This window comes from Trematomus bernacchii, unplaced genomic scaffold, assembly GCF_902827165.1.
Source record: "Trematomus bernacchii unplaced genomic scaffold, fTreBer1.1, whole genome shotgun sequence".
In the NCBI taxonomy this organism is placed as follows: domain Eukaryota; kingdom Metazoa; phylum Chordata; class Actinopteri; order Perciformes; family Nototheniidae; genus Trematomus; species Trematomus bernacchii.
Window position 1 is genome coordinate 945273 of NW_022987387.1, and position 72089 is coordinate 1017361.

At 41.9% G+C, this 72089-nt stretch overlaps 1 protein-coding gene across 1 annotated transcript; it reads left to right on the plus strand.

Moving 5' to 3' along the window:
• The first annotated feature begins 2677 nt into the window (after window positions 1–2677).
• Window positions 2678–38357, plus strand: slc7a11 (solute carrier family 7 member 11). The gene is made up of 12 exons (XM_034134278.1): window positions 2678–3097; window positions 5914–6040; window positions 14094–14209; window positions 15008–15133; window positions 22015–22114; window positions 22282–22326; window positions 24389–24512; window positions 32425–32528; window positions 33440–33536; window positions 34757–34906; window positions 37675–37852; window positions 38131–38357. The coding sequence occupies exons 1-12, from the start codon at window positions 2830–2832 to the stop codon at window positions 38184–38186; spliced, it is 1491 nt and encodes a 496-aa protein (XP_033990169.1). The 5' UTR covers window positions 2678–2829; the 3' UTR covers window positions 38187–38357.
• Window positions 38358–72089: the final 33732 nt, after the last annotated feature.

Genomic DNA, 72089 nt, shown 5'->3' on the forward strand with positions numbered 1-72089 from the left:
CTGTATACCCCATCTAGCCATTGTAAAAAAGCTGCTACGAAAATGAACTGCAACATCTGAAACACATGCAACATCTGCAACACATGCAACATCTGCAACACATGCAACATCTGCAACACATGCAACATCTGAAACATCTGCAACATCTGAAACATCTGCAACACATGCAACATCTGAAACACATGCAACACACACACACACAACACACGCAACATCTGAAACACATGCAACATCTGAAACACCTGAAACACATGCAACATCTGAAACACATGCAACATCTGAAACATCTTCTCTTACTTTTGGATACAGTTTTATGTTTGTCAACTTTACAACTGATAGAAAGTTAAGTACTTTTTCTGAACAGATTTTCTTTAAGACTGTGACTCTTGAGGGCATTTTAGTAAGACAATCCAGTTTTCTGGAAATAACTTAAATAATTTTTTATACTTTTAGTTACACTTTAATGGATGCAAAACTTTATAACTTCGTAAAATATTCATTAATTTGTAATGAATTGAGTTTTCTTAAAGAATCAAACTCTAAATGGAAAGTTTGTGATTTTAACACTGTTTCGATGAAACAATGCAGTTTTGATAACTTGACTTGACTAGCATTACTTTTTTTTTAAATATATGTTTTTTTTAGATGCTTTACTTTGATTTATTTCATGTTATTTTAACACAACATTACTTTTTTCATATTTTTTCAACATACTGTGATATTTATTTTTTGTTTTTCTCTCCTTTTTCCATTATATTTTTGAAAAACTACACAGTGATTTTTATCAAAATACAACATGCAACTAATTCATTATACAATATTACGACTTTTTGCGATATTTTCAACACAATATACTTGTACCTTTTTTTTTTTTTTGTAGGGCTTCAAGATATTTTTGCATGTCATGCATAAAAAACTGTGTCATCTTTCTTGAAACTGACGTGCTGTCCGTTTTTTTACAAACAATTTTTTTTTCTTCTGTTTCTTCATCCTCTGAATTTTTTTCTCGTCCGTCCCTCTTCCTTCAGCCATCACAACAAAAATCAAGTCAGATCTGTCAAATTAAACACCTCTTCCCAAAGTGTGACTTCCCTATTGAGGGCGTGCGTCTAGGGCAGTAGGGTCTAAACCGATTGGCCAAATATACTAACATGCAGAACGTATGGTATGTTTGAAAAAGACTAACCATTTATCCAGTTCAAGCTGTCTTTAAGATGTGACATTGCAATAACAATAGGTTTTAAATATATTATGTAGCCCTACTTTTTGACTAACTGTATTATGCTTTTTTTAATTTATTTTTTCAGATTTACACAATGAATTTTCCATATATATTTTTTTCTGACAAACTATACTTTGACTTTTCTTTGAAGTAAAATAAAAATGGGTAACTACTATGGAAAACAATCTGTATATATCTATCAGAATGCAGTCAATACCTGTTTAATAAGTGTGTTGTTGATGACGATTGAAAACAGAATGAGTAGTGATCCCCGTGTAAACAGAATGGCTGAAGTTTGTAAACTAGAAGACATTTTGGATATCGTTCATTCTGGCAGTACTATTCCGGGTCATTGGGAAACGATTGTAAACGAAACATGCTAGGACAAGTAGTCCTAGAATCTTCATTTTCCGAAACATTCTGTAACATTACCGAAGAAATGAAACAAACACCAAACGTGTATCATGTGCTCGCATTGTATGCTCTGTTTGTAGATGTAATGCATCTTTGTGTCAAAAACAGCATACACATGAATACTTTGGCCGAAGTGCAAAAACTCCATTATAATATTTCCCTTCATCTGGGGGATTCTGTGCTGGAGAAGATCCTGGGGATGTTGCAATCAGTATACATTTATTATTGATTCCTATGGGGTGAATACAATAAATTGTAAATATGAAATTCTGAAAATAAAAAAAGTGTTTTTTTACATTTTAAAAAACTGTTGTCTTCAAATCATAGTATAGTATTTCCTATATATCATTTTTAAAAAAGAGTCACAGTGTAGAATGTCCGAACATTTATTTTAATAGTATGTTAAAAGTATCTTGAAAAAAGTCCAAGTATAGTATGTAGTTAAGAATTATATTATATAGTTTGTCTGCAATGTCAGTATAGGATCTCTAAATAAAAAAAAGATGAGAGAAAGTCATAGTATAATTTGACAAAAAGATCTTGAAAAAGTCATGACATTGTGTGTTGAAATGGAAAGAAAAATGCTCAAGTAAAGTTCAAGTACCTACAAAATGTACTTAAATACAGTACTTGAGTACATGTACTTAGTTAATTTCCACCACTGGCGGTATGAGGGAGGTAAGGAATGTCACAAGTAGACTATGTGTCATTTAGGTTTTCAGTTGACTGCCTGAACTAGTTGAACTAGATTTGTTTCCTTTGAGTGGTTGTTACTGATGGGGGGGGGGGGGGGGTGCAGTTACATTACTATGTAAAACACCCAGTCTGAGAGTCTGAGGTTGGATGGGACTGGAGTAAAGGTATCAGCAGCAGGTTTTGAATTGAACCAGGGCAAAAGACAAAACAGAAGGGGGGGGGGGGGGGGGGGGGGGGTTTGTGTTGTCAGAGGCACGCATGTGGGGGAGGTGACTAATAAGAGGAACAAGAAAAAACAAGTTTGAATTTAGAGCGGTGAAGAGCAGGCCTCCAGGGCGAAAGAGAGAGAGGGATTAGTGTGTGAGAGAGAGAGAGAGAGAGAGGGAAAGACAGAGAGAGAGAGAGAGAGTTTAGTTTTGTTACTGAGGCTTTCCCGGGGGAGCACACTTTGAGTCCATTCTTAAAAAGAGAGGTAGTGAGTGTGCTCTGTTTAAAGAATGAGCAACAGATATGCAGCTGCAGGACAGGATGGACAATTGTCAGGAGATGGGACTCAAGCTGATCCTGGGGGGGAGCTGCAGGACAAGGACGGCAGGAAAGTGGGACTGGGGAAGAAGGTGACCCTTCTGCGGGGGATCTCCATCATCATCGGCATCATCATCGGAGCGGGGATCTTCATCTCTCCAAAGGGCATCCTGAAGCACTCGGGCAGTATAGGAATGTCCCTGGTGGTATGGATCGGCTGCGGGGTGCTGTCCCTCTTTGGTGAGTAGCTTCAGATGGAGGGGGGGGGGGGGCACATGTCTTTGAGAGCAGCTACAATCACTTGGTAGAGAATGAATAAAGACAATTATAAAAAGAAGTCCAAGTATGTGACACTCCAGAAGTTCTTTCTTCCCAGGAACGTCCTATAACTTACCAAACGCTCAGGCTCAGCTTGTTTAGTATTAACTGTGAAAAACCAAGTGAATCTTGGGCTCAAGATCAAATCAAACAACTGTCACATGTTGTGATCAGGGATCCAGGGCTGAGGCACCCGGCTGCACTCTTGGCAGGGAAAAGACACAAACAGACATGCACACCGTCCTTCAAGTTTGTTAATTACATACCCCCCCTTTTTATTGGTTCTCATAATAATAATCCAATAACAGATGGGGTGGGGGTGTGTGTGTGTGTGTGTGTGTGTGTGTGTGTGTGTGTGTGTGTGTGTGTGTGTGTGTGTGTGTGTGTGTGTGTGTGTGTGCAGAATGACTGAGACAGCAAGATGGCATGATTGCCTTCGAAAATCAAACAAATGACCATTAAGTAACATGATAGCTGAAAACATCAGTGTAACAATGGTTTCCTGAACCACACATTAATAAGCAGGCTCTGTATTTGATGAACTTGTATATGTAAGGCAATTTGATTATTATTATTTATTTATTTTTGAAAATGTTATTTATAATTTTCAGGTTTATGTAACAATTAAACATAACAAAAAACATGTAGCATAAAACGCAAAGCATCCCCCCTCTCCCCAAATAACAAAACAAAAGACAAACAAAAGTCTGTGCGTAGATCAAAACACAGCGAGATACTACACATCAGCACTTTGGCTCGACCAAAAATCGTTTATAAATGTGCTATATAAATCAAACTTGATTTGATTTGATTTGATACACATAGACAGTGCTACTGTATATCCAGAGGCCTGTTGGTTAATCAGATGATATAGCTATGGTGGCGTCAGTGATGCACCTATAAACTCTAAATAAGGCTGCCAGATCTTCAGAAAGGTGTTATATCCTTTTCTAAGACTATGTGATATTTTCAAAAGGAATACAACTGTTCCTTTCTAAAGACCATTTATCAATGAGGAGAGGAGAGTCAGATTTCCATGTTACTGTTGTGCATTTCCAAGCCACACATAAAGCAATTTCCATACATTTAATTTGGCATTTAGTTGAAGATCTATTGAGACTTGTGAACATTTGATTATTATTGAGGATATAGATTATGATATAGATTATGGTCTTCTGGTGGTGAATTAGATTGAAATAAAACGCGAGTTAGCTAACCATACGAATATATTTATGTTAACTAACGTGCACCGACGTTAAAGTTAACACACACATGTTGTCGTTTTTAAACTATTGTTTACATTGGCTTTAATGCCATTCATTTTTAAATAACACCATTTATGCTAATTGTGCAAATTGCCCAACATATGCGGGTTAGCATCAGGCAGTTTCTATGTGCTGGGGACCCTACTATACATTTCTAACATAAAACTTTGGTGTACTCAACATTTCCGGGTTCACTATGCTGGCAACTATAGTGAGGAACTGTTGACAAAATGTTGATACTAAACTTATAAGTAAAATGTTCAATGACAACATATATTTAAACAATCTATACTATATATTATCTGCTGATTTCAGCATTATTGCATATGTTTGGGCTCTCACAGCACTTGGTTAAGGCTAAAGGAACATCATGGTCTGTTTTAACACAGAAAAAGCCAGCAGTGTTTTCAGGCATGAGGCACTATGCATTAAACTACATTTAACTAAGACAACAATCTTTCACTAACCTCACCCTATCCTTTGTTGCCTCATCCTACCACAGAGAGTTTCTTTGTCCATTCTTCCTCCACCCAACCTGCTCCCCGAGACTCTGGTGTGGATCATAAAGTACATGTAGCAACTTAGCCGCTTTCACACCAAGTACTTTGCGGTACTTAGTTCCCGGAACTTAGTCCCCCCGAACTCTTTAGTGCCTGGAACTGTCCTAGTAGATCGTGTTCACACCGGAATAAGTCCCTGAGGGAAGATTAGGCAAATTAAGCCGCTGACGTCACTTCTTCTTCTTCTGCTTTGGGTTTACTGGCAGGCCGCAAACAACTTCACGCCGTATACTGCCACCCGAAGTCCCGGAGTCCCCCGGAGTTGGGGACTGGCTTCAGTAGAAGCTGCTGGGTAGCGTCCTCCGAGTAAATCGCCACAAGCACCGACACCTCCACATCACTCCACAGCTCCCATGTTTTCTTTTGTGTTGCCATAAGTTAGTCTCTCTCCCAGGAAAGTACCTACTCTCTAGCAGGGACTATCTGGGGGTGAAAAGGTTTGCGCGAACTAGGTTCTAGTTCCAGATCTTTTTGGTGTGAAACCAAAATCGCAAGAACTATCGGCCTAGTTCCTGGGAAAAGTACTCCGGTGTGAAAGCGCCTCTTGATTCAATTATAAACCTGGGAAAACATTATAAAACTATAGGAGGACTGAAGTAATGCCAGGCACATCTGGGTTTTCCAGAAAATATTGTTGCATGATCCTTAAATCCTTTAGTTTCTGCACAGTAATGAAAGGTCCAAGCAACATTATCCTCAAATACCCTTCTTTAACCCTTTTCCCGCTTTCCATAACTCGTACTCCCTTAACTTATAATTGAAATATGTCCACCTACATCTGTTTTTCTGAGTTATGGGGGCTCCCACAGTCATGTGTGGCTGATCATGGGGGCCAGGGAAGATGTGGCTGAGACACTTTAACCCACCTTGTTGTTAGAGAGCCAGAGATAACCCTCCCCCTCTGTCCCTGCAGGGGCCCTGTCCTACGCTGAACTGGGGACCTGCATAAAGAAGTCTGGTGGACACTACACATACATACTGGAAGCCTTTGGACCTCAGATGGCCTTCATAAGGCTATGGGCCGAGCTCATTGCTATCAGGTAATGTATGCCTCCTTAATCCTCACTGAACCTAGCCATAAAACTGCATTCATCAATAATTCACATCAACATTAGGTCTGCCCACTATGTGTCATGTAAAAGGGACTTATTGTAATAATATCTCCACTCAAAATGATTACCTAATACTGCAGCAGTTGTATGGAGCTTCTTAGCATTACTCAGTTCATTGTTTCAGTTTTAGGGCCCACATCTTCACACTTTGGGTTCACTCTCTGCCCTCTCAACATGCTGGTTTCCAGCAGCAGATAACACACTGTGCTCCGCCTGCTCTGAAGCACTAAAGAGCCCCTTTAGTTCAGGTTTATCATTCCTTTAAGGGTCATTGTAACTGTTGATAATACCTATCATGATAATCATACCAACAGTATAATACAGTGAAACCAGGTTATTTTCTGAGATGCTTATCATGAAATCCACTACAGCCAAAGGGGAAGATGTTCACCCATAATCCATCATGTGAGGCCTTGAGTATGACTTACTTGGAGCTATTGGCAGCTATATGTTTGTTCAAACCAACAATGGCAGGGTTCACATGGATTCTGCAAAAGCATCAAGTATTTTCATTGAGGGCCCGTCTGTTTCCAAACCCCATGTGGCTCATGGGGTTCCCAGCCTGGCATGGGGTGGCAACTGCCACCCTAAAAATAGCCTTGCCACCCCAGTTGGCAGCTTTGTTTTGAAATAAAAGTTGTGGCTCATCGGACATTTATGAGAGAAAATCCCTAATGTCCGAGTGCAAGTGAATGCAGCACAAGACGCGAGCCTTGTAACCCCTCCCCCGGCCCTGGTGCGAGCGTGGAAATGTTATTGGCGGCGATTTCATTTGAACGGGACGGCGCAAAACGAGAAGCATTCGGACCCAAGTAGACGGAAGGAATGAGGATACCGTTTTGGCGGTCTACAATGACAGAGGAGAGACTGTCAAGTGTGGCTGTACTCAGCATTGAATCAAAACGCACTAAAGCTTTAGATCTTAATAAGTTTGTGAGGCGTTTTGCTGAACAAAATGGTAATCGCTGCATTCAGCTGTTATAGGCATGCCAACTTGATGCTCTGCTCACGGATGACTCGATGAGCATACAAAACTGTTAAGATGATGACCTTACATGTGTAAATATATTTTTTTCTTTGTGGGGGTCTGCCCCCAAAAAACAGTTTTAAGTCCTGAGAAAGTCAAATAAGACGGTGTGTAAAACTACACTGCCCAGCCAAAAAGAAGTAACCACTTTGATTTAACTAGGCCAGTAGGTAAGGACATTCCACTGGATAATAGTACCCCTGCATTATAGCAACAACAACAACAATAATAATAATAATAATAGCAATAATAATAGCAATAATAATTGGGAGGGGGGGGGCGCGGCTGTTCTTATGTTCTCTGAGGGGAGGCTCACCTTCCCACACTTTGAAAACCCCTGCTCTAGATGATAGGAAAGGAGCTTTGAAACTTCCTTTATAACCTCCTTTAGCTTAGGAAACACTGGACCTTCCTTTACGAAAGGAAAGGAGAAAATGCTTTCCCACAATGCCTTGCGGCCGAAACATTTACCATGACACCACATTCTGCCGTTCACGGAAACAACCGATCGTGACCGAGAAATTATATCATGAAAGTTACGGTGCTTATTGAGCATTTTACAACATATACCGTTACTTGCTTAAGTGCTTTGTTTTGAACGTTCAACACTATATTAATCAAAAGGAGAAATATGAACGTTACTCTTTTACTGAAATTATCAAATACATTTCAGTTCCAACCTGATGAAGAGTATATTTATCGCTGTTGTCCAAATTCATAAAGCCTGCAAATAACAACACTATAATTGCACATTGCAAACTATCTATGTGTGCATACAGCAGGTTATCTCGGCACTTAGTGTAAGTGCAGTCGGATTCTCTTGAAGCCCAGTCTCTTTTCCTAAGACCTTTTGAATTCTCCTAACCACTATTCTTTAACCCTGTGAGTTTCTCACAGAGGTCAAGGTGGATAGGAAAAGACGATGGGAGCTGATTTATGGATAATTTAACCTCAACCATGGAGAAAGGTACCGAACTCTGATATGGACATTTTACATCTCTCCAGATGGCGGAGTTGATAGAACCAGAGTTATTTTAACCACTGCAAAGTTGAGTTTTCTTATCTCTGGACTCTGAGGGGAACTTCTATAACAAACTAGATAACACCTTAAAGCCCTGGCAGTGGCAAATACCTTTGGTTTTATATTTGATTTGACCACATTAATTAATGTTAAAGTTGAGATTCACAAGAAATGTTTTAACTGCTTCTGTGTTAGGGAATACTGCTGTTAAAAAGCACCTTATTGTTTACAGTGTTTGCAAACCAAAATTGCACGTTTGTTCATATAGCAGTACTTTTAAAAGAAAAGTGCACAATACTCTACTTTTGAATTCATTCTTGAATTTTGCCCATAACAATGCGATCAATCGCAGAAAAATAATGCGATAACATATTTGTATTGTTGCCCAGCACTAGTTTAAACACTGCTTAGATGTAACAGAAATCCTGAGATCCCATAATAGTTACGAGCTGTGAGGTGAGAACATTCTCTGTGCATGTACACAGCCAAGGTGAGTAGTGAAAACAGTCTAGTGGCTATCCTGAGCTGTCCAATTTTATGCTGACCTCGGGCTAATGGGACTCAATGAAAGCATGGGAAATGAACAGAGGTGGGACCCGCAAATGAAAACAAGAGTGAGGGAGACGCACAGATTTCCCCGGCTTCAGCAGCTCAGTGCTGCTGTGGGAAATGAAGAGGGAAACACTGATGAGCTATAAGATGAGCCTGAGGCACAGCCAATGTTATTTCATTCTTATTGAACCAAGCCTTTAGCTGCCCATTACACACACACACACACACACACACACACACACACACACACACACACACACACACACACACACACACACACACACACACACACACACACACACACACACACACACACACACACACACACACACACACACACACACACACACACACACACACACACACACACACACACACACACACACACACACAAACAAACAAACATACCATATACTTGATTGTACCCGTAAGGAAATCTGTTTTGGACTCATTCTGCAGTTCCACAAAAGATAGAAAAATCTTAAATACTACATAGTGCACGATAAAAGCCAATAGCATATTCTCACATGACTTATGTACATGTACACAGTTTGCATATACACGTATACACAGACAACCTACTGAGAATGGCGACCTAATGTACAACCCTCATGGCCAACATTTAAACTGCACACTACATTTGTTCTTGAGAAGCTGAATGGACCCTGGCAGTGTTTGTTAGCCTGCTTTGAGGAACCTGAGTCTCCTACCAGAAGGTCAGAGCCTCTGGGTGGAGGATGTGGGGGGGATCAGATGTCATTTGTTGTGCCTCTCTAATGAGTGACTGCTCATACATGTTTAGGGGGGGGGATGGGTGTTTTTTAACCCCCATCATTTTCTTGGCAGTCTGCCTGAGGCGAGCGATCTTGATTCAGCTGTGTGAGGTTATCATGCAGACTGTGAGCTGATGATGCTCTCCATCACTGCGTGGTAAAGAAAAGCATGAACTTCTGCTTAGTGCACTGTCAATGTGAACTCTCAGGTATTTTTGGCAGCTGACCTGAGATATGGGTGCATTGTGGACAACTATCGGCCTTTGTTCACCCACTGCCTTTGGGTCCCACACCATCAGTCTTCTCTACATTTAGATGGTTAACGTCACAAGATTACACAAATCTCTGTATTACAGAGTAGTAGGCTGATGGGCGTACTATATACGTAATTTACATTATGTCACGTTATGGGACAACAAGGGCATACTTATTTGATCCCAAACACTGATCTTTCTTCTAATCGTAAGAACATAGTTTTGGCGCCAACACCGTAACTGAAAGTGACACAAAACTTTAACTGTTGCATAAAATAGCATATATCTCTTTAAGCTTACTGGTGGTTGCAGATTGCCCCATCTGAAGCATTAGAGCAGGGGTGCCCAACCAGTCGATCGCGATCGACCGGGAGATTCCCAGTCGATCGCGAGATGTGTCTAAAAATAGAACAACAATATTCTGTTTTATCGTTAATGTCCTATAACATAATCTTCCTGTGCCAGAATAATGCACTTGAACGCATCAAAGCTTTGTGATTGGCCGGCGTGACCCCATGTGTCGGGGCGTGGCTGGTGGGCAGTGGGCACTAGTTAGCTGACGTTGTCCGTGTCAACAGGAGTGACAGTCCGCACACACACAAGACCGCAATTATGGCAGAAGCAAAAAAGCCCAAAATATATAATTTTCACTCCGAGTGGGAGGATGATTATTTTTGTATCTATTCCAATTCAAAGTCCATCTGTCTCATCTGCAATGCGAGCATGGCTTTATCGAAGAAGTAATTTAGGAGCGGCATTTCAAAACGAGACGGGATTCCCTCCTAATTCTGCCCTACGCTCCCAAAAGGTGAGGGACCTGAAAGGACAGCTAAATGCACAGCAGTCCATTTTCACCAGGCCCAACAACAAGAGCAAGGCTGCTACCATAGCATCTTATCGTGTCAGTCACGTTCTTGCCAAACACATGAAGTCTTTCAAAGACGGCGAAGTTGTGAAAGAAGCATTCCTGGAGGCTGCCGACGCGCTTTTTGGGGACAGTAAAAATAACAGTAGCATTTCAACAGGTTTTTGATATAATAAAAACTCAAGTTAGATACCGTTATTAATCGGCTGTAAGTTTTAGTTTGTTTGAACTTATTCATTATAATTATTGTACAAAATGGTATAAGAATGCAAACATTAAGATCTGTTCTGTTTAAATTGATTATAGTCTATTATCAATTCAGGTTAAGAAACTAGTGTTGCTTGCATCCTATTTTAAAGGCATTTCTTTTTATACTCTACTAAAATGCAACAAAAAAAGGGTTTGATTCTATTAATTTTGTCTTTTTTATTGCACTTTGGCAGCAGATTCCTGTGTAGCTTCAGATCTGGGTTGTCTTATGAGTAAGCCTAATTTATACTTTTGTAGCAACACTATTTTTATATAATGGCAAAGAAAGGGTTCAGAGTCTTTTCTTTTTGTCCTGTGTCATATGTGGCAGCACTGTTCAATGTTTCTTGAAAACATTACCCACTGTAGTATGTGACGTGTGAATAAACTCCAACTCTGTATCAACAACACTGTTGTGTAACTTCAGGTAAATACTTGTATGTGTGTAGATTAGAAAGAGGTAAGATAAAGGATCTGCAGTATTTTATGAAGTATTAATCGTACAAAGGTCAGTTTTATACAAGTAGAAGTGTGTATTTACCTGGTAGTAGGCTGTCAGTAATGGCTACACCTCTCTATTTGGACTGGTAGGACTGTTAGATCTCGGCAGACTGGCAACTTTAAAAGTAGCTCTCGGTTAAAAAAAGGTTGGGCACCCCTGCATTAGAGTGTTAGGGAAACACAAAGGACCAACATTTACAGTAGATCACTTTTTGGCAGAAAGCTGGGTACCTACAAAACCTCCAGACATACACATCTTTATTAGGGCCAGAGCACAAATGTGACAAAGACCCGACGGTGACCTAGAGACGAAGAGCAAGCCACCTCTGTCTTTGGAGCAGATTAATATTTTTCTGCTGTTTAGGGGGAGCTTGAGGGTCTTCGGCTGCTCGAAAACGCAGGAACATTTCGCACAGACATTGGGACTGGCGAAAATCTGCAGTGAAAAGGCTTTGAAGTTGCCAGCAGGCTCTCTAGCGCCCCCTATAGAGAATTTTATTTTAAAAGTCCAAACTAGGTCAGTCCCCATGACCTTTTCATAATGTTTAGAATATTGTACATTTGTGGTAAAATTGCTCGGTAGTATTAACATGTGTCATATTATTCCAGACTGCTCGCACATCAGTAGTTGCCGCCATTTTCACAATTCAGTACACATTCAGCTCTGTTTGGGTCTTCACCGGCCCATGAAAGAAATATGTATCTCTTAGCTGCTAAATGCTCCACTTTCTTCTTCAGCTCTTCTCTCACTGTGTCTGTCTGCTGCTGAACACCAAGTAACAGAGAGAAAAAGAAAGAATGGTCATTCACAAAGCAGATCTTTGTGAATGACCATTCTTTGTGTATCATCCCTATAACCATGGGCGTAGGAAGCATCCTGAATGTGGGGGGGACATCTTTAACGGGGGGTGTGGGGGCGAAAAAATATATAGATTTCCTGTATTCTGGTGCATTTTAACAGGTGGTTTGATACTTTTATGTGGCTACACTAGCATGACGAAAATGATGGGTACATTTTGTAATTTCATCCAGTAGTAAAGAAAGGAAACATATTTGATTATTAATTCAGAGCTGTCTTTGAATTAATAAAAAGCAGTTTAAATGCCCATTTTTTGTACATTTATATATAACAATAAATATTTGTGAGTGCATTGAGAGATATTGTTGTGGAGAGACATTTATATATAAATCGCAAAATACATTTGTGAATCCTTCTGTGAGCATTTATTAATATTGAGACTGATCTGACTCCATACAGATGTTAAGTTCACCTAGGAATGGTATCATTGACTTAAATGTTCAAATAAATGTTGCTCTTCTGTCTATATTGGTCATATACTTGACTGAAATGTTTCCTGTTCAATATCCCCACTGATTTCCTTAAAATCCTGGGATGAGAGTCCACATCACAATTTACTCTCAACTGTCATTTCCCTTTCATCACTCACCTCAGCAATGGACCTCTCTCCACTGTCCCTGTATTCTGCCTCTGACTTACTCTCAAGTGCCTAGATGTCAAGAGACAAGTGATAATTATTTATTGAGCAGTATATTCTTTCACATTGAATCATAACAAGTCATACTGAATGTAAATACAACTGACTCTAAAGTAAGTCGCAGTCTGTGACATTGGACATTTTGAAGACTCAAAGTCCCAAGCAGTAGGTAGAATATTAGCTAGTCTATGTAATGTGCACAGAAAATAAATAGTTAACTGAATACTGGGATGGAAATAGCCTATAAGCACTGAGTAAAACATAAACACACACAAAAAGCTTCTGAATGATAAGAAGTATAATTAAAACATAATGCACATTACCATTTTGAGAGAGAGTACCTAAGTTAAAGAACTCAGAAAATAATCTCTTATCGAACTGAGGCTCCAGTAAAACACACTGACTGCGTCTCTACATGGACATCAGTAAGCCGTTTATGAGTATTATCCTGGTTATGATCATATTGGGGATATGGTGTTTACATGAGCACAGAGAGATCGGGTTATTCATGTTCCCTGTTTACATGATAAATACTAGTAACCTGGCATTTCAATGCCTTTTCTCATCTAAACTATTCAGTATTTGTATCTTTCTATCATGACATAAAGACGAAACTCCTCTCCAGAAGTGAGACGCCGCCATCACTGTTAACTGATTAACTGCTACCAGCTGATGACTTACTTTCCTCTTCTTTGAAAAAAATGTTCTTATGTCCATGTTGTCTGGGGGAGAAAACATATCAAACCAAGAGATCGTCAGCTTTGATTTTCGCTGTATTAACCATTTCCTGAACATTTGGTGTGTGTGCCTTACCTCCGCTACCGGCATCGCTTTATACAACAGATCTGAGCTGTCCAACTATGACAACACTCCTTGAACATGCGCGCGCTATGTGAGAATCTGCCTTGGTACAAAGTAGCAGTGAAAACATGGTACGGAGTTTCATTGATTTTGGCATTCTCTCAATAAGCAAGTGGAATGGATTTCATTTGATAGTGAAGCACTGACACAGCGCCCTACAAAGTGCGGCGAGTGGATAGACCGATTCACGGACTTTCCGCATAGTAAAAGTGGGGGGGTCTAAACTAATCATTTGAAAAAGTGGGGGGGACTTGTCCCACCCTCATATAATGGCTGCGACGCCCATGCCTATAACTATAAGCGAACAATTTCAATTTACGTGTGTGTGTGTGTGTGTGTGTGTGTGTGTGTGTGTGTGTGTGTGTGTGTGTGTGTCCTCCAGGCCTGCAGCTATGGCGGTCATCTCTCTGGCGTTCGGTCAGTACATCCTGGAGCCCCTGTTCATGCCCTGTGCGGTCCCCCCCATGGCGGTCAAACTGGCCACCGCCATCGGCATCAGTATGTATACCTAGACTAGCATTACTTTAAAACATCATAACAATGTCAACATACTACAATAGTTTGACTCGTTGTAACCTCTGTGCAGTTATAGACAGAGAAGAAAATACCAGTAAAATATATTTCATGATTGTACTTGAAAACAGTTACATTTCTGTGGCAGACAGCAATTGTCACTCTCTGTCTTTTCCATTTGCCAACATGACACAAGACGAGTTCTTGTTTGAAACAATCAAAAGATGAAGTTCTGTTCATGACTTTAACAGCACTTGCAAGACCTTCAGACACATGAATTGCAAAGAACTTACAAAAGTCACAAAGAATAAGATATTTTCAAGAGACCCACACATTATAAAATGACAAACACTGGTTTTGGCGGCTTTAATTTAAGTCCCATTTCATCAGCTCCTCTTGACCCAGGCCCCAAACAACTCAAAGACAGCTACATTAAACATTAACTGTTGAATTGTGCTGAGACACAAACTTTGAACTGCACTTTTTTTGCTGCTGCCATCAACCATCCTGACTTCTAGATCCTAACTCTCAGATTTTGTCCATGAAGGTGACACTTCTTGCTGCATTGGCAGTGAATATCGACAATGGCAATAAGATGTGATAAGATAAGATGAGATAAGATGAGATAAGATGAGATAAGTTAAGATAAGATGAACCTTTGTTGATCCCCTTAAGAAAATTAAAGTTTTGGAAACACAGTATAGGACAGGTAGGAGTTCAAATAAGTATAATTAACTTAATAAATGGTCTGCTATAACATTTCTATTATTCCTGTCCCTGTAGCTTCTGTTATGTACCTGAACAGTATGAGTGTGACATGGACAGCTAGGATTCAAATCGTCCTCACCTTCTGCAAGCTGCTGGCCATGGGTGTCATCATAGTGCCTGGAATGTACCAGCTCTTTAAGGGTAAGCACCTTCACTATCACCACCAGCATCATCATCACCACCATTATTAGCATCTCCTCTAAAGGCCTCTATTAGTAATATACTATAGCACAGGGGTGTCCAAACTTTTTTCCCTGAGGGCCACATACAAAAAAAAGCATTAAGGGGGGCCACTCACAAGAGGTCATGCTATATTTAAATGATATATTGTAGGGCCATACCTATATAAGGTATATTTATACGTTTCTGTTTTCAAAATACCAAACAGATCATGCATTTTAGCCATGCCTCATTTCGCTCTATTTGCTGTTTGCTGTCTACGGGTCTGATTCTGCTGACCACGCCCCCCTGCAGGAGAGGGGAGCCGTGCTCTGATCAGCTGCTGGGCTGTCAGAAGAGGGGGAGAAAAATAGATCTCCGTCCTCCGTGTTTTATTATAGCCTATATAGAGTCGTTATTCATTTGTTTTAAAGCTCAATAAATAACAAAGAAGACCTTTGACCGGCACTTTTCTAATTTTGTCCGGAAGATTTCAACTTTAACGGACATCTTGACCGGCGAAAGAAACTGAAACTGAAACTCTGCCGCACGGTCCCCTCGTTCCTTGGAAGAGGCGGAGAGGTGGGTGTTTGTCATCTGCTGGTGGACTAACCGGAGAGAATTACAGTGCTTGCCTCGACGGGGAGGGATTGCCAGTGTTAATTTCGTCAACGAAAACTATGACGAAAAATGTTCGTCAACGACCTTTTTTACATGACTAAGACGAGACGATGACGAGCTAAAAATAGATTCTTGATAACGAAAATTTGACGAAATGTATATTTAGTTTTCGTTGACGAGACGAGACGGGACTAAGGTGTTAATGGTGGACTATCGGACATTAAAAATGCAGGGTATTTCCCCCCAATTGCCCGTCTTGTCTGTCAAAATGCATCTTACATTTCTAACTTGCAATATCATTATTTCCGCTCTCTTCACTCCAGAAGAGCGATCTCCTCTCTGTGTGCGGGGGCGGGGCCTAACAGACACGCTGCAGCGGCACACAGAGATCTGCCGGGGACGGAGCGTTCAGAGAGTATAGAGACACTCGACAAGTCTCGATGTGGACAAAGCTCGTTTGCCATGTTTTCGCGTTGACACGAGTAGAGTAGTCTGTCCAAACAGCCGGCCAAAAGGCGTCATATTCAGTCGGAGAAATGCACAATTTTCGACTTCCTTAACTCGTAGCTCTGTTGCCCCAATTACGAGTAACGTTATCACATCAGGTGTGCAGAGGTGGGAGAAGTACTAAGATCTTGTAGCTAAGTAAAAAAATACCATAGTGTAGAAAGAGTTCCTCAAGTCAAAGTATGATCATCAAAATATATTTAAAGTAGCGACAGTAAAAGTAGTCATTGTGCAGATTGGTCCATTTCAGAATAATATATATGATATGTTTTATAATGATTGATCATGAAAGTGTTCTCAAAGCTGGTAAAGGTGCAGCTAGTTTGAATGACTTTGTATACTGCAGGGTAGCTTGTGAATTTACTCCAGGTGGAACTAAAGTCTGATTTAACACTTGATTATATTTCACATCATTCATCCACATCTGTAAAGTAACTAAAGGTATTAAATACATGTAGTGGAGTAGAAGTACACCATTTAACTATGAACTGTAGTGGAGTAGAAGTACACAGTAGCATAACATTTAAATACTCCAGTAAAGTACAAGTACCTCAACATTTTACTCAAGTATAGTACAATATTTAAAAATAATTATATATATTTCATTTATTTCACATTTAAATAAAGCAATTAATTCGGTTAACAATTTGTTAGTTTTTTCCTTTAAAAAAATAACAAAAAGTAAATACAAGAATGCCGTTAAAGTACCGGATCGATAAGCAGTATTGATAAGACTAGCAGTACCGTAGAAAACCTTAACGATACCCATCCCTAGATATTACACAAGTAAAGTGTTAAGAGAGTGAAATGTTGCTTTACGAATTTCAACACTTGATGCTGTCACCTTGATTACAATTTCAGATACCTGTATTTGCCTAACTGAATTGGTTTAAAGAGAGAAAACATTTTGACTAAAAGTTGACTAAAATGTAATTTTTCATTGACTAAAAGTAGACTAAAACGTTTTGAGTTTTCGTCGACTAAAACTCGACTAAAACGTTTTGAGTTTTCGTCGACTAAAACTAGACTAAAACTATGAAGGATAGAAATGACTAAAATGTGACTAAAACTAATAACCATTTTCGTCTAAAGACTAAGACTAAGACTAACTCAAAAACAGCTGCCAAAATTAACACTGGGGATTGCATTGAATTAAAGCAGAAGGAGCAAACGCTTGCCTCGGGGAGGGAGAAAAAAAGCCACAGCGGAGAATAAACAGAAGGGTAACCATGGTAACCAAGTCTTCTTCGCTGCTTTTGTGGCAGACTACAGCGCCACTCACAGGCCTGGCATATGTACTACAGCGTCTCCAGCGCTTTCGAGCGGCAATGGCCGGCCGTGGCCCAACCCCACATTCCCCTGATAGGTGGAGAGTTGGCCCAATAGCCGTAGCGCCACTTTCCTGACGTCAGTAAAGTGTTCAAATCTGGATCAGTTTTTATCAGATCCGTTGCAGCCCCGTTTTTTAGAGATTTGGGTATGGAGGAAAATAGAGAGGGTTGTGTTTTCTGACACTTGGTGAGTTCCCTGGAACACCGGGGACACATATTCATGTATAAAAGACGTACAAAAGTGCATTTTGCATGACAGGTCCCCTTTAAGTTATAAATTAGCAAAATCTATCAAATGTAGTTACATTAGGCTTGATACTTGAACATGCTTTAAGAAAACCAACAGCATACATCACAGCTCTCTTTAGGGTTTCATTGATTTTGTAAAAAAAAAGTGTTGGCAGCTCATTCCTTAAAACAGAAGCCTCAGATTGCTTATTAAGGGGAAATATGATGGGTATATTTCAAGCTTGTTATACAAATAAGTTATTGGGCTTTTTTTTCGAAAATGTTTTAAAGCTCCCATGTCATGCTTTTCCGGTTATTACCCGTCCCCTTGTGTGTTATGAAGGTTTTTATGCATGTAAACGGTGTGCAGAGTCAAAACCCTCAAAGTACACCCTGTAGCGAGTAAAACTCTAACACAGAAAATACCTCCCCAAAACGCCTCGTTGGAGATACGTCACTGCCCATTTGAGTCTTCCATTTAGTTCCGGGTACCGCCTGATGTCATGCGGTACCCGGAACGAAATGGACCAATCCCGAAGAGCTATGGCCACACCAGCAGCGTCGTGTTCCTCCTCCAGAGGTTCGAAGAACCGGCATTTCACAGACGAAAGCTTCCAAAACATTGCCCAGTTTGAGGCCGGATATGCACAGCTTGTTTGGACCGTTTGGAGCAGGGGAAGATCTGGGTATACAACCTGTAAGTTTGCATTGTTATTTGTGTATTTATCAAACAAGACTGTTTAAATGTGTAAACTGTGTTGGACTGCTAAGCCATTGACACAGTGCTAACTGTGCTAACTAAGTTGCTAGAGTTTCCATATATCAACTCTAATATCAGCAGATGGCCTTGCATACATGTATCTCATAGCAGGAGAATGTCTGCATTCACACACAAAATACCTATTGACAGTATACTCCGGGTGATTTGCCGGTCAGTCGCGAAACGTAATTACATTATAGCTGGCGTAGCGATCTAACACACGGAGCTAGAGCTAGTTTTGGTCAGAAAAACATTTTTGTGATGCTACGTTGCCAGCGTTTAAATATATCAACTACAATGTCAGCAGATGGCCTTACATGTTTGTCATGGCAGGAGAATGTCTGCAGTCACACACACGGAATACTCATACAGTATACTGTACTGTGATTTACCGTACATTGTGACCGTACATATACTGCATGTAGCTAACGAGGCTAGCTGTATGCTAGCGCAAAACAATGTATTCATGCAAGTTACATTGTATGACCGAACGTAGCAGAATACCCGTATACGATTGCAATTATAAACACGTTATTGCTAGCCTAATATGAACCACTAGCTTTTGTTCATAGTAGTTTTATTACACTGCATTATAGTTGCCTTTCCTCCAAGCTAACGTTCATATCGTGTTAGCTACCAAGGTAAACAAAGCTAGGTTAGCATATTAGCAGGCAAGCTGTTCATTACACAACTACTACTAACGAATCTAAAACAACTAAGTTTCTCTAATATTTTGTGATTTGCATTTGATTTCGTCCAGCCAGATCCTGGCGGACAATCCATGACGGGGAAGGGATTCTACTACTACTGAGGGTGCTAAAAGGCACCGCACCGACTGTGCGCAGGCAAGATGCGAGGAGGAGGAATGGATGATATACCGTGTATATATGTATATTTATGTTCATTTTGTACATTTCTAAAAATAAAGTTTAATGGAAATACTTAGTAGGCCTATCCTTTCTTCCCTGAATTCATATATAGCAAACCATGATTTGATTTCTCATCAAACAGTAGTAGTTTATAACGGGTAAAAATAACTTACTCTTTGTTATGAGAGTAGCTCGTAGGCCACAACGGAAAGACAAGGAGACATACACGAGTTTACAAAACCACGGCACATTTATTGTGGTAAATGCAGAGACAGGTGGTCGAGGGGAGAGGGTCGCTCAGTTCGTCCTTCTGCAGCCGCTTTGGAGAGAGACTCCGGGCCGCTGGGATTAATAGCACCGGCTACGGAGGTGTCCGTGATCGCGCTGATTACCCTCTTCAGCTCCACCCCACCGTAAGACAAAGGCCCTGAGGCCGTCACACTCTTCTATAACAACAGTTAAAAATATATATGTATATAAAATATACCGCTGTACCGACGCCATGATAAGACTGATGTTACGCTGAGAGCAGCCGGGAAAAGCACTGACATGGGCGCAGCCTCTCTGGTGGTTGACTAATCAGAACGAGTGGCCGAGCTGACCAATCGGAGCACACTAGGCTCACAGGGAGGGGGGGGCAAGAGCTCCAACGAGTCGTTTAGTGGAGAAAGTGAATACTGCTGAATACACATGCTTGACAGAGATGCTGTATGCGAAACCAATGTGAGTTTGGAAAATTGCACAGTATAAATCTATTTTAGTATACCTCAACAATGTAATTATGATCAGTGGAAATGGCCATGACATGGGCCCTTTAAACTTGAATTTATTTGAAAAGTGGGCCATATTCCATTATACTTTTTGAATTTGATGAGGGCCAATTCAAAATGGACAACGGTCCGCAATTGGCCCCCAGGCCGTAGTTTGGACACCCCTGCTATAGCATAAACTGTGTATTTTACGCTGTTTAACTAATCTGAAGGGTGGTATTCGCAGTGGAACACGCAACAGAGAAAAGGAACAATTGCTCAGCTGTAACAATTAACATGGCTTCCTTTGTCATACACAACAACATGCAGTGTAAATATAACCTCGAGGCCACGCGGGCCGTGAGACACAGCTGCTCACACAAGCAACAACCAGCAGGGGCTTCAGGGGGCCCTGCACCCTCAGAACACCTCCCTGCAACATCTGACTGTGAACATCAATCTTACACATGCATTGGGGATTTCTGGATTCAGCATTGTCATGACATATCATATACATGTTAATGGGAATGCTCTCTCATTTGGTGCGTTCACACCGGAGTACGTTTCCCACAATAGTTAATCAGAACTACGATATATTTGCGTTCACACCAAAAAGCCCCAGGAACTAAATTAGTTAATCAGAACCATTTTTACCCCGTTTTCAGTCCCTGCTAGAGAGCACATGTTGTGCCATGTTAGTGAGAGGGGAGATTCCCCTTCGATTCTATTGGCTTTAACGGTCATAAAGAGATGTCAATCACCAAAATCGACCAATGGGTTCCAGAGAAACGGTAAAACCCCCATTTCCACCCAAATCACCTCAGAGGTGGAGTTTCTTTTGCTAAACCTCTCTAAAAAGGTCAAATGTCACTTGTTTTGCATCAATCTTGATACAGGGTACTTATTATATGTTGTACTTTGGATTCCTAAAGCTTTTAGTCTACCTTACCATCATCCAAGGGTAGTTTTCACTATAAGTAAAAAATAATTTTTGGACGGACACTATAATTTACAGTTTTTTACTATGTAAAATCTGAATTTTCTTTAAAATAAAAAACATCTATATTGTTCTGACTTTTCTACATCCAACTCACAGGTTTATCATTACTTTGAGAAAAAAGATTATTAATTTAACCCTTTTAGAAGGGAAGATATGGTCATTTGTTCTGGGAATGTCATTTTCGAGCCTGAGACCTGAAAAACAGGCTCAGGGCTTAACAGGTTAATAATACATTTGTATTAAACCAAATTAACACAAATGTCCAGCCAATTGGGGCCTCTCAACAGCCCTGTATTATTTATATTCACCCCTATGCATGCAGTGATCATCATCACAAACAATTCACGCCTCTCTACACCTCAGTACGACTCGGGCTGTTTAATGTCTCTGTATGAGCAGTTTGTGTTCATAAATGTGAGCTCCTGTATACGACAGAAGAGTTCTTACATTGAGTGTTTTAATCCGTCTGACATATCTGTGTTCTACAGAATAATGCATTTCCAAGCTAATAGGGCAGACTATATCTCCATTCATTCAGTCTAGTCAATCTACTTTTATGACAATTGGTATTGTTAATGTTTCGGCTATATCACTCCTCGTCTTTTGTAAGAACTGTTTGCATAGATCATTTAATTACTGACACATTCCCTCCGAGCAATGGTGCTTCAGAATGTCAACACAAATAATTGTGTCTCGTGTGTGTGTGTGTGTGTGTGTGTGTGTGTGTGTGTGTGTGTGTGTGTGTGTGTGTGTGTGTGTGTGTGTGTGTGTGTGTGTGTGTGTGTGTTGTTTTTGCAGGAGAGACCAAGAACTTTGAGAATGCCTTTGACATGGACAATGTGAACTTATCTGGTATGCCACTGGCCTTCTACTCGGGGATGTACGCATACGCTGGGTGGTAGGTATGGTCCTCGAACACACACACACACACACACACACACACACACACACACACACACACACACACACACACACACACACACACACACACACACACACACACACACACACTTTCAGAGTCGTGCTTTACAACTGGAGGTAAACAATAAGTGTTTCCTTTTGCAGGTTCTATCTGAACTTTGTGACAGAGGAGGTGGATAACCCCGAGCGGTAAGTTTGATTTATGTTTTGGCTGTATCATACGGAGCCCCTAAAGGGACATGGAAAAAAAAAGAGAGAGAGAGAAAAGTCGGGATAACAGGTTAGTATCTCGTTCGCACGAGAAAGTATCTTGTGAAAAAAAAAGAAGAAAAGAAGCTTAACGGTTTAATGGACAAACATGGACAAAAAAAATATGAGAAAAAAAATAAAGTCAGGAAAACTGATTAGTTTCTCGTGCGCACGAGAAACTAATCCGTTTTCCTGACTTTATTTTTATTTTTTGAGAAAGTTACCGGTGCGCCAAGGAGGAAGTGGAGCACACAGGACACAACCATTTCATTGCATACTGTTATGTTTACGTGGGGAAATGACAGTGCATACATTATTTGAGATATATTTCGAACTCAGACTTTATTTTATTTTATTTCGGCCAGGGGTGTAGAGCTATTTGTTTAAGCACCGGATTGGCAAAACAGGAGAGTCTGTAAACCAGTCTGCTTTGATCTATGAATTAATGTCCGTGACTCTCAGAGTACCTGCTGCCTGCAGCTGTTTTAAAGGGAAACAAACACTCAGAACACACACACACAGAGTGGAGCTGAGCACAAACAGACTCACATCATGCACCCTGGTGACCGGACATCTCCTTCATAAAACTAATAAAAGGGGGAGTAATCGGGCAGTTCGATGTGTGTAGAGGTGTGTGTGTGTGTAGAGGTGTGTGTGTGTGTGTGTGTGTGTGTGTGTGTGTGTGTGTGTGTGTGTGTGTAGAGGTGTGTGTGGTTAAAACGTTACGTAGCAGCCTGCGGTCACTCTTTAGCTGTTCGGATGAAGGTAAACACAGTGTAGGAAGTGCGTAAAAGCTCTTTGCGCGCTGGTGCTGCTCTTCTCAGAGTCAGAATTAAATGTCCCGCCGCATCCTGGAGTGACCGCAGGCTGCTACGTTTTTAAACACACCCCTCTGGCCGAAATGTCGTTAAAATTAAGTCTGAGTTCGAAATATATCTCAAATAATGTATGCACTGTCATTTCCCCACGTAAACATAACAGTCTGCAATGAAATGGTTGTCTCCTGTGTGCTCCACTCCCTCCTTGGCGCACCGGTAACTTTCTAAAAAAAAAAAAAAGTAAAAAATAAAATAAATGTTTTTTCTCATTTTTTTTTAAGTCTCTTAAGCCGTTATCCCGACTCTTTTTTTTTTTTTTTACGAGATACTTTCTCTTTTTCTTTCCATGTCCCTTTAGGGGCTCCGTAGTATCATTATAGTGAATCTTAATATTATTTTTGCACTTCTGTGAAAGAAGTTGCTGATTTGACCCACAGAGAGGTTTAGCTTTGTGTTGTTTAGCGGTCTGCCACATTACTGTATTGTTTTACTCTCATGAAGCTGAGGCAAATATTTGTAGTGGCCAAATGGCGGTACTACAACTGCTATGTTAACATACATACGGATACTTCTGCTTTCGACAGCCAGGAATGACGGGTAATTTGTGACTTTTTGCTCTCGAGAGCGTCAGGCCATTTTGTCTTTATGCGCCAATGAGCAGCTCTCATAGTGATGAACGAGGCCTTGCCTCCGACGCTGTATCCAGTTCTTATTATACATCCATGGTTTCAACCAGCAGCTGGCAGCCTAATGTAGCATTTAACAGCTCAAGAGCTAACTAGACCAAACCCTATTTAAACACATCAATGAGCCACACTTAATGCAGTCTAAGGTTTACTGTGTGATTTGCTGTGGACATAAGATTAAAAATCCTCAATATTTGTTTCACTGTTACACTAGCAAACATGTAACTTCATTACCACAACATCACATACTGTAGTTTTTTTTACTACACATACACCATCCTTAAACAAAATCCTAACTAAAGCTCCAGATGTGGTTGAACTGTTTGAAATACTACAGTGTATCCTACAGTGATCAGCTGTTGAGTGTTATAGTGCTTTCACAGCCCCCACCAACAGTTCCCCCTATGAATAATACATGAGAAAGGTGAAAGGAAGGTGAAGGAAACATACATGTGAATGACGGTGTAATGCTTCTGTTATTCTCCCTCCTGCCATCAGGACTGTGCCGTTAGCTATCTGTATCTCCATGGCGATTGTGACTTCCTGCTATGTGCTGACCAATGTGGCGTACTACACTGTGATGTCAGCAGAGGAGCTCCTGGCCTCAGAGGCCGTCGCTGTGGTAAGTCATGCATCTTAAGTTATTTTTAAGTCAAAGACCCTTGATAACATCTTATTTTCAGTTGGATGATGAAACAAGGTTTTATTTTTAACATTTTTATTGGAAAATCACCAACTAAGACAACATTTCCTGATCTTGGTAAATATCGTTGAACATGCATTTTCCCAGCTAATAACAAGATCTAATTTATCTAAATAGCCAATCTTGTTTCAAGAAATCTTACCAAGCAAATGTTCACTGATCTTTTTACTTATTACAACTGAAAACACTTTAACTTGTTTTTGGAGCAGCATTTTTCCAGTGTAACATGTTTCACCCCCCCTCTGTTGGGTTACTTTGGGAGTTTTTCCTTATGCAATGTGGGGTCTAAGGACAAGCTGTAGAGCCCCTGACACAAATGTATAATATGTCATATTGTGCTATTAAAAATAAAATATCATTGATTGATTGAAACAAATCAAACAAATTAATTAATAAAGTAAAAAAGTTACACTTATACCTCATTCACACCAACGGTGTTTCAGGGCCGGTTCGGAGCTGGAGCTTGAAAAGCACCGGGTTTTCCTGTTCACACCGCAGCGGAGCAGCCTCTTAGCTCCGGAATCCGGTTCGTTTCAAGCACCAAAATGTTTTCGCATACGTCACGCTTACGTCAAGGCGGGGGGATCGGAATCGTCGTTGAAGTTGATGATTACGATTGTAAAGCAGTTTTGAATGTAGCATGTAACGACTGTAAAGTTGGTAGTAAAGTCGTCCCATTTCTTCCATTTCGTTTCGACAGAGCAAAACCAAAACGAGTAGCGATTCAACACAATCGGCCATTGTTGTTGTTGTCGGTGTGAGCTGTGAGGGGTTTCCGCGCGGTTTGGCTTTATGAAGCAGGCACGCAAACGGTTATGTCATGACGCAAACGATGACGCAATGACGCAGCACCAGTCGGACTCTGGGCGATGTGAAAAGAGCCGCAGCTAAACCGAAGAACCGGTTCTGAACCTGAAAAGCTCTAGCACGGAGCTTGAACCGGAGTTGCGTTGGTGTGAATGAGGTATTAAAGGTCCCATGTCATGGCCATTTCTACTGATCATAATTCCATTGTTGTGTTCTACTAGAATATATTTACATTGTTCAATGTTCCAAACTCACATTGGTTTCTCATACAGCATCTCTGTATAATATGTGTATTCACTCTCTGTCCTAAACGGCTTGTTGGAGCTCCTGCCCCCCCCCCCTCCCTGTGAGCCCACTGTGCCCTGATTGGTCAGCTCGCCCACTCTGTTCTGATGAGTCTACCACTATGGTCTACCACCGTTACAGCGGAACATCAGTGATTATGTGTTACAATGGCGTTAGCAACCAGAAAATGACACCAGTAAGGACAAACAGATGAGAAAGCTCCGTGGGGTCTGGGTGCCGTGTTGGCAGTATGAGCTGGGTTAATTTCCTGCTTGCTGTGTGGGGTCTGCGAGACAGCGAGACATCGCAATTGGACGCGGGAAGGGGGGGATGCTGAGGGGGCTGCAGCACCCCCATCTGCGAGGCTCCACTAGCACCCGCAACCCCCCCCGCACCCCCAAATGTGGTGCACCTACAGTGTAAGCGCGCCACAGTTTCGCCGCTGCGAGGCTCCACTAGCACCCCCCCCCAGCGCGTCACAGTTTCGCCACTGAGAGTGTGTGGTGTGTGTGAGGAGCTCCACGGATTGGTCCATTTTGACCAATGGGTATGGGCACGTCACTGTACCCAGGAAGAAAACAATGGAAAAAGAGAAATCTCCAACGAGGCGGGGACGGGTTATTACTCCTTGTGTGTTATGAAGGTTTTTCTGCATGTAAACGGTCTGCAAAGTCACAAACCCTCAAAGTACACCCTGTAGCGAGTAAAACTCTAACACAGAAAAGACCTGTCTATGCTGCCCCAGAACGCCTCGTTGGAGATTTCTCTTTTTCTTCCTGGGTACAGTGACGTGCCCATACCCAAATGGACCCATTGGTCCAAATGGACCAATCTGTGGAGCCGTTACGTTACGTCCGCGGACCCGTTACGTTAAGTCTGTGGATTGGTCCAAATGGACCAATCCGCGGACTTCCTCACACACACACACTCAATCTTTTCTCAGCTGCAGCTCCGCCGATTTCTCCTCCCTGAGACGGCGGGACGCGGCGAGGCTGTGAGTCGGTGTGTGAGCACACACACAAACTCCAAGCCAGGCTGCGGGCGTGTGTTCAGGCTGGTTTCGGGCTGGGTTTCGCTGTGTCTCGCTGTCTCGCAGACGGCCACTGGGCTCATAGGGAGGGGGGGCAGGAGCTCCAACAAGCCGTTTAGGACAGAGAGTGAATACACATACTATACAGCTGTATGAGAAACCAATGTGAGTTTGGAAAATTGCACAATATAAATCTATTTTAGTAGACCTCAACAATGGAATTATGATCAGTAAAAATGGCCATGACATGGGACCTTTAAGTAAAATGCTTAATTGTTCAAGTATTTCATAACAGTTCAAATCTACTGAAACATTTCCATCAAATTAGTCACTTTTTAACAGACAGCTGAACATTAGCTTGGTAAGATGTCTTGAAATAAGATGGGATATTTAGATAAATGAGATCTTGTTATTAGCTGGGAACATTTATTTTGAACTATATTTACCAGGATCAGGAAATGTTGTGTTACTAAATAAGTGAGAAATGCTCAAAGGTTTTCTGTTTTCTGATAGTCAAAAAAAAACCTTGTTTGATCTGAGATCCAACTGAAAATAAGATATTTTCAAGAGTCGTTCACTTAACAATAACTTAAGATGCATTGTCTAAAAACAAGACCCTATATCTCACTGCATTGTTACTTCTCAAGCTATTAGGTCTTATATAATTTGTAAATACATATTTTGACTAGAAATTAGACAAATATACTTGGCAAGATTTCGAGTGTTGGTAGTGTAGTGTAGTGTAGTCCTACACTCAGGATGGACAGATGTCATATTACAGAATAAACAACATAAAATATACCAGACAATCCATATATCAGATGTGAAAATATAGCAAGAAGAAGGAGCAAGGTGGATGTCAAAATTCTACCATTTGCAGCCAATAAATAAAAACATGGGCTTTGTGTGAAATTCAAAGAAATGCTTCCTGTAGATGCACTAGTTTCACTCGTTTCCCAGTTATTATTTCTTACATTTTGAAACGAGCCACCAAGCTGCCAACAGAGTTTTGCATTTAAGTTCCTCACAAGGCTGCGCTGATAGCATTGAGTTGAGCTCTCACCTCTTTACTGTTAGTGATGTTTTCTCTTATGTAAGCACCACGGTTGCCTTCCTGCACTTAACATGGAATTATTAGCAAAGTGTCTCTGACTGCTCAACTTCCCAGCAGCTGTTAATGTGATTGTTCCAGCCCAGCCCTGTTAAAGCTAATTTCATCACGGACATATCCTAATAACAGCCACCACTGCTTATTAGACTGAGGACTGCTATCAGTGCTACTGTAAGCCTTCAGCAGGGAGAGACTCATTCACTAAGAGATCTCTGATCTTTTCTAACGCAGTTAGTTGTATTGCCCTTTGTAGGATGAGTGATAGGAGAGCCTTAAGAAAGGTGTTAAGAGGATTTATCTGTTCTTAGAAGGCTGTGATGTGATAAAAGAATTACAATCTGTACACCTTCCTCACAGACAGCTGGCAAAAGTTTACATCTCAAACTTAATTTGTCTAGAAGTTGTCTTGAGGAGGCTGGCCTCCGGGCACAATTAGTAATTGTATACCGCATACATTTAAGGTCAGTTCACATAATGTAAGTTTGGAGAGGCGGAAAGAGTTGAAGGGTTGGAAGACTTCCATTCAGACAATTGTCATTGAGTGTCTCAATGTAACAGGCTGGAGGGAACCATGTTGTTCAGTTTGTGATCAGCCTGAATAGAACTAAGGTGTAAAGAACTGAACATTATGAGTGAACAGCGATCTCACATAGCGTCCCTCCCTGTCCAGATGAGATGGGTTCAGAGGGTTTCAGTAATCTAACTTCAGACCAACATAATACTTTATTTACCAGGTCCATCTTTGCTGGCAGATAACTAACGTGTAATGGTTGCATTAAAACAGTAACAAAACTGTATTGCATAATTGTTGAGTGTGCTTCCAGTGTCCTTTTGTATACAACTACAAATACATAGGACACATTCAGATTTGTTTCTTCATACAGCCCCCACTCCTCCACACAAGAATGGACTGTGATTAATCAGCACTGAATGGCTTCATGAATAATAAGCAGCTTTTGCTCCCACTTGTGCATGACCTATTTATGACAATTACTGCCAGCAGCACTGTCAACTGCTCGAATTCTATCTAACCAGCTACAGTTAATAAAAAAGACAAAACCGCAATTCAATAAACTGATAGCTGGAAAGTTTTATACATTTAAAGCAGAGCCCCACTGTCCTTTTAAAAGAGCTATCTACAGGGTGCGTACGGGTGCTGGAAATCCTTGAAAATGCTTGAAATTGTACGAGGTGTTTTCAAGGTTTGAAAAGTGCTTGAATTTTGGGAATGGTGCTTGAATTTGGGATAAAGTGCTTGAAATTGTAAATGCTTTACTTCGCTTTTTAGATTAAAAGAAAATAAAGAAGTCGGAGCGCGCTTAATTGCTTCGCTTTTACATAAAATAGCTCCGCTCCGGCCTTCCCGCGCAATGCGCGTGACCGGCAAGTGTTTTTGTTACGTGTGTGACCTGGGCATTCTGATGAGAGTGATAGATGACAGTATGCCAGGAGGTTGCCGTTTCAACGAGCGTTGGCTAGCAGAAGACAAATACAAGCCATGGCTAAGGTCAAGCGAAGCCCAAGAGTAGCCTGCTGCAAAGTGTGCAACAATAACGATGCGAGAGTCTGCGCTGACGAGCCACACACCACACGAAAGGTACGCCGTAGTAGAGCATTGTAGATTAGGCTATCGTTGCATGTAAAATACATGACACTTTTCTCTGTGCGCGGCAAAACAAGCTCGGCAAAATGGCTTCACTAGTCTGGCAGTATTTTAAGTGTCCGAAAATGACAATAAAATAGCGGTATGCAACGTGTGTGTGAAGCAGAAATCCTGCAGCTCCACCCGCTGTGACGGACCGGTGAGCGGAGCAGAACACACATTAAGAGTTAGACCTAACACACTTAGCTATTTTATCTACCTCTGGAACAAGCTAAACTAGTTATAAATATATTTATTCTTCACTGTCGGGTCTCTCATTACTGGATCAGTGAGCTGCAGGAGATACTAACGGGCTGTCAGGAGAGAGAGAGGGGGAGAGAGGAAAAGAGAGCGCTTCCGCTAATTTCTCCCGTGTTATTATCCCAAGTTAATGTAAACTTGAATAATGTACTTCATTTGAATGTAATAATTATGTTGGTTGGTTGGTTTGTGGAAGCGCCAGTGAATGAGCCCCATTAACTGAGTTTTAAACATCACTTTAAATGGAAGATCCCCATAGGCCCCGCCCACTCGATCGGATCGGCGATCGGTATCGGCCGATACTGATTCCGGCGATCGGCCCCAAAATTGGCGATCGGAGCATCCCTAATAATTGTATATGATATGTTTTATAATGATTGATCATGAAAGTGTTCTCAAAGCTGGTAAAGTTGCAGCTAGTTTGAATGACTTTGTATACTACAGAGTAGCTTGTGAATTTACTCCAGGTGGAACTAAAGTCTGATTTAACACTTGATTATATTTCACATCATTCATCCACATCTGTAAAGTAACTAAAGGTATTAAATACATGTAGTGGAGTAAAGTACACCATTTACCTCTGACTTATGTTTACTACCAACCTAAAAGTACCTCAAAAATAGTAATCAATAATGTATTGAAAAGTTATTTGGCTGATTGTTTTATATTGGCTCAGCCAGGTTATATGGGATGCCCAGTCTACGTACAGATGGGTCACTCATTTTGAAATATTAAACTTAATTTTCTTTTCTAAAAAATTTAATTTTTCATCCTCATGTAGAATGCTATTATGAAACACACATTTGGTTGTTTATAGCATAAAGAACATCTGATTTAATGTGAGGTAGGGAAATAATCATTTGAGTATAAGTATGTGTATATAAATATGTAATTTACAACAGCTGTAAGATGCTTGAAAAGCTTGAAAATGCACCTTGAAAATGCTTGAAAAGTGCTTGAATTTGACTTTGGAAAAGGTGTAAGAACCCTGTATCTAACATAATTGTTTGCTTGATTTCTTTGGTTTTGTTAAGTACAATGCTGGATTCAGAACAGAGAGGAATGGAAGAAATTAGAAACAGCTAGCCAAGCTAGTTAATAAATACTCCAAATAAATGACCAGAAGCTCTAAGGCCCCCAAATACCATGTTATAGTTTGTTTGTGAGGTTCAGTTTGGAGCAACAAGCTAACTACTTCCTATGTCATTTTGAGATGTGATATATTATTTTCTTGGTAATGGAGAATTTCTCAACCAGTAAACCACCTAAGACAGATCCAGTGAAACTCACGTCATGATGATAGCAGTGTTGTAGTCAAGTCACCAATTCACGAGTCCAAGTCACTCTCGAGTCACCACCCTTCGAGTCCGAGTCCAAGTCCGAGTCACCAAGGGAGAGTCGTAGTCGAGTCCGAGTCCAAGTCCGAGTCACCCAAGGAGTGTCCGAGTCGAGTCCGAGTCATCATTACCTGTGTTCGAGTCCGAGTCCAAGTCCGAGTCACCCAAGGAGTGTCCGAGTCGAGTCCGAGTCCGAGTCACCATTACCTGTGTTCGAGTCCGAGTCCAAGTCCGAGTCACCTAAGAAGAGTCCAAGTCAAGTCTGAGTCACAAGTCTTCATGTATTAATCTTCGTGGATATATGTGTTGAAATGTAGCTGCTCCTCTACATTGCTTTTATGCTGTCATGTTATACTAATCTGTCTATTGAACTGCTGTGAAGCCAGTTTGGCTACAATTATTGTAATAGGTGCTATACAAATATATAAAGCTTATTACTAATATTAAAATTATTATTATTATTGTAAATGACCCATAATATGTCTAACTATATTTAAAATGAGTTACCTTTTAGAGAAGTGATTATATTTGTAATCCAATATTTTCCTATGGTAACGTTTTCGTTTTGCACTTTTATTTTGATAGTAATAAGATCGGGACTCGTATTTTGAAGGAATTTTACAGGTTAAATCGGTTTACCGATAAAGATTGAGCCCCAGAAAGCACATGGCTACTTAGCATGCAAAATGACGTCATTCTGCATGTTAAGTAGCCATGTGCTTTCGTGTTATCGGCTGAATCTTTATTTATTGATTAGATCACGTTACTCTGATGATAGTGTTCAAGACAGCCAAAATGTCTGAACTCGATCCTTAGAGTACATACATAACGAGCATTTTGCGCTGCTCTTTTCCAATGTGGAAGCAGAATGTGTGAAAGCATACAGCACGATGCGGGGTGTGTCTCTAGACATCTTTAGACTGGAATAGCAGGGCCCAGTACATGAACTCGCCTCGCAGGTGCACACGCAGGGATAGAGGACATCAGACTCCAGAGAAAACTTGCTCGAGTCCGAGTCCAAGTCGGAGCGTCAATGTACGAGTCCGAGTCCGAGTCATCGTGGGGGGGAAACATTCACGAGTCCGAGTCCAAGTCATTGTAAGCGAGAATTTACGAGTCCGAGTCCGAGTCCAAGTCATCGTGCGCGAGAATTGACGAGTCCAAGTCCGAGTCGCGTCAATCAATGAGCGAGTCCGAGTCGAGTCACGAGTGCCGAAAATCGGCACTCGAGTCCGACTTGAGTCCGAGTCCAGGACTCGAGTACTCCATCTCTGGATGATAGTGATACTTATTAAGTACTTTAAGCAATATCTCCACACTTTTCTCCATCTGTGATGCCTGTTGTTTTGTCGCCACAGACTTTTGCAGAGAAGCTGATGGGGAACTTCTCTGTCGTGGTGCCGCTGTTTGTGGCCTTGTCCTGCTTTGGCTCCATGAATGGCTCCCTCTTCGCCTTATCAAGGTAAAGACAGGCTTACTCTCCACTGGCTTTAAAGCTTTGAGTATCATCACCAGTATCTTAACAGCAAGCTGAGCAAAGTGACTAGAATGCGACCACACACGTATAAAACACACACTTATATAAAGTGAGGCAACACTAACCAGGCAGTGGGATGCTGTTTTTTTTTACCTTACTTTCAATGCCCATCCGTTTGCTGTAATTTCCTGTTTTGAAGACCAGCACACTGCCTCATACGTTTTCCTGTAGTCTTTATTATAGCAGCTATCGGTGGAATCAGTACATACACAAGTAAAATCATAATGAAAGAAAAACGCTGTTAAAATATGCCTGTAGAAAACGGCTAATGCCACAATATGATAACAACAAACAGTCAAGATAGTCAGATTAGCTTGGGTTGCTATGCTAACATCACCTGTCTAATAGCAGAGAAACTTTAATAACGGCGTTGTGATGCCAAAAAGCATCAACTCAGACTGAAACACATTCACCTATGGGGATGGGGGATATGCTATAGTTGCTTGTGTGACAGTCAGTCAGTGAATTACTGTTTTCCAGCTAGTTAACGGTATACCAAACGGTAGACTAAACGCCGGTGGAACAGCAGCATTGCAGCGGTCAGTAAATGCCGCTCATTAATCACATTAATAATCATCCGGGTGGTGGAAACACAACTGGGGCTTAAAAGAAGAACCTGTTCAGAACCAGAAAAGCACAGTAACATAATTCAAATGAGCTAGTTAGCAGCTAGCAGCTATCACATGATCAGTGGAAAAACCGCTCTGCAATGACTGGGTTGTTGTTTTCCTGAATTATATATATATATTTACATATATATTTATATATATATATTTACATGTCATTCTTGTGCATATGTCTGCATTTGTGTGTGTGTGTCTATGTGTATTCAACAGAATGTTCTATGTGGCTTCTCGTGAAGGACATCTCCCTGAGGTTTTCTCCATGATCCACGTCCGCAAACACACTCCGCTGGCTGCTGTCCTCATACTGGTCAGTACTACAGAGTGGTGCAGGGAGGACGTCAGTTTGTAGGTCACCCCAAAAGTTAGCATCGCACTGGTTACCCCGACAAAAGGCCAATTGGATTAATGCAACACAAAAACAACTCTGGGAAACAAAGGTTTATTATACTTACACATTATTTTCAGCAGATTAAACTCCACAAGTTTAGACCACACCTGCGTTGTTTTAGGTGTAAATGCAATCGCATGAATTAAAAAACTAACGTTAGCTTTGTTTACAGCTTTGTCACATGACTTCACATCACCACCGCTAAGCTAGGCGGAGTGATGGCATTTGGTAGACTCTGGTTAACTTCTTTTTTTTATCACACAGAGAAGCATCAGAATTTCACCTGACTTTCTTGTCGAAAATGTTTGAGTCTCTTCAGCTTGTGTTAAGCACAGACATTATTTCAGGCTTCTAACCAAAAATACATTCAGAAACCCCAGTGAATTAAAACAAAGGAACCGGAAATGCTAAAATACTAAATCATTAGCAGTTTTTAGGACTCATTCCTGCACCACTCTATATGAACAATAGTGACAACAGTAAATATAATACCACTATTTGACTTATCAAACATTAAACAAAACCAAGTTTGTTCTTAACACAAATCTATAATGACAACATATATACCTTGGTTCAAACTAATTCATCACCATACCAAATGTTAATTATCATCTGCTGGTATATTTCATTAAGGATAGTGTTGTTGCTAGGGTTACTGAGATATGGTTACGGCAGTGGCTCAGTAAGTAGGGGCTTGGACTGTGAGTCGTAGGGTCGCTGGTTCAAGTCCCCGACCAGACCTAAATATGGAGTGACTTGGAGAGGTCCCAGTTCACCTCCTGGGCCCTGCCGTGGTGCCCTTGAGCAAGGCATACCGGGCGCTGTACAATAGCTGCCCACTGCTCCTAGTACTAGACTCCTGGTACTAGGATGGGTTACATGCAGAGGCCAAATTTCACTGTGTGTGCTCTGCATGTGTGACCATTAAAGAGGGTTTCATCCCTCAGATTCTATCTTCTACTCAAACCTTCTATTGTTAATATAACAAATCTGGAGAGTTTTATTTAAAAACACTGCAATCCTGGCAACATTCACAAATGTTTGCCAATGATGAAAAACGATTATTAAGCCTTTCGCCTGTGTGTGTGTGTGTGTGTGTGTGTGTGTGTGTGTGTCTGTGTCTGTGTCTGTGTGTGCAGTACCCTATGACAATGCTCCTGCTTTTTTTGGGAGACATCTACAGCCTGTTGAACTTCATGAGTTTCCTGCGGTGGCTGTTCATCGGTGTGGTGGTGCTGGGATTAATCTACCTTCGATATACCAAACCTGACCTCCCCCGGCCCTTTAAGGTCAGTTTTCCTACAGCTGTTCACACACTCTGAATGTTCCCCACTGTTTTAACCAACACAAATTGTATTCCACAGTTCCTCTTTTTGTAGCTGCTTTATATTGCTGGGAACGTTTTTAGTTGTGTTTAAAACAACTAAAATGTTTTGGACCCAAGGAGGAAGGAATAAAAGCCAGCGCTGAGCTTCAGGCAGTGTTTACACGAGAACGAAACAGGTGTTATCCGCTACTTTTCTCTCACGTATAGCCTGTTCTTTCACACGAGGCCGTAACAGAACCGCGGAAACAGACCCCGCAAACGATAACGGGTCCCAAGGTGGATCTGCAAACGGAGCGCTCAGTGTGTACGCCCTATACCAGGGGTGCCCAACCTTTTTTGAACCAAGAGCTACTTCTAAAGTTGCCAGACTGCCGAGATCTACCAGTAAACGGCGGACCTCTGTCGGTGCAACTTCAATGATGCCATTTAAAAACATAAAAAATGAAGGGCGGTGTCGGCATTTGTGCACCGTTTTGAAATGCCTCTCTATATTACCCTTCTTCAGTAAAGCCACGCTCGCATTGCAGATGAGAGACAGATGGACTTTGAATTGTAATAAAAAATAAAATAAAAATCATCCTCCCACTCGGAGTGAAAATGATATATTTTGGGCTTTTTTGCTTCTGCCATAATTGCGGTCTTGTGTGTGTGTGGACTGTCACTCCTGTTGACACGGACAACGTCAGCTAACTAGTGCCCACTGCCCACCAGCCACGCCCCGACACATGGGGTCACGCCAATCACAAAGCTTTGATGTGTTCAAGTGCATTATTCTGGCACAGGAAGATTATGTTATAGGTCAGGACATTAACGATAAAACTGAATATTGTTGTTCTATTTTTAGACACATCTCGCGATCGACTGGGAATCTCCCCGCGATCGACTGGTTGGGCACCCCTGCCCTATACGATAATTTCCTGATAACGATGAAGCCATAGCCCCGCCACCTCTGCTGCTCACTGCTGTAGCATGGTCAGTAGCTACTGCTAGTGCTACTGCTACTGACCATGCTACAGATGTTAGTGCAAAATCTACAGCTCCTCTACCACAACCATCAGCAACAAGTGGACATGGAGAATTACATGAACTACATGTTGCTAAATCTACCGCGGGGCATAAACAGAAGGGCAACCATGGCAGCCATACTCAGGGGTCTTCTTCGCTGCTTTTGGTGTATTTTGTGGCAGAAGTACAGCGCCACTTACAGGCCCGGCATATGTACTACAGCGTTTCCAGTGGTCTCGTGTGAACGGACACGTTAAATGAGCCGAATCCGTGTGAACGGAAGACTTTTTGGATAACGAATTCGGTCAGTTTGCGTTTGCGCTCCCGTGTAAATGGGGTCTAAGTCTGCAATGTTCAAAACAACAGATAAAGCCAGAAATCTAGGTGGAGTCATGGACTCTGATCTGAGTTTCAACAGTCACATTAAAATAATTACTAAATCAGCCTACTATCACCTAAAGAACATATCTAGGATTAAAAGACTAATGTCACAGCAGGATTTGGAAAAACTTGTCCATGCTTTTATCTTCAGTTGACTAGACTACTGTAATAGTGTCTTCACAGGTCTAACTAAAAAATCCATTAGAAAGCTGCAGCTGATTCAGAACGCCGCTGCTCGAGTCCTCACTGACACTAAAAAAGTGGATCAGTCCAGTTCTGAAGTCTTTACACTGGTTCCTCACTAACACTAAGAAAGTGGATCAGTCCAGTTCTGAAGTCTTTACACTGGTTCCTCACTAACACTAAGAAAGTGGATCAGTCCAGTTCTGAAGTCTTTACACTGGTTCCTCACTAACACTAAGAAAGTGGATCAGTCTAGTTCTGAAGTCTTTACACTGGTTCCTCACTAACACTAAGAAAGTGGATCAGTCCAGTTCTGAAGTCTTTACACTGGTTCCTCACTAACACTAAGAAAGTGGATCAGTCCAGTTCTGAAGTCTTTACACTGGTTCCTCACTAACACTAAGAAAGTGGATCAGTCCAGTTCTGAAGTCTTTACACTGGTTCCTCACTAACACTAAGAAAGTGGATCAGTCCAGTTCTGAAGTCTTTACACTGGTTCCTCACTAACACTAAGAAAGTGGATCAGTCCAGTTCTGAAGTCTTTACACTGGCTTTCTGTCTGTCAAAGAACTGATTTCTAAATATTGTTGCTGGCTTAAAAAGCTTTAGGCCCAAAATACATTTCTGACCTACTGCTAAATTATGAACCATCCAGAACTCTCAGGTCTTCAGGGACTGGTCAGCTTTCTGTCCCCAGAGTCAGAACTAAACATGGAGAAGTTCAGTTATTATGCTCCAAATATCTGGAACAAACTCCCAGAAACCTGCCGGTCCGCTGCAACTCTGACTACTTTTAAATCCAGGCTGAAGACTTTTCTTTTTGCTGCTGCTTTTAATTGAACTATTCATATCTTAAACTGCACTGTAACTTTTATTAATGTATTTTATATATTAGCTTGTTTTATGTTTATTGTATTCTCTTAGATTTTTAAAGACTTTATAATATGATTCTGCTACACTACTGCTCTTAATGTTTTTCATTTTTGTGAAGCACTTTGAATTGCCTTGTGTTGAAAGCTGCTATATAAATGACTTGCCTTGCCTAAAAGAAACATGTGAATGTGATCCAATTCCACAAACAGTTGACTCCCTGAATATGCATGCATAACCTTGTATCTGCCGACAAACACAATATGGATAGTAATCTAAGCGTGTCCACAGGTCCCGCTCTTCATCCCGGTGGTTTTCTGCCTCACCTGTTTCTTCATGGTCTTCCTGTCTCTGTACTCGGACCCGGTCAACACAGGGATTGGATTTGCCATTTCCCTCACTGGCATCCCCGCCTACTACATCTTCATTTACTTTAACCATAGACCAAAGTGGCTTCAGAGGGCATTAGGTGAGTCATAATTGAAACATGTTAATGGAACTTCACATCCAACAGCAAAATGATGAAAATAAATGGATCAGACTATTTTATAAGTGACAGTTTTTCTTTTTTTTGTGAAAGTAGGACATTTTTGCTGATAGTGTCTTATTCCCAGATAGTCATAACCGTGTAAATGTTCTTTGTGAGCTCTTTTGTTTTTCCATCACACATTGTGTTTAGGTTAATGTGTCAAATATTTCCCCTTGTATAAACCAGAGATGTGTGTGTGGTTGCCTTTGTGTCTCCAGACTGCTTCAACAGAACCCTGCAGATCCTCCTGGTGGTGGTCCCTGCTGAGGAATAACACCTCACAACTACACCCCCCCCTTCAGATCACTCAATACTGAGCTGAACTCAGTCTCTGCATTGAAAATGGTTTAAACTTCTAAGTATGTATCTGCTGATTGTGAGTTTATAGAATGCGTTTTGATAAAGGATAATGTTTTATGCTGAAAGAAGTAAAATTCATTTTATATCTCTGTTTCATTGTTTGTGTGAGCATTGTGACATGTTAATGTGACAGTAAATGGCACAGAGCCTCACTAACTGTGTTTCTGAACAGAGCGAGTCACTGTTCATGATTCAAACCCTGTCTGGACCAAAGTGATTTTAGTCTGGTATACTCTCACAGAATAACATGGTTGTGACGGGGTTCTATTTGTCCGTTCGAAACATAGGCTTAGTCGGTTGATTTAAGCTCGAAAACTTTATTTATAACAGCAAAAAAATATATATACTGTTTGACAAAAGTGAAACAGTACAACTCAAACAAACAAAATCAAAGCTACCAAACTAGGTTGTCTATTACTAATGGAGTAGACACAGTCCAGCCGTTGCCTTCACCGCATCAATCTCCCGAACACAGTCTAGCTGTTGCCTTCACTGCAACAATCTCCCGAATGACACTTCCAGTAGGGGTGGGCGGATCGATCCCAAAATATCGATACTTCCGATATTACGTTAAGTTTAAAAATATCGATACTAGAGCCAATAGGATCGATACTTTTATACTTTTTTCCCCCTCTCCTCTACTCGTCAATTTCATCAAAAACTATGTGCAGACGAACACAAATATATGCGCTCTTTTCTTCTCTCTCCACTGCTGTCCTCCTCTCCTCGAGGCTCGCGCACGCGCAGCGCGCTCCCTGCCTGAACGCCGATTATCAAGCTGACTGACAGCAGCCAGCAGGGCAGGACAGCAGCAGCCAGCGACTCGCGAGTGCGACACACGCGCATGATGGCTGAGAGAAAGAGGAGCGTTGTGTGGAGCTATTTCACAACTGTCAATGAAAACTTAGCGAACTGTGATGTGTGCAAGAAGGCAGTTCACTACTGTGGCCACTTTGTATTGTTATTTTTCATGTTTGCACTTTAAATTTGCAAAAGTAAAATGTTTATTTGTCTATAAAAACTGTCCTGTCTTTAATCATGAAAATTAATTCAGATTTAGTCTATTTATGATGTATTCAGCTCAAAAATCATGTCATGCAGCTCTCCCCTACATGAAAGTACATAAGAAGCTTTTCATTTTAAAAAGTATCGGTATCGGTATCGGTATCGGTGATACTGGCCCTGAAATACTTGGTATCGGATCGAATCCAGATTTTGTGGTATCGTCCACCCCTAAAGGCCCCTACACACCAGGCCGATATCGGCCGTCTTGCGTTGTTTGGCGACAACGGGTTCCTTGTCGCCCAAAGTCAATTTGGTGTGTCACGAACCCTCGGCCGTGACACGCCTTATTTGGCCTTTCACGGTCGACACCCGGCCGATTCAATATGTTGAATCGGCCGGGTGTCAGACACAAGCTATCGGGCCAAAAAACCACTCTGATCAGCTGTTCAGCTAGCAAATGAGAAGCGAAACGGAAGTGAGGGACGTAAACAAACGATTTAAGGCACAGGACAGCAGCTAAACACCAGCAGGTGATACTTAAAGACATCAAACATAGCCCTTAAATGTCCTCTCTTACCTCCCACACATAGCAGGGACATCTCTGATATCGGTGGGAGCGTCCCCGGCTGTCCTCTGCTGAGAGCTCCGTGATTTGTTTGGTCAAGTCCGGTTTTTCATCTCATCGTAAATTTAGCAAGAAGTGGCCATTATTACATTGCTGACTCAATAAACTACACACCCGCCAGAACACTGCAATCATCAGATGCAGGTCTATTAACTGTGATTTTATAGTATGTCTGCACTTTATGTGCTCATTTCATCATTCATGTATTTTTATATTCTAAAACATGTTTTCGATGGACGAGAGTAGAAATGGAACGCACACGCTATTTGTTTGTTTATATCAGTCTGTTCTTCTTCTCTGTCTTCCGGTTGTTGCCTATTTTGAATGACGAATACACACTACCGCCGCCTGCTGGTAAGGAGAGTTATTGCCACTCACGCATGCGCAGTTCGTACGTGCTCGGCTGAAGTCTTTGCGGTGATTTCCAGTGCGACACACGGCCAAGACGCAGGAGAACTCGTCGATGGAACTGTCGGTGTCGGGTGTCGGCGAGTTCTCTGGTGACTGCCTGGTGTGTCAGGGCCTTAACTTCCAGGGCCAACACCGTCCCTTTTGAACCCATAGCCCCTCCCCACAGGCTTACCGTCAACAGGTTACACAATTAATTCAAAACCACATTGTCAACATAAATGTAATCCCTTAAACATGAGAAAACTATCCAACCCAAACATACACAGGTTCACTACCGCTTAACACAATCATTCCCCATAATTAATAAACGCTAAAGAAATAATAAATTGCATGGTTCATGACATCCTATTTAAATCACGGAAGTGATGCGCCTCCGACTTTTCCACATTCCCTTTGCTGGGGAGACGGCGGCGAAACTCCGCCCGCCGCTCCCCACGTAAGTATCGTGTAATATAGTTAAATGTATGTTTAAATAATTGTAGACTCACAAGCGTGCACTCATGGTCGCGCTACAGAAAGGGAGGGGAAAAAGGGACGTTTTAGTGATGATTTAACCTTATTTATTGATGAACGGAAGAGAGCAGGAAATGTTTGGTGTGTGTGATGTGTGTGTGAGTCGCCGCTGCGGCTGTCAGTGGCGGAGTCAGTCACTCTGTGATCCGTTCCGTCACAATGGTAATGAGAAGTTCAAATGGATTTTGTAACACATTCTTACAGCTAGCAGATGTGAAAGAAGCACTCTTATACAGTATTGTACTAGAAGTACCAGAGTGTAGGAATACTCTGTTATAAGTGAAAGTCCTGCATTCAAAAGTAAAAGTACAAAAAGTAAAAGTACAAAAGTATTATCATCAGAATATATATAGTTAAAGTACAAAAAGTAAAAGTAGTCATTGTGCAGATTGGTCCATTTCAGAATAATATATATGATATGTTTTATAATGATTGATCATGAAAGTGTTCTCAAAGTTGGTAAAGGTGCAGCTAGTTTGAATGACTTTGTATACTGCTGGGTAGCTTGTGGATTTACTCCAGGTGGAACTAAAGTCTGATTTAACACTTGATTATATTTCACATCATTCATCCAGATCTGGAAAGTAACTAAAGCTATTAAATAAATGTAGTGGAGTAAAAGTACACCATTTCAATCTAAACTGTAGTGGAGTAAAAGTACAATGTAGCAACACATTTAAATACTCAAAGTCCCTCAACATTTTACTTAAGTAGACTTGAGTAAATCTACTTAGTTACTTGACATCAATGACAAATAGTGGGAACCAAATTGTTAAAGCTCAAGTGTTATGTGCCATAGTAAACCACAGGTTTTTCTCCAGAGACACACTAACTTCTTACGACTATTACCCTGCTGTTCTCAGACTGACCGCCCCCCCCCATTTGATTTAAATGTTAATATGACTTTCCAACACTTCCAACCCAATGAGGACTGTGCTCCTGTTGTAGTCCAATCACATTTCACATCAGCCTGTCAGCAGCATCACCTCGCTCCGTCCTGCATCCCCAATGAAGTGTGTGTGTGTGTGTGTGTGTGTGTGTGTGTGTGTGTGTGTGTGTGTGTGTATAGTCTGCTGATGTGGCTGCTCTCCATTTCTCCCGGGTGGGATTTGCAGGTAATCTGTCTGTGTAACCGCTGCCCTGTGGCACACTGCATTCCCTCTCAGTGCTGTAAATGGAGGGCTTTTATTGCTGATGAGAGGATGGCAGGAAGGAGACAAAATGCCCCAGAGCTTCCACTTTAGCGCTGAGCCATAAAAAGCTGGCTTAAACTCAGCTAGTGTTGTGTTCCAGGAAAGACAGACAACTTCTAAGTTTAACTATTTATTATGAGAGAGCAAAATATATACATCACTTGGCCAAGGACTCCATCACGTCATAGAAATCACAGACAGCAAAGCTGTAATCTGTATCCACTATTTCCGGAAAGAGCCCCGAACCTCGTGCATGCATACATTTTTATTACACAGGGCGTTGCCTGTACATTTATGATTGGTCAAGACTAGCTGAAGAGATACCATGGTTTAGACTTGGTTCTCTTTGGTTGGTGCGCAGACTCAGACAGAGTCTCTTGGCAACACGATCCTCCAATCAGCATTCGGCCGGCTGGCGAAGTCCCTCCCTACTCTGTCTCTATCATACGTAATTTGTTTTCTCTAACGTTTCTTCAGAAAAAGTGGATTCTCCATAATGCTGCTTCCTAGCTGTGTGTGGGAGCGGAGCTCACCCAAAGCTCAAGGTCGGAGTGATGTCCTGTTTATGAATAACTCCTTGAATTCTTCCAGTGTCTGCACCTGACCTTGCTACATTAGTATTGCAAGCTGAAAACTTTCTTCTGACTATTCCCTTCGTTGGTATCTAATCCATCAGAACCTGGGATTAGTGATTGTGTCTATTTATTTTATAGTCATAGCAATCTCATGAGCACAATAAGCATATCATGTAATAATAAGAATCCCTCTTGTAATGTTATATAAAAATAGACTCCACAAATCCCTCCTTTCACACCTTTTGAGGTGTGAATCTAATCTACGTCTATTTTTCTTTTTACTGCGTCTCTGGTGTAATTTATGAATCTCTGCTGGTTATACTAGATATAGCTCACCCACATCCACATTCTTGTTGATTGTGGGACAGAGGAATATTACTTCAAAACCTGCTGATATTTGGTTTCTATCTTTAAACTCATCAGGAGGCAACCTAATGCTGTCTTTAGCTAAAAAACTCCCTCCTGGGACCATTTAGTTCTGCTGTCTGTGGGGTGTTCTGCTGTCTGTGGGGTGTTCTGCTGTCTGTGGGGTGTTCTGCGTTCTGCTGTCTGTGGGGTGTTCTGCTGTCTGTGGGGCGTTCTGCTGTCTGTGGGGCGTTCTGCTGTCTGTGGGGCGTTCTGCTGTCTGTGGGGCGTTCTGCTGTCTGTGGGGCGTTCTGCTGTCTGTGGGGCGTTCTGCTGTCTGTGGGGTGTTCTGCTGTCTGTGGGGTGTTCTGCTGTCTGTGGGGCGTTCTGCTGTCTGTGAGGTGTTCTGCTGTCTGTGGGGTGTTCTGCTGTCTGTGGGGTGTTCTGCTGTCTGTGAGGTGTTCTGCTGTCTGTGAGGTGTTCTGCTGTCTGTGGGGTGTTCTGCTGTCTGTGAGGTGTTCTGCTGTCTGTGGGGTGTTCTGCTGTCTGTGAGGTGTTCTGCTGTCTGTGGGGTGTTCTGCTGTCTGTGAGGTGTTCTGCTGTCTGTGGGGTGTTCTGCGTTCTGCTGTCTGTGGGTTGTTCTGCTGTCTGTGGGGTGTTCTGCTGTCTGTGGAGTGTTCTGCTGTCTGTGGGGTGTTCTGCTGTCTGTGGAGTGTTCTGCTGTCTGTGGGGTGTTCTGCTGTCTGTGGGGCGTTCTGCTGTCTGTGAGGTGTTCTGCTGTCTGTGGAGTGTTCTGCTGTCTGTGGGGCGTTCTGCTGTCTGTGAGGTGTTCTGCTGTCTGTGGGGTGTTCTGCTGTCTGTGGGGTGTTCTGCTGTCTGTGAGGTGTTCTGCTGTCTGTGGGGTGTTCTGCTGTCTGTGGGGCGTTCTGCTGTCTGTGAGGTGTTCTGCTGTCTGTGGGGTGTTCTGCTGTCTGTGGGGTGTTCTGCTGTCTGTGGGGCGTTCTGCTGTCTGTGAGGTGTTCTGCTGCTGTGGGGTGTTCTGCTGTCTGTGGGGTGTTCTGCTGTCTGTGAGGTGTTCTGCTGTCTGTGGGGTGTTCTGCTGTCTGTGAGGTGTTCTGCTGTCTGTGGGGTGTTCTGCGTTCTGCTGTCTGTGGGTTGTTCTGCTGTCTGTGGGGTGTTCTGCTGTCTGTGGAGTGTTCTGCTGTCTGTGGGGTGTTCTGCTGTCTGTGGAGTGTTCTGCTGTCTGTGGGGTGTTCTGCTGTCTGTGGGGTGTTCTGCTGTCTGTGGGGCGTTCTGCTGTCTGTGGGGCGTTCTGCTGTCTGTGGGGCGTTCTGCTGTCTGTGGGGTGTGGGCGTTCTGCTGTCTGTGAGGTGTTCTGCTGTCTGTGGGGTGTTCTGCGTTCTGCTGTCTGTGAGGTGTTCTGCTGTCTGTGGGGTGTTCTGCTGTCTGTGGGGTGTTCTGCTGTCTGTGGGGTGTTCTGCTGTCTGTGAGGTGTTCTGCTGTCTGTGGGGTGTTCTGCTGTCTGTGGGGTGTTCTGCTGTCTGTGGAGTGTTCTGCTGTCTGTGGGGTGTTCTGCTGTCTGTGGGGTGTTCTGCTGTCTGTGGGGTGTTCTGCTGTCTGTGGAGTGTTCTGCTGTCTGTGGGGCGTTCTGCTGTCTGTGAGGTGTTCTGCTGTCTGTGAGGTGTTCTGCTGTCTGTGGGGTGTTCTGCGTTCTGCTGTCTGTGGGTTGTTCTGCTGTCTGTGGGGTGTTCTGCTGTCTGTGGAGTGTTCTGCTGTCTGTGGGGTGTTCTGCGTTCTGCTGTCTGTGGGTTGTTCTGCTGTCTGTGGGGTGTTCTGCTGTCTGTGGAGTGTTCTGCTGTCTGTGGGGTGTTCTGCTGTCTGTGGAGTGTTCTGCTGTCTGTGGGGTGTTCTGCTGTCTGTGGGGTGTTCTGCTGTCTGTGGGGCGTTCTGCTGTCTGTGGGGCGTTCTGCTGTCTGTGGGGCGTTCTGCTGTCTGTGGGGCGTTCTGCTGTCTGTGGGGCGTTCTGCTGTCTGTGAGGTGTTCTGCTGTCTGTGGGGTGTTCTGCGTTCTGCTGTCTGTGAGGTGTTCTGCTGTCTGTGGGGTGTTCTGCTGTCTGTGGGGTGTTCTGCTGTCTGTGGGGTGTTCTGCTGTCTGTGAGGTGTTCTGCTGTCTGTGGGGTGTTCTGCTGTCTGTGGGGTGTTCTGCTGTCTGTGGAGTGTTCTGCTGTCTGTGGGGTGTTCTGCTGTCTGTGGGGTGTTCTGCTGTCTGTGGGGTGTTCTGCGTTCTGCTGTCTGTGGGTTGTTCTGCTGTCTGTGGGGTGTTCTGCTGTCTGTGGAGTGTTCTGCTGTCTGTGGGGTGTTCTGCTGTCTTAACATTTAAAGAAACATGTTAAAGGTCCCATGTCATGGCCATTTCCACTGATCATAATTCCATTGTTGAGGTATACTAAAATAGATTTATACTGTGCATTTTTCCAAACTCACATTGGTTTCTCATACAGCATCTCTGTAAACTACGTGTATTCACTGAATTTCACTCTCTGCCTTTAACGGCTCGTTGTAGCTCCAATAGCTCCAGCCCCCACCCTCCCTGTGAGCACAGTGTTCTCCGATTGGTCGGGACGTTGTGAATCGCGCTGAGCTCCGTGGAGGTGTGGTTTCCTTGTTTAGGGATACACAGCCAAACACAGCCAAACTCATCCTGAGCACACACAAAGTCACAGCCGAAGTAAAAACAATAAGTGTGGCTTGATATTGAGTAAGAAAAAGGTTGATAAACGCTGTGAGAATGGGTCTGCAGAGAGAATTTCGCCGCAATCCCAACTGTCTGTTATTAGCCTGCAGCCAGGGAGGAGAAATCAGCTGAGAGTGTGTGTGTGTGAGGAAGTCCGTGGATTGGTCAATTTGGTCCAATCAGCGGGGGCTTAACGTAACAGCTCCGCGGACGTAACGTAACGGCTCCACGGATTGGTCCATTTGGTTCCGGGTACCGCATGACCGTATCGCGTCATAGCTCTGGGTGTGGCTACTGGGTATCCAGACCTCACGATGCCCAGGAAGAACATGAGAAATCTCCAACGAGGCGTTTTGGGGAGGTCTTTTCTGTGTTCCTACAGGGTGTACTTTAAGGGTTTTTGACTCTGCAGACCGTTTACATGCATAAAAACCTTCATAACACACAAGGGGACGGGTAATAACCTTGGGTGTCCGGACATGTAACAATTACTCCTTCCTTTATCAAGGATTTAAAAACAGAAGTAATTTCATCAATGGTTTGTAGTTGAATTAAGGAATTATCACTTATGGTAGGTATGTTTTTACTTTTTAACATCTCTAAATTTCAGGTCATTACTAATTAAATGGATGTCTATTAGGAGGTGGTGACGCTTGTCTTTTAAACTCATAATCTGGTGCCATGCGCTCCCTGTGAAGCTGCAAATAAGATTTTAAAAACCACTGCAGGGTGGGTTGAGTGACCCATTCTCCTTATTGGTTGTCAATAATATGCACCATTACAATGGGTGATCCAAGGCCCCACATTTTTTCCAATTATATTGCTTTTTCAAAATTAAATGTGCTGTTTTTTATTTTTATTTTATTTTAAACTCTACATTTTGGACGACAAACAACAGTTATTTCCACATTTAAAGTTCTCCTATAGTAATAACTATGCTACAATGGTGAAACCAATACCTCAAATTTAAATACTATATTTTGTTTAGAACTAGCTTTCCCTTTAACATGAGCTATATAAATAATAATAATAATAATAATACATGAGACTTGTATAGCGCTTTTCAGGAAACTCAAAGACGCTTTGACAGAGAATACAAAAATACAAAAAGAGATAAACAAAACAGAAAATAGGGGGGGGGGGGGGGGGTCAGTGGTTGAATGCAGTGTTGAACAGGAGTGATGTTTTGAATGCTGTGAGGGAGGAAGAATCTCTGATGGATTGGGGTAGTGAGTTCCAGAGGGTGGGTGCAGCAACGGAGAAGGCTCTGCCGCCCCAGGACTTGAGGTTGGTCCGGGTGGGGAGGGACAGGAGGTTGGCAGTAGCAGAGCGGAGGGAGCGAGTGGGAGTGTGTCTGTGGAGCAGGTCAGTCAGGTAGGATGGGGCCAGGTTATGGAGGGCTTTGTATGTCATTGGGAGGATTTTGTACTGAATTCTCTGGGGGATGGGGAGCCAGTGGCGCTTGATGAGGACGGGTGTAATGTGTTCACGGATTCGGGTGTGGGTGAGTAGACGGGCGGCGGAGTTCTGGATGTATTGAAGTTTGTTGAGGATTTTTACAGGTGAACCATAGAGGAGGCTGTTGCAATAGTCCAGACGGGAGGTGATGAAGGCGTGGATGAGGGTTTCTGCAGCAGTGGGGGAGAGGGATGGACGTAGACGGGCGATGTTTTTGTGGTGGAAGAAGGCTGTCTTGGTGATCTGTTAATCACAAATAAATATTTGTCTGATTTTAACTAATAGCCGCGTTCACACCAAGTACTTTCCTGTACTTAGTTCCGGCACTAAGAGCCCTGGCGCTTTTAACCCCAGGGTACTTAGTACAGATCGCGTTCACACCGGAGTACTTTTCCCTGAGGGAAGATTACAAGTACAGTAGGTGGCGGTAAGCACTTTAAAGTTGTTTGCAACCCGCTACAAAACAAGAGAAGAAGAAAAACTGATACAGGATCTGTTTAATCGCCATGTCGGTTTTCTTTATTGCACTCTCAAGACATAACATTAAATAGAAATATTTTAAATGTAACTAAAGTGTCAGTTGTACATGTCAGTAAACATTGTCAATATAAAATAAAGTGTCAGTTGTACTATATAATAACAGTAATAACAATATAAAATAAACTCCCAGCTGTAGGGAGTCTCAGCAGCAAACCCACCTTTATTATATATCTTCCTGAGACCCACTGCATCCGTCTGCCATAAACACTATGCAAACATACATGTTAGTTTTGGCCCATAGTGGACTCCATGTTGTGTTGTGTGAAATGGGGGGGAATTAAAAGTTTAGGTCAAATAATATTTAAAATGATATAAATTATCATATTTGTGTATGTGCCCCTGCCATTCCCCCACAAGGTTGCAACATTGATGATAAATAAATGACAAATAAAGCTTTGCCAGTTTATAACCGATGAAACATGATGGTATCAGAATAATCACTTACATGTGATGTATAGGATGCTACACAGGTCACAAAAGATAAAGTGTCAGGAGAAATAAGCTTAATCGCCATGTCGGTTTTCTTTATTGCACTCTCAAGACATAACATTAAATATAACAATTTTAAATGTAAATAAAGTGTCAGTTGTACATGTCAGTAAACATTATATATAAAATAAAGTCATAACAGTAATAACAATATAAAATAAACTGTCCCAGGTGTAGGGATATTCTCAGCAGCATGCACACCTTAGTGCAACGTTGTGTGTCGTGTGTCAGTATTTACAAAAACTATACCAAATAAACTGTTATTAAATGCAGTTTGTCGCTCATCCTGCCGCTGCGCCGACGCTTCCTCATGGCGCAGCGCCCACACTTCATCCTGGTGCTGCTGGCGCTCCATCTGCTGCTTGAACACTTCTGCCTGGCGCTCCATCGAGGTGAGCATCTTGTCCTCCGTTTCCTGGGCCTTGGTGAACAGCACCATCTGATCTCCACGCAGCGACTCATTCACCACGGCACGCCGGTCCTCCAACGCCTGGGCGGTGTCAAAGAAATTCGCATCCCGTGTCCGCTTTCCTAAGAGGGGAAAATAAGCAATATACAATATACAAGTTTAGTCGCCATGTAGTTTTACAACATACTAGGAATGTGTTTTTTGTATTTTCACAAATAGAATTAAGGTTTCACAAATCTGAAACTGTGTTATAAAGAATGTTTAGACCCTCTCGGATAATCCAGTCCAAATAAATCGGCTATGCAGCGATTTAAGAGGTTCAAACACGGAGGATTGTTCCTTTTTGAAGAGTGCTTCATGTATGCTTGAACTTTGTTTAATGTTGTTGAGGCAAGTTAAACATAAAATATGATGAATATTATGAAATAAACATGATTGTGAACATCAGTTCGATGCGTAACGTTCTTTCAAGACAAAGTTACAGTGTGTGTGTACTGTGTGCTCGGGGCCGGTGTTAGCCTATTATGGCTAGCATGGCTAGCTTGATCTACTGAGCAAATAAAAGTACATCTGAGACCATTATTGTGCAGATTAAAACCCCAGTGCATGTAGTTGATTTTACCTTCGTCGTGGTCGTCCTCGTTGGCCACTGAATCCGCCGTTTGTTGTCCTGCCCGAGTTTCTTTATTTTTAGCCGGTGTGCCGTGGGGCTGTGCACATTCCCAGGTCGAGTGAAAGCTATTGAACTGGCTTCAGTGCATTCCCTGGGTCGCCTCCTCTGCGTAGATCTCCAGAAGCGCCGACACCTCCTCATCATTTCTTGATGCTTGCCATAACTGCTTTCAAAAACAAACACAACGCACGGAGCGTTGTGTTTTTGTAGCGAGGAAAAACAATGGCGGCTCTACACAACATTTTTAGAGTTGTACGGGCGTGGTTTGCAATTCGCCCAGCCAATCAGCACTGGGGCACTTTTGGAGAACTTTTCACCCACAGAAAAGTACGCTCTCTGAGTTGGCTCTAAAAATGGGGGTAAAAGTACCCGAGATTAAGTACGATTTTTGGTGTGAACGCGACTCACGGAACTAAAACGCGAAAAGTACGGTGAAAGTACTCCGGTGTGAACGCGGCTATTGTATATGACAGATTGGGTACTAAAACTCTCCCTTTAAACTGTAGATCAATACTGTAACAAATTAAAACACTACTGAATTCACACATGAATAAAAACTCTAAAAGAATCATTTAAAAGATTGAAGAATATTTTCTACTCTGTACTCTTGACTCCAAAACACCCACTGCTTAAAGTGTAGTGAATATTTCCATCATGTCTCTCCACCTTTACCCCACAGTACCTTCAGTGTGTTTTAGGATTATTTTCTCATTTTACTTTAATAGTTTCCTCTTTACTACTATTTTTAATTTACTAATTGATTAATTCATGGGTAATACAACTTTTTATCTTTACTTATTTATCAAGTCAATTCAAAGGAATCTTTTTTTCCTTCTAATTTGTTATTATTTGGTGCAGGCACGAAACATACTACCAATATAAACACATTGCTTCTAAAATCGTTCTGTGTCAGAATACTTAAATCTGTATTTTTTTAAGTGTCTTTTTCCTTCTAATTTGTTATTATTTACATTGCTTTTAAAATCGTTCTGTGTGACACGAAAAAAATGGCGAAATCGTGTTGGTGAACACGAATCAATAGATAAATTTCGTGACTATAACACGAAATGCCGTGAGACTGTGTTGGTGTATGTGCTCTGCTCAGCTCAGCTCTGTGTGTTCGGTGTGTTTGTGTCTGTCCGACACCGGCATTTGTTTTCAAATGTTTATGAACAGTAATTTACACACATATGGCTAACTCCATATATGCAGCTGTTCCCAAAATAAATTAGTTTAATCTTAATCTCGATGTAGTGCTAAATGCTGTCGGAGTGCACCGGAACGAACAACACTATCATAATATCTTCTGAAAACAAATGCCAGTGTCTCTCTCTCTCTCTCTCACACACACACACACACACACACACACACACACACACACACACACACACACACACACACACACACACACACACACACACACACACACACACACACACACACACACACACACACACACACACACACACACACACACACACACACACACACACCTCTTTCATAATGCGCCTTCTCCTCGTTTTCCCAGCATTCACTGGATTATCCGTAAATCATACAAACAAAACCAAAACGTTGATTTATCTGTTTTCCCGTTTTGGTTTAAAAACTGAATAACGTCGGTTTTTTGGTTTTCCGAAAAACCAAAAAACAACACCGGTTCTTTTTTAAACTTTGTTAATATGTTTTGGATGCATATTGTTCTAGTATTTGTTCAGGCTGTTACATACAATTAGCCTCTGTTGCTACCTGCTGGTGGTGAGTAAATATTAAAATCAGTTAAAATTGACAACCGGTCCACGATTTTTTTTTTATGTATCTGCCGGTCCTTGGCACAATAAAGGTTGGGAACCCCTGGTCTAAACAACAACATGAATGTCTCCTAATGATATAGAGCAAAATGAAATGATAAGTGAGATTTGTAAAGATATCAGGGAATTCAATTTATAAAATTATTATGATCATTGTTGCAGTTTCTTCATCATTTAATCAGACACACAGGTAATACCTGATTTATATTTCAACTCTATACTTAAGAGTTTAAAATAGGATCCATATATTTTCCCACAGATAACACTGATTGGATAATGTTTTAATGCTAATACAGATGTAGTACTCCAGATAGGACTCCAATGGGTGTGTCCCAGTCAAAAACCCAGCGGATCCCAGTGCTGGGGGTGTTGCCAAAATTGCTAGAGGGCGTTGCCAAATTTCCCCATTTGTTCAATTACAGGATTTAACCATGAGATGGCGCTTCATTCACAAATACACAAAGACAACTTGGTGTTGTAGACCTTAGTCTGTTTGCAATGTTGCAGCTCTGCAGTTGTGTTGCTGAATACTGTAGCATTTAATCACTTATTTGTTATGGTTTTCACAAGCTGCTATAACGAAAAAACATCAATATTTTAGATCAAATAAAGTATATCTAATCTTATTATCTTAATTGTAATTCAATAATATATAGTATTATAATATACACTCATACAAGAAATGGTAGACATATCAGTACTCTTAGTGTTATTATCCAAAGTTAATGTAAACTTTTGAATAATGTACTTATTATAGTGATGAACATTAAAAACAAAGCACGTTGGCTGATTTTGGACCCCCTCACTATTTGTTTTCACTACTTTAATTAAATGTTTGATAAGTGCATGCAGATCACAGTACAGTATGCTCGTTCAGTAAAACACGTACACAGATAAATTATTTTGTATTCCAAAAATCAGGAAGTAAAGTCCCCTGGTTTGTGACAAGATGTGAAGTCAACAGATAGTTGCTCAGAGGGGGGTACTATTTCTTTTCAAATGCATATAGGCTATGCCATTCATTTACATGTAGGCAACACTGCCCTTCAAGTCAAGAATTTGAATGGGATGGGGAGACGTGTGTGTTTAAAAATGAGTGGCCAAACTAAGACTTAGTTTTTCAAAAGAGAAAATGCAGATATTACACTCATAAAAGAAATGGTAGACATATCAGTACTCTTAGTGCCAAGTTGTCTCAGACAATCTGCATTTCCTAATGTGGGACAGTTCTGTGCAAAATGTGGGACACTGAAAAGTCTATGTTAAAAAGCCTCAGTCACCTTAATTCATGTAATGAAAACATCTCAGGTCAGTAACACTCAAAGCTAAATGCGCAATACCATGTTCAGCTATGTTACTATTTAAAATGTTATTGTTGTTACAACAGAAGATGTTTTTCTTTATATTGAAGTTAATGCATCAATCTGGTGCACTTTGAGGACAAAATTAAGAGATGTATGGATACAGCTCTCAACACTCATATGAAACAGGACTGTTCTTACAATGTGTGTTGGAAGGATTTATTAAATTACTATGCATATTTTATTTCAACTTGTTTAAAACATATCTAAATATGTGTGTCCCGGGCCAAGGAGCGTATTGAGCAGGAAAAAAGAAGAGATGGAATGATGGAGCAACTGCGCTGTCATATGTGTGGGCTGGACCTGTATAGTTTAATTTACAGGAAAGGAGTGAGCAGAGGGTAGAGTTGTACTAAAGAGACGCGTTACCATGGAAACCAAACAATGGTGTAGCTGTATTGAAGTCCGAGTGGAAACAGTAATATTTGGAGCGTTATGTTAGAATGAAACAGCCAGGTCGTGACTCACAAAAAAAAAGTGTTACTTCACTAACTGTAAGCTTGTCACTCAGAGTAACCTACAGTTAACTTAGGCCCCGGCCCCACGGGAACGAAAACGGGTTGTATCCGCATATTTCTCTTGCGTATAGCCCTTTTTGCCACACGACGCCGTAACGAAACGATAGAAACGGACCCTGCAAACGATAACGGGTCCAAAGGTGGATAGATCTGGGAACGGAGCGCTCTGGGGGGTCCAACGGCTCCGTGTGGTCCAACGGCTCCGTGTGGTAGCCTCTATACCAGGGGTGGGCATTTTACGGCCCGCGGGCCACATCCGGCCCGTTGGCCGGCCTTGGCCGGCCCGTGTGAGGTTGATCATAAATTATAACATAATGAAAAAAAACAGCAACCTTTTCAAAATAAAAGCAACACAGCTGTATTGCTTGCATGGCGTAAATACTTTTCTAACTGTGTTGCTTTTATTTTGAAAAGGGCGCTGCTGTTTTTTTAATTTATTTACGTAAACGCGCATGCCATGAACAGCTACGAGTGATGCTGGCCGGCTAGTCCTCGAAATGTCCGCTAAGGGCAAAAAAAGAAAGATCGATACTGAATGCCGCATTTTCAACAAGACATGGACCGCTAAGTATTTATTTACAGAAGTGAAAGGTAAAGCTGTGTGTTTAGTTTGTGGTGCGCAGGTCGCTGTGTTCAAGGAGTACAATTTGAGTCGCCACTATGCTACCAAACACGCAGATAAATACAAGAACCTGTCTGAGGAAGAGCGGGCAAAGGGGTCGGATGCTTTGCTAGCTAAGCTGCAAAGCCAACAACACATTTTCACAAAACATTACATACAGAGATGCAGCTGTCAAGACGAGTTATGTCTTAAAAGTAAACCGTTTTCGGACGGAGAGTTCATTAAGGAGTGTTTGTTGGACTCTGCCGCACTAATATGCCCGGAGAAAAAGGAGGCATTTGAGAAAGTGCCGCTCTCCCGACGCACTGTTACGAGGAGAATTGAGGACATCGCGGGAAATCTGGAGCTTCAGCTGCAGAACAGAGCGGTCAACTTTGACTTTTTTTCCTTGGCTTTGGATGAGATCTGCGATGTACGTGACACTGCCCAGCTACTCATCTTCCTACGTGGGATAACTACAGACTTCAAAATCACGGAGGAGCTGGCAGCCATGCAGTCAATGAAAGGGACAACAACATGGAGTGATTTGTTCACGGAGGTAAATGCATGTGTGGAAAAGTTGGGACTGAAATGGGACAAGCTGGCAGGCGTGACAACGGATGGTTGTCCAAATCTGACAGGGAAAAATGTTGAACTATTGAAGAGAATGCAGAATAAAGTGACAGAAATTAACCCTGAGCAGAAATTGGTATTTTTGCATTGTATTATACATCAGGAAGTGTTGTGTAAGTCAGTGTTAAAAATTAACCATGTTGTTGATGTTGTAACTAAAATAGTTAACTTCATCAGGGCAAGAGCATTGAATCACAGACAGGTTGTTGCACTTTTGGAGGAAAGTGAGACTGAACATCGTGACATACCCTACCATGCAGCTGTCAGGTGGCTCAGCCTGGGCAAAGTGCTGAAAAGAGTGGGACCTGAGAGAAGAGATTCAAGACTTCTGTGTGAAGAAAGGAAACGACATCCCACAGCTTTCAGATGCAGACTGGATGGCAGACCTTGGTTTTGCTGTAGATGTGACTGCACTAATGAGTGAACTAAATGTCAAACTGCAAGGCAAGGGCCTTTTTGTGCATGGCATGTACAGTGCAGTGAAGGCTTTCATGAGAAAGCTGCAGCTTCTCTCAAGCCAAATGGAGGACAACATTCTCACGCACTTGCTAACACTGAAGGAAGCCACACCATCAGCTGATCACCTCCAGAGGCACTCATCCATGTTAGAAGCACTGCATGGTGAGTTTTCAAGGCGATTTAAAGACTTCAAAACAGTTGAGAATAAAATGAACATGATCTTTTCCCCATTTACATGCCATGTGGATGATGCACCCAGTGATGTTCAGCTTGAACTCATTGACCTGCAGTCTGACACTTCTGTCAGAGCACTTTAGGTCAGTCTCACTGCCTGAGTTTTACGCTTCCCTGAAAGAGGAGAACTTTCCACACATCAGGAGACGTGCTCAGAAGATGATGGTCCTCTTTGGATCTACCTACATATGTGAACAGACATTCTCAGTGATGAAGTTCAACAAATCCAGATACAGATCCTCTATCACTGATGATCACCTCTCAGCTGTCCTTCGCATATCCACCTCAGACATTGAACCAGATTTCCGTGCACTTGTTCAAGCCCAAGACAGACTGGATTTTTCTCACTGAACAAGTAAAATGAACTGAAAAACAAAAATCAAAAGCACTCATTTCTTTTTGTATAAAGCTGATTCATTTCTTATCTTTAACATACTGTAAAACACCTTTTCAGTATTGGTATATTGAGCAGAATTAAGTTCAACTTATTTTTGATTCGGCCCCCCAACACAGCTCGAGTTTCTGAAGTGGCCCCTTGTAAAAAATAATTGCCCACCCCTGCTCTATACGGTCATTTTCTGATAATGACAACGCAATAGCCCCGCCTCTCCCCACCTTTGCTGCTCACCCCCACAAAAGTACACTGCACACTGTGATGCAGCGGGAGCAAAACACACACTTCAAGTCAGATCATCACTCTTAGCTATTTTAATTACCTCTCAAACTACCTAAACTAGTTAGGAGAGAGAGCTGTGGCTGATGGGCCATTAGGTGTGTAAACACACAGCTGATCAACTGAGAGCTCCCATTTCATTCAGACTGTTTAAAAAAAAAAACGGTCTGATTTTAACAACTCAATGTGTGATTGTTATAGCAGTAATATTAGACACTAATAATACAGTAAACTATTAACCTGTTAAGCCCTGAGCCTGTTTTTCAGGTCTCAGGCTCGAAAATGACATGCCCAGAACAAATGACCATATCTTCCCTTCTAAAAGGGTTAAATTCATAATCTTTTTTCTCAAAGTAATGATAAACCTGTGAGTTGGATGTAGAAAAGTCAAAATCAATATAGATGTTTTTTATTTGAAAGAAAATTCAGATTTTACACAGTAAAAAACTGTAAATTATAGTGTCCGTCCAAAAATTCTTTTTTACTTATAGTGAAAACTACCCTTGGATGATGGTAAGGTAGACTAAAAGCTTTAGGAATCCAAAGTACAACATATAATAAGTACCCTGTATTAAGATTGATGCAAAACAAGTGACATTTGACCTTTTTAGAGAGATTTAGCAAAAATAAACCACTTCTGGGGTCATTTGGGTGGATTTTCCATATCTCTGGCCCCCCTTGCTCGATTTTGATGGTTGACACCTCTTTCTGACCGTTAGAGCCAATAGAATCGAAGGGGGAGTCCCCCACACACACTCATTGTGAAAAGAAAAGGTGGGGGCTTCGCACATGCAGTTTTGCATCAGAGCGAACCTATCTCTAGCTCTGACATCTGGAAACGGAAATGCAGTTTTATTACTTATGGATTATCAGAAATCATTTCAAAGGGACACAGACACATTGGATTAACCTATGGATTAACTTCAGCAGCGTTTTTATCGTTGTAATGCCATTGAAGACCACTTTGGAGAGACTACAGAGCCAAGGTAAAAATGTTAGCATTTTTAGCTACCTAGCGTCACCTGTTTTGATGTCTGTTTTTGTTTATAACGTCGCGAATTCGTATAATTCAGTGATAATAAGGGTACCCATGGATGTGGAGAAGAGATAAATAATAAGGTTTTGTGAGTGATTTTCGGTGCAGTAATCTGTTAGCATTTTTCGCTCGTTGCTAATTCAGAGGCTCAGTGTTAGCATTGTGGTTTTTCTTTTGAAAAATAAATAAAAATGATCAGTTAGATGAGTTTCTTCCCGTTACATGGATATAAAACATTCATAGTTTATTAAATGAACATGCCCTCAGACACTGTTTCCTGCAAGATGTTGCGGCAGTGCCCCGGTACCGGGGTCTCTCGGGTTTAAAAGGTTAACACTGTACATATTATTGTTTGCCCGTGGGATTAGGATTATCGGTAGTGAGAGCCGTGCTGCATTTTCCTCCGGTCGGATGTGATATAAAAACAAACCGATTATTTTTGTAGTTAACTCACGTGGATTAAACTACATGTATTAGTGCATTCATTTCAATTCGGCGAACATATGATACATTCAATGATCGTGAGGATGATGATTACAAATCATTTGTATGAGCCGGTCTGCATTTCCTGACAAAAATGATGGTTTTGTATTTACACCAACGTGGATTAAACAACATTATTTTGTTAAATAAATACATGGTGATGTTTTGTAAATGATTACATGTCTCTTATTTAGCACAGAATATGATCCTATCCGTGACATATGGATCTTAACAAATATCCGCTATATCAGATACCTCTACTGTAGATCTATCAGCTGTTTATTTCACATGAGTTCCAGTGTGGCAGCTTTGTAATCACTGCTCCCCCTGGTGGATCCATGATCCATTGCAGCTGGTTTCATTATAATTAAATGTATTTATCAAGGGGGCGTATCAAGTCCTGCGGGGGGTTTTCCTTTTCAGCAGGGGCCCACCTCGTGCAGATCACGGACCCGCACGGGTAGGCGTCTGAAATGAAGTGCTACATCTGTACACTGATAACATCTCTCTTATCGTTAGCCTAATAGCATAATTGCCCATGTCATATTTGAATGTTGTTGGAAAACAAGAAAAAACTAAATGTTTAGCAAGCACATTGGTATTTTTTATTGATTTTGTAACAGTAAGTTCAACCAGATGTGTGAACTAATTTGCACAAAAAAAAAAGACACAACATCAATTGCATAACAAATAAAAATGACTTAGGCAGAATGTGCCATGACTTAGGCCATTTTTCTTACACAACTTTTTTTACACATTTATACAAACATAACATAGAAAAGTAGTTTTACTGTCCTAAATATAACCAAGTTGTGTTACCTCTCTAACCTTAACCAAGTTGTTCTTAATGTCTGACCTTAACCAAGTTGTTTTACTTGTTTAACCTTAACCAAATCCTACTCAGGTGCTGTGTGAACTCGTTTTCTATTGATGAGGGAGGTTGTCGTAGTACTGGTGGGCCACTCTTGGTAGTACTGGTTTCATTGCCTGCAAGTCATTGTATTTCCTGAGAGTAATTGGCAATTGGGCAGGAAAGAGTGGGACCCAGTGGACCGGTTCTTCAGGGATGCTGAGTCGCTGAGGTAGGTCCTCCCAGTCAGACTCAAAATCCAACTTGTGCCGGATTCGACCATCTGCCAAGTACTGGAGAGCCCGAAGGTCATGGACTGTGGGGTCGCCAACTTTTCTGCCTGGTCGAATTTTGGTGACATAGGCCCAAGATAACTTCATGAAGTCACTGTGGTATAGCTGGGTCACCTTGTATGGGGATGGGTGCAAACGTGCAGTCTCAAAGATGACAATGTAATCACGTGGAGTGTGAATATCTTTGATGGTACGCCGTTCAATGAGGCTATGCATGGAGTCACACTCCATTTGTGTGTGCCCTGCAACCAGAAACTTTTGTTCTATGGTGACACCATGCTTCATGGCCAGATCTAGGTACGCATTTGTGATGGTACAACATCGATTTTGATAGCCGCAGCCATCACTCCAGATTATGACCTTTTCGATGTTTCGGTTGGCATCTAGGACTGACTCAAAGTGCTTGTACTGCAGATGGGCAAAAACCTCGCTGCTGAGGGAGCCCTCATGCTCCTCCCAGGCGTAACAAAACCCATCTTTGTTACCCAGGTTGAAGCAAGTAAAGTTGTGCATCTGTAATTTAGTTTTGTAATACATCTTGCTAGCTTTTGTCTTGGGACACAGAAGAACGCTCTGAAGGTCCATTGTCCACACTGAGACCTTGTCACTGGATTCCTGTTTATCCTTAGCTTTTTCAGCTTGAGCTTGAGCCTTTAATTTCATGTGAGTAGTAAGGGTATCCTGATCTATATTTCCCACCTTGGCGCCGGTACATACATCACACTGGTCTTTTTTTGGTACGAACACAGAGTATTTCTGCTCACTGAACACTTTTCGGAAATATGTCTCACTCACAACACGTGCTCCACTTTTACCAGCAGCTTTCTGGTATTCCTTGTGAAGGTCACTTAGAACTGTTCCCGGCTCCACAAACTTCTTATCCTGATAAGAGGGAACCTGACGGCAGTAATGGGATGGAACAGTAGGCAGCCCAGATAGCCATTCTTTCAGGAAGGTCTGGTCAGCATCTGATATGGGCATATGTGGACCAGTCTTATTGATCTTGGGTTTGGGCGGATCAGTTTTTGTTTTCATGTCCACAGTTAACCATGATCCAATGGTTCTGGGGGCAATGCCAAGGGTTGAACAGAAAATAATCTTACACACAGGTAGTTTACATCTATCTGCCAGTTGCAGGTGGTATGATAGGGACGTTTTTCTCCTTGATGCAACACCACCTTTCTTCTGCTTTATAGGCACATTTTCCACTAAAGTCTGGATATACAGCTTGCGTGTCTCCCAGGAGGGCATGGACCAGAAATTGTTGAAGATATCCGTTCTCTCTTCTTCACTCAGCAGTTCACAACTTCGTTTCTCCGACCTTAAGCAGTGCTGTGATGTGCAGGGTGGGCCCATGGTCTTTGGCTGCCTCTCCTGTCCCGTTGCGTTCTTGTAATTCTCCCCCTTAAGGCGCTTCTCTTTTATCACCTGTCGCTTCCACATATGTGACCTTGGACGCTTATGACGTTTAACAGCGGGAGCTTCAAGTGCAGCCTCTTCTTCACTATGTTGAGCCGTGTCTGCATCACTATCATCATCTGGGAGGTCATCTTTCTTAGGCCTATAGTCCTCATCCAAGACAGAGTCATCGTGTTCACTTTCTGACCATGAATCAGGATCAGAATCAGCTCTGGAGGCTTCATCGGCTGTTTCTTCTTCAATCCGTTGCCCGGTGTCTATGTCATTTCCTTCTTTCTCACATCTACTGTCATCTAAATCCTTCTCTGAGTCCTTCTCTAAATTGGTATCAAGTTCATTTCCTGACCCTGAAGCAGAAGAAAATAAAGTTGCTGAGTGTTGCTACTTCATCATACCTTGTCGCAGAAATGTGATTAAACATTTAAACACACAGTTCCTAATCCCTTTGATTGACTGAAAGTACATTTAGTGTCTAGAAAGTTGAAGAAATATGAACTAGCTCACCAGATGAATCAAAAAGAAGAGCTAATGCTTCACTTGTGGTCAACAGAGCCCTCTGTCTCATGCGGTCCGCCATCTTTGTATGTAGCGTCAAAAATGCCTAAGTCAAAGAGATGACTTAGGCAGATAGTGATTTTGGACTCTAAAATGCGTTCTGATGGCTGAGGACATAGGCAATAAGGCAGGGTGATGCAGCAGTGGTAGGAGAGAAAAGTTAGGCAGATATCACAATTTGGCCAAAAAATGACTTGGGCAATTATGCTATTAGGCTAACGTTATGTAATATATATATTGTGGCGGCTTAATCCCCAGTTACATTTGAGTCGCCGAGAGGCTAAACTTGGCTATAAACTGTGACGCGTTTTTCGAAGAGAAAGTCCATATTGAAGCAATATAGTTTTAAGGATATTTAATAAACAAAATCAAAACATAGTAACTATGGACAAAACGGTCAACAGAAAAACTGACAGCACAAGCTCACCCTCTGTCATCAGCACTCGACATCAAACAGGTGACTTATATAACCAAACCACACCCATGTGACAATTACCGGAAGTGCTCAACAAACAAATAAAGGTGACTTAAACGAATAATAATAATACAAATAATGAACTTGAGCCAAGTAGCGTTATGGCACCTACAATACCGGCCCCTAATTATCATTTCACAAAATTATAATTACTATAATAAATGACAATACACACAAAATATAAGTCCAGGTCTCTTTCTTGAATTATTTGTTCAGAGTTCATATACTGCAGTCTTTTGGAAAAGTGATCATCTTTACTCACTAATCAGTATCAGTAAAATGCTTAGTGTGGTTTGTGTGTGTGAAGGGGGTAGGAGACGAAAAATTAAATAGGCAAAAATAGTCCATTTAGACTTGGCAAAAGTCCTCCGACTCCTGAAGAAGGCTAACTTTGTTAATTGGTCTGCTCAAGAAACCAGTCTTGGTCTTGATCCGAAGCATACGCACGAGTCCCTTTTTGTCAACGATGGTCTCAGCAACTTTTCCAGTAAGCCAGGAGTTCCGAGGCGCTGAGTCATCCATAATGATCACGATGTCTCCTGGCGTGAAGTTGCGTCTGATTTTTGACCATTTCTGTCGTTCTTGAAGTAGGGGAAGATATTCTTTAATCCACCTTTTCCAGAATAAGTCTGACATATACTGAACTTGTCTCCACCTGCGGCGAGCGTAAATGTCTTCCTTTTGAAACTGTCCTGGTGGCAGGGATGGTGTTGTCTTAAGGAGCAAAAGATGATTCGGTGTCAGTGCTTCTAGGTCGTTTAGATCTGTAGAAGCTTTGGTGATTGGACGGCTATTGAGAATAGCTTCTGCTTCACATAAGACTGTGTTAAGTCCCTCTTCGTCGAGACTTTGTACATTCAGAGTGGAGTTGAGAACCTTTCGTACTGATCTGATTAATCTTTCCCAAACACCTCCATGATGTGAGCCAGCTGGGGGATGGAAGATCCAGTTAATTCCTTTCTGGAGAAGTGTATTGTGGATCTGACCTTGATTCCAACTTTCAATTGCCTCCTTCAACTCTCGTTCGGATCCTACAAAATTAGTGCCATTGTCAGATCTGAGTTCCTTGACTTGACCACGTCTAGCTATAAAGCGCCGTAGCGCATTGATGAATGAATCAGTGTCAAGAGATGATGCCATTTCAAGGTGAATTGCTCTTATTGCTAAGCATGTGAAAATGACGCCATAACGTTTCACAATGCTCCTTCCACGCTTCACTCCAAAGGGTCCGAAATAATCAACTCCAACATATGTGAATGGAGGTTCATCAGGAGAGACTCTATCCAGGGGCAAATCCGCCATCTGTTGTTGTCCAGGAGTAGCATTTATACGCCGACAGACTACGCATTTCGACAACGTTCTTCTTATTGCTACAGTAGCTCCAGGAATCCAATATTGTTGGCGTAGTCGGGATAACATATGGTTGCGACCACCATGACCCACTTCTTCATGAACATTTCGCAGAATAAGATCGGCAATGTGAAAGTCTTTAGCCACTATGACAGGATGTTTCATATCCTCCGGCATTGCTGCCCGGCTAAGTCGTCCACCAACCCGTAACACATTATTTTCCAGGATGGGGTTGAGTTTATGAAGGTGGCTGGTTTTCTTGACGTTTATTCCTTTTCTCAGATTTGAGATTTCATCGGCGTACCTCTTTCTTTGGCAAAAACAGATTACCTCTATTTCAGCGTTTGCCAGTTCTTCAACTGTGAGACCATTGTTTTCTTGCCTGTCGAGATTCCCTCTCTCCTTTTGTGATAGGCCTCTTTGATGTATGTTATCTGGAATTAGTTGAGCAAGAACAACACTTTCTCTTTCTGCTGCGATTCAAAATAAGTCTTTTAAGTCTGAGCATCCATGCTACTGCCCTTTTTAAACCATTCCAAGAGGAAAAGTGGTGGATTAATTGGTTGACAGGATCCATTTCCTCGGACATGATCTGAGTAGTGTTAACGGTTATGCTCCTGACTTCAGAGTCCTTTAGTGAGATTACTTTCAATCCATCAGGGTTTTGGGGCCACTCTTCTTGAGGTCGAAGTAGAAACTGAGGTCCGGACAACCAGATTTCTTTCTTCAGAAAATATTTTACAGTCGAACCTCGTGAAGCCATGTCTGCTGGATTGTCTATGGTGTTAACATATCTCCACTGTAGTGCATTTGATACTTTGACAATTTCCGAAACTCTATTGGCCACAAAGGTTCTGAACCTTGAGGTGTTATTGTTGATGTATTTGAGTACGGAAGTGCTGTCTGTCCAAAATACAGAATCTGATAGTTCCATCTGTAGCTCCCTTCTTAACATGGTGTCTATTCAGCTTGCCATGGTAGCGGCAGTCAGCTCCATGCGAGGGATAGTGGCTGGTTTTAACGGAGCCACTCTTGCTTTTCCCATTACGAATCCACAATGTGAATGGCCAGAGTTGTTCTGCAGAAACAGGTAACTTACAGTTCCATAACCCTCTTCGCAAGCGTCAGCGAAATGATGCAATTGAGCAGATGACACCGTTCCAAAGTCGGTAGGTTTGAAGCTTCTGTCAACCTTGAAGTCTTCCAGCTTATGAAGGTCTTGGGTCCAACTCATCCACTCCCGCACGATAGATTCTGGTAATTTATCGTCCCAGCCAAGCTTTCTCCTACACAAATCTTGCAGGATCTTTTTTGCAGTGAGGACAACTGGTGCCAATATTCCAAGGGGATCATACACTGAACTGACGCTTGAGAGAATCCCCCTTCTTGTGAGCGGCCTATCTTTCAAGATGATTTTGAACTTGAAGACGTCAGACTGAACGCACCATTGTACACCCAGCACTCTCTCCACTGGAAGATTGTCATGGTCCAAATCCAGATTTTTTATTTCCTTTGCTCTCTCCATTTCAGGTATGGCAGCCAACACATGCCGACTGTTACTTATCCATTTTGTTAGTAGAAAGCCTCCCTTGGAACAAATGGCTCGTAGTTCATGATAAAGGGCTGTTGCCTCTTCTTCTGAAGCTGTTGAAGTGAGACAGTCGTCTACGTAAAAGTTATTCATAATTGTGTTTATGGCTTGAGGGCTGAACTGTTCTAGATTGTCTTCAGCGCATTTCCTAAGGGCAACATTTGCACAGCTTGGGGATGAGGTTGCTCCGAAGAGATGCACGGTCATTCTATATTCCACCAGGTTCTGACTGCAGTCTCCATCAGGCCACCAGAGGAACCGTAACAAGTCACGGTCTTCACTTGGAACTTTCACTTGGTGAAACATGGCTTCGATGTCTGCAGTGATGACAACAGGATCTTTACGGAATCTAGACAAAACTCCCAGCAAGGTACTGGTCAGATCCGGCCCCTGGAAGAGCTGAGAATTTAGTGAAACTCCCCGAAATGTTGCTCCACAGTCAAACACTACTCGAAGTTTGTTCTTTTGTGGATGCAAAACTCCGTGATGTGGTAGATACCATTTTTTGCCGTCTCTACGTTCCAAGACATGATCCGGTACTTTCTCTGCGTGGCCTTTAGATATCATCTCAGACATAAAGTTGGTATAATCAGAATGAAAGGAAGGATCTCTCTTAAATCTTCTTTTAAGGTTCAGAGTGCGTTGCTCAGCAACACCTTTATTGTCGGGCATGCATATTTCCTTTTCTCTCAATGGTAATCCAATAGAATAATGTCCATTGACTAGGTGGGCAGATTTTGAAACCAGATCCAAGAACTGTTGGTCTTCCCTGGAAGGTTCTTGGTTGTCTCTCCCACATTCGGGAAAGTGAGTCATAAATTGCTGTTCCCACAGCTTGTCAAGTTGCACAACTGATGTTCTGTTTACACTTATTGAAGTTTTGTCCTGAGTATCATCAGGACATCCTCCTAATGGTCCATTAACTGTCCATCCGAGCATGGTTTTTACGGCATAAGGTCCATCCCCCACACTCCTGATTACATCAATTGGTTCAAGGGCCTTTGGAACATCTGAACCAATCAGCAACTCAATTTCAGCGTCAATTTCAGGTAGACAAACATCCCTCAAATGCAACCATTTATTGATGTCGTTTTGACGTGGAATATTTCCTTTGTGCACGGGCATAGTCTTCTGAGTGTATATGCCGGGTAGATCACAAAAGTCGCTGTTATCCAGTCCAGCAACCTCTAGGCCTGACACAATGCTGGTTTCAATGACCTTCCTTTGACCCATAGTTCTCAGCAGAATGTTTGACCTTCTTCCTTGGAGGTTAAGTTTGTTCATAAGGCCTAATGTGCAAAACGAAGCAGTGCTGCCTGGGTCAAGAAATGCATAGGTATGCACTGTTGTGTTCCCCTTTTTGGCTTTCACTTGGACTGGTACTATGGAGAGTTTGCAACCATCTTCACCGGCCCCAGTAAGGCCACCTGTCTGAATTGAGGCTTCAGCAGTGTTTGCAGATGCTTCTTCCATTTCCTCCTGCTCATTTTCCATTTCCTTTCTTTGTTGGTAGATGTGCAACATTCTGGGATGATTTAAATTGCATATGTTGCACCTCATTCGTTTCCTGCAGTCTCTACTTATGTGTCCCTTACACAGGCAGCCAAAACAAAGACCATTTTCTTTAAGAAATGTGATTTTTTCATGATGTGTCCTCCTTACTAACTGTGGACACATCTCCAGAGCATGTTCACATCTACAATACAAGCAGTTTTTCACAGCAGACAAAATCCCTTTCTCTACAGTGCTTCTGTCATATTTATTTTCTGTAACTTTCACATTGGTTGCAAAGATGCTTCCTCTTGGATGAGGCTGTGGCCTTCTTATGTCTTTGCTTACGGGAGGGGGGTCTTTAATGTCCCCAAATATGGGATCTGTAGCAATTTTTACTTGCCTTTCAAGGAATTCCACAATATCCTTGAAGGCAGCTCTTTGGTGGTGTTTTTCCTGGATGTCACATGCTACAGTTCTCCATAAATCCCTCAGCCTATATGGAAGTTTCTTTAAAATGGCTAGCATGTTTGCTGGAATGTTGAGCTCAAACATGTAGTTTACATCTTCCATCGCATTGCAACATCCTCTAAGGTAGACCGTGTATGCCTGTAGAGCCCTTGTGTCCTCAGCCATTATTAATGGCCATGAAAGAGCCCTTTCCATGTATGCTGTAGCAATTTTATGTTCATTGCCAAAGTTCTGTTGTAGTAACCATTTGGCCTTGTTGAATCCACTGTCTGAGGCCATATGTTGGCAACTCCGTACAAGGTCTCTGGGCAGTCCTGTTGTATATTGCTCCAGGTAGTAGAGGCAGTCTCTGGGGTTATTGTTTTTGCTTTCAATATTGAATTCGAAAGATCTCACAAATGTTTGGTACTGAAGTGGGTCACCATTAAACACTGGAATGTCTTTCTTGGGCATGGATGATAGACACTGTTGCTGGATTAATAAAGCGGTTATTTCATTTTGTTTTTCCATGACTGAAAATATATTGCACTTGTCACTGTTGCTTGTGGCAGTTACTGGATCTGGAAATGTTACATGTAGATTTTCATCGAGATTCCTGATGCCTGCATTGGGTGTTAGGGGAGCTGTATCAATGTTAGTGACAGCTCTGTCTGTGGTGGTTATGATTGGTTGTTTTAATGTTACAAACTGTATTTCCCTTTGTCCCGTTTCAAAATATGACTGCATGCCATTGGATGATATAGAACAATTAGCTGATCCCCTGGGGGCTGCTAACACTTTCATTTTTGCAATGGTGGCAGCAATGTTTCCTTCCAATTCCATTTGCTCCTTTTTCCTCCTCAATTCCTCCTTTTTCTTCCTCAATTCCTGCTCCTGTGCTTCCAGGACATGTTTGTCCTTTAGGAGTTTTTGGAGTACTTTCATGGCTGCCACTTCGGCCTCAGCTTTTATGTGTGCAGATGCGGTGCTGGAAACTCTTGAGCTTTGCCTGCTTTTTCTGCTACCAATGTTTGATATGCTGTCACCAGGTTGTATATCATCTTGTGTGCATGATGTAGCCTTCATGTTTGACGGGGGAAAGAGAACGTCCTGCTGAGCCTCAGTGTGTTCGAATTGCTCCTTTACATTGGCAGGTGCCTTGTCTGGTAGAATGAGAGGAATATCTGTGTTTGCAGCGATTGGTTCATTGGCAGTCACATGACCTGTTTGCAGAAAGGGCCTCCTCCCAGTTTCCAAGAGCCATTGTCGTACATCCTCCATAAAATCATTGTTATGTTTTGTTATTTGTTGAAACCAGTTATTTTGTATTTCCAGGTCGTCTTCGGAAAGCAACATAATAACTGATTAATGTGCTGTTTTTGCATTTTCATATTGATGAATTAATTTGTCCAGTTTGAGTTTAACATCCTTTGCATTTTCATCATTTTTCATTAGATGTTTGATTTCCTGTGTGCGTCCTTTAATCTTCTGCACGTTTGACTGACATTCTTTTTGCAGTTGTTCGATTTTCCAAGCCAAGGCTTTACTAGTAAGCTTGACAGTCCTTTTTTCCATTCCATCGTTTGTGTCACTCATATTTGATGCAATATGTGTGGTGCCTTAGCATTTAAAGTAACACGACAGTGTTCACTGGTATGCAACTTAAACCAGCGGGGCCCGGCCGCCACAGCAAAACAAACAATTCGAAAACTTCCGCCGCTCACGGCATAACAAGCACACACCACCGCCGCTCACAGCACATAACAAAACTTCCGCCGCTCACGGCATAATAAACACACAACAAAAGCCAAAGTCCCCAATGGACAAACGGTCACGCTTCCCAAACTGTGTCCAGCAAAAATACACAAGAAAGGAAATAATCGTGCCTACCGCTTTTAGCTTGTTGTGCGATGCAGTCAATGAGTGTCCATCAGTGAGTCCTCGTGGCTACTCCAATCCATATCGATTAGGGAAAAACGGTCCGAAGGTTCCAAAGGTACAGAATGTTAAATCCGTTATCCAAAGCGTCCAAGCGATCCGTAAGCTTAGGAAGCCGGCCGGTCCGTCCAGTTCGGTCTCTGATGGGAATCACCGAGTTTTTTCTGTTGACTTAATGTGGCGGCTCAATCCCCAGTTACATTTGAGTCGCCGAGAGGCTAAACTTGGCTATAAACTGTGACGCGTTTTTCGAAGAGAAAGTCCATATTGAAGCAATATAGTTTTAAGGATATTTAATAAACAAAATCAAAACATAGTAACTATGGACAAAACGGTCAACAGAAAGACTGACAGCACAAGCTCACCCTCTGTCATCAGCACTCGACATCAAACAGGTGACTTATATAACCAAACCACACCCATGTGACAATTACCGGAAGTGCTCAACAAACAAATAAAGGTGACTTAAACGAATAATAATAATACAAATAATGAACTTGAGCCAAGTAGCGTTATGGCACCTACATATATATATATATAGATATAATGTTACAAATATGACAGTAAAGGGTAGCCAGCAAAGACAACTTTTACTTTATTAAGATTATTATCGTTTGAATATTTTTAAATGCATTAGATTATATTTACTTTAATCTTGGTTTTAAAATGTTTTAATTTAGTCAATTAATAAGTTAATTTAAAGGAGATGTGTCATGGCCATTTCCACTGATCATAATTCCATTGTTGAGGTATACTAAAATAGATTTATATTGTGCAATTTTCCAAACTCACATTGGTTTCTCATACAGCATCTCTGTAAACTACGTGTATTCACTGAATTTCACTCTCTGCCTTTAACGGCTCGTTGTAGCTCCAATAGCTCCAGCCCCCACCCTCCCTGTGAGCACAGTGTGCTCTGATTGGTCGGGACGTTGTGAATCGCGCTGAGCTCCGTGGAGGTGTTGTTTCCTTTTTTAGGATACATAGCGAAACACAGCCAAACTCATCCTGAGCACACACAAACTCACAGCCGAAGTAAAAACAATAAGTGTGGCTTGATATTGAGTAAGAAAAAGGTTGATAAACGCTGTGAGAATGGGTCTGCAGAGAGAATTTCGCCGCGATCCCAACTGTCTGTTATCAGCCTGCAGCCAGGGAGGAGAAATCAGCAGAGTGTGTGTGTGTGAGGAAGTCCGTGGATTGGTCAATTTGGACCAATTAGCGGGGGCTTAACGTAACGGCTCCGCGGACGTAACGTAAAGGCTCCACGGATTGGTCCATTTCGTTCCGGGCACCGCATGACCGTATCGCGTCACAGCTCTGGGCGTGGCTACTGGGTGTTCACACGTCACAATGTCCAGGAAGAACATGGAAGAACATGAGAAAGTTCCAGCGAGGCGTTTTGGGGAGGTATTTTCTGTGTTAGAGTTTTACTCGCTACAGGGTGTACTTTGAGGGTTTTTGACTCTGCAGACCATTTACATGCATAAAAACCTTCATAACACACAAGGGGACGGGTAATAACCGGAAAAGCATGACATGTCTCCTTTAAGTCTCACTTTGCTGTCAATAAATATACACCATGAGGGAGGATATGACATGCATGTCTATATATTGTTGGTCAATGGGACACATCTTTTTCTTGTATTGGATTACACCGAACACTCCGTTTGAATGTAGGGAGTTTATGTTGATTGGTTATGTTGGTATGTCTGGATCGCAAAATAAATACTAGAAAATGCATTTCCTGCTGAAAATAAGTGTGAATGCTGTAAACTGTACATTTGTTGCTGAATTTAGCTGGAAAAGCTGAATATTTTATTTGTTGAATGGTCTCTGTAGTTGCTTTTAGCTACAATGTATTTTATTTTATTTTGTAAAGCACTTTGAATTGCCGTGTGCTGAAAGGTGCTATATAAATAAACTTGCCTTGCCTTACAGAACTCCTTTTTAAAATTATTTCAACCATTTGTAACATATTTACTCAAAATAGCTCTTTCAGTAAACTATTTTCTCCTATAAATTGAAATACTCACATGTTACAAACACCATATCTCCACACACTACAAAAAGAACATCTCCATATATTCGCCGTTTAAATCCCACTGTTACTTAGAACAACAGTAAAAACCAGCAGAGAGCATACTAACAGATCACAAAAATGTAAATTGACTCAAGAGTAGGCCTATGATTTCTTTCTATTATAATTATTACTATTATCACTTTTAGTGAACACTTATTCGTATTATCTAAATGCCTTGTCCTTAATCCAGACATGCAAATAGTTTGAGTGTAATAATGTGTTTTTCCCTATTAGTCCAGCAGATATGTGAAAGAATTGTGCTTTTGATGATAAAAACATGAAATTTGGCACACTATTAGAGCATGCCCTAAGAAAGATTTTTGGCTATAGGGCCATCGCAAATTTGTCCATTGGTTGTTATTTTACCAGTAGCTTAGGATCTAGACCACCTAGGATCTTGATTCTGGTGGCTAATCCTACTTTTTCAAGGATGGGGAATGCATTGGTACTATTTACAACATGCTAGAATGCAGCTAACTATATGTATCTGGTATTCAGGGAACAAAATACACAGTAAACCATTAACATATTTATTTTGGTGACGTAATACATGTTACATAATATATATGTAATATTACAGGTTTTCAACTAAATGCAGAGTTAGTTCTGAAAACCCAGTCCACCACAGTGGCAAAGGGCACTGTACTGAATTGCTACCTTGACACATTTGCATTGTCCACTGCACCCCTTTTTGCATCCACAGCGGAGGAGTTCACGACAGGCCTGGTAATGTGGTCCAGTAAACTTCCCATCCACCTGTGGCCTTCCTCTTCCACCCCCAGTCACCTGGGGATGGGAGTTCAGGGGCTGCAAACATCATCTGTCCCCAGCAGTGACCAGCTTGGAAGGCAGCTCTCTTTGTGTGCTGAATCAATGCTGCTTGTGTTGGGGGGAATCCTTCAATTGTTCTACCTTTCTGGGTGAAGAGCTACTTGCGTGCCTGATTGACTGACTCCTGGCTGCTAGTGCGGTCATACAGCAATACCACAAATCGCTCCAGAGGCTCCATCCAGTTGTGTACGGAGTCTGGGGTGGCAGCCAAGGCACAGAAGGCTCTAGTGACATCATCAAACGTCATCCTTGTATCCCACGCCGTCTTCTTGCCCCTGCCACCAAAAGATGACACTGTCACATCCAGTAAATGCATGGAACATTGGTAAGGCTATGCATCGATCTGGACCTAGTGATCTCGCCATCTCATGAGCTGCTAAATGCCGAAAACTCTTCCCAGCTCCAAAGGCAACCCACAGCAGTGATGTTGAGGGATTGGGCTGCTGTGATTGCCAGTACTACCACATCCGTGTCAATTGTGCGTATTGACACCTTGCTATACCCTTCCTTCACAGCATCTCCTAGGTGCAGTAGGATGCGGGTATCAGCCTCCTCATGTGTGCATGTTGCAAGTACTGATTATTTGTTTGCCAGTGTTGAGGGCTGTCACACTGGTTGCCAGGAAGAAGAACAGTTCAGCCTTCTTGTCTTCAATGCGCAGAAACTCTGGCCAGTTTCCAGGAATGACACTGGATGGCTCAACGCGTCTATGAACTCCCTTCCCTCTCTTGCTGCGTGTTTCAGCCTTCAGACCTTCGGGGAAATATTCATCCCACACGACATCAATTCTGCTGACATGCTCCAGCTGAGACAGGATGTATGGTGAGAACGCTTTCTGCGCATAATAAAAAAACGTCTTAGCAGCACCAGGTCGTAGCATGTTCACAAGAGTAGCCCCATCAAGAATGAGGCCTTAACTGTGGGGTGGGATGCATTCTCTTGTAAAGAAATCAGGTCCTCCAAACAGCCCACCAAGTCTGACTGGTACCAGTTCTGAGCTTGCCCATTTGTGACAATGATGATCGATGGACATGCCTGGTTTTCAAGTTTATTATATTTCACATAATTAATCCCAAAAAACTCATCCAGACTTCCATCACGTATCTCAGATACAATGTACAGCCTAGAGAACAGAGAACAGTCATTCTTCAGAGATGAGAGCTGTTGTTGGGACCTGGACTTCTCTCGGACTGGAGGCTGGCTGAATAGAGGGAGGTTTTTCCTTTTAATGGGATCTTTGATGGGCTTTGTCTGTTTGACCAGGCGCTCACTGACATACAGTGGAGGAAATAAGTATTTGATCCCTTGCAGATGTTGTAAGTTTGCCCACTTACAAATAAATTAACAGTCTATAATTGTAATGGTAGGTTTAATTTATCAGTGAGAGTAAGAATATCAAAAAGAAAATCCAGAAATTGACATTATCTGAAAGATACAATTTGATATACATTAAACTGTGGGAAATAAGTATTTGATCCCCTTGCAAAACATGTGTTAGTACTTGGTGGAGAAACCCTTGTTGGACAGCACAGAGGTCAGACACTTCTTGGAGTTGGTCTCCAGGTTTGTGCACATCTCAGGAAGGATTTTGGTCCACTCCTCTGTGAAGTTCCTCTCCAAATCCTTAAGGTGTTGAGACTGATGCTTGGCATCTCAAAACTTCAGCTCCCTCCACAGATTTTCTATGGGATTAAGGTCTGGAGACTGACTAGGCCC

Excerpts from the sequence above, each read along its gene's own strand:
- slc7a11 (XM_034134278.1), top strand. The coding sequence starts at position 2,830 with ATGAGCAACAGATATGCAGCTGCAGGACAGGATGGACAATTGTCAGGA. Across the intron at positions 14,210-15,007 it reads GGCCACCGCCATCGGCATCA|CTTCTGTTATGTACCTGAAC; the intron begins GTATGTATACCT and ends CTGTCCCTGTAG. Across the intron at positions 22,115-22,281 it reads ATGTACGCATACGCTGGGTG|GTTCTATCTGAACTTTGTGA; the intron begins GTAGGTATGGTC and ends TTCCTTTTGCAG.